The 64,702-nt window shown below is 39.0% G+C and overlaps 4 protein-coding genes, 1 long non-coding RNA gene and 14 other non-coding genes across 19 annotated transcripts; 17 read left to right on the top strand and 2 right to left on the bottom strand.

Annotated features, from left to right (window-relative positions):
• Positions 1-4,866: 4,866 nt before the first annotated feature.
• On the bottom strand, positions 4,867-9,989 carry LOC113168243. Its single transcript, XM_026369250.2, has 11 exons — positions 9,892-9,989; positions 9,524-9,635; positions 9,349-9,436; positions 8,815-9,130; positions 8,516-8,672; positions 8,324-8,414; positions 7,918-7,980; positions 7,266-7,511; positions 6,981-7,143; positions 6,608-6,703; positions 4,867-5,106 (listed from the first exon to the last, which is right to left on the bottom strand). Exons 1-10 carry the CDS (start codon positions 9,940-9,942, stop codon positions 6,608-6,610), a joined length of 1,383 nt encoding a protein of 460 aa, XP_026225035.1. The 5' UTR covers positions 9,943-9,989; the 3' UTR covers positions 4,867-5,106.
• Positions 9,990-17,529: 7,540 nt separating this feature from the next.
• LOC117153026 lies at positions 17,530-19,170 on the bottom strand. The gene is made up of 3 exons (XR_004463426.1): positions 19,080-19,170; positions 18,903-18,938; positions 17,530-17,728 (listed from the first exon to the last, which is right to left on the bottom strand). It is a non-coding gene; the product is annotated as an uncharacterized LOC117153026 (long non-coding RNA).
• A 3,122-nt stretch (positions 19,171-22,292) lies between these two features.
• Positions 22,293-26,410, top strand: LOC113168728. Its single transcript, XM_026369762.1, has 3 exons — positions 22,293-22,734; positions 23,836-23,893; positions 26,245-26,410. Exons 1-3 carry the CDS (start codon positions 22,293-22,295, stop codon positions 26,408-26,410), a joined length of 666 nt encoding a protein of 221 aa, XP_026225547.1.
• trnan-guu lies at positions 25,409-25,482 on the top strand. The gene has a single exon. It is a non-coding gene; the product is annotated as a tRNA-Asn (tRNA).
• Positions 26,314-26,387, top strand: trnan-guu. Its single transcript has one exon. It is a non-coding gene; the product is annotated as a tRNA-Asn (tRNA).
• An 807-nt stretch (positions 26,411-27,217) lies between the features above and the next one.
• Positions 27,218-27,291, top strand: trnan-guu. Its single transcript has one exon. It is a non-coding gene; the product is annotated as a tRNA-Asn (tRNA).
• An 828-nt stretch (positions 27,292-28,119) lies between these two features.
• Positions 28,120-28,193, top strand: trnan-guu. The gene has a single exon. It is a non-coding gene; the product is annotated as a tRNA-Asn (tRNA).
• Positions 28,194-29,022: 829 nt separating this feature from the next.
• On the top strand, positions 29,023-29,096 carry trnan-guu. Its single transcript has one exon. It is a non-coding gene; the product is annotated as a tRNA-Asn (tRNA).
• An 831-nt stretch (positions 29,097-29,927) lies between these two features.
• On the top strand, positions 29,928-30,001 carry trnan-guu. The gene has a single exon. It is a non-coding gene; the product is annotated as a tRNA-Asn (tRNA).
• An 830-nt stretch (positions 30,002-30,831) lies between these two features.
• Positions 30,832-30,905, top strand: trnan-guu. Its single transcript has one exon. It is a non-coding gene; the product is annotated as a tRNA-Asn (tRNA).
• Positions 30,906-31,734: 829 nt separating this feature from the next.
• Positions 31,735-31,808, top strand: trnan-guu. The gene has a single exon. It is a non-coding gene; the product is annotated as a tRNA-Asn (tRNA).
• An 831-nt stretch (positions 31,809-32,639) lies between these two features.
• On the top strand, positions 32,640-32,713 carry trnan-guu. The gene has a single exon. It is a non-coding gene; the product is annotated as a tRNA-Asn (tRNA).
• An 830-nt stretch (positions 32,714-33,543) lies between these two features.
• On the top strand, positions 33,544-33,617 carry trnan-guu. The gene has a single exon. It is a non-coding gene; the product is annotated as a tRNA-Asn (tRNA).
• An 829-nt stretch (positions 33,618-34,446) lies between these two features.
• Positions 34,447-34,520, top strand: trnan-guu. The gene has a single exon. It is a non-coding gene; the product is annotated as a tRNA-Asn (tRNA).
• An 830-nt stretch (positions 34,521-35,350) lies between these two features.
• Positions 35,351-35,424, top strand: trnan-guu. Its single transcript has one exon. It is a non-coding gene; the product is annotated as a tRNA-Asn (tRNA).
• An 830-nt stretch (positions 35,425-36,254) lies between these two features.
• On the top strand, positions 36,255-36,328 carry trnan-guu. Its single transcript has one exon. It is a non-coding gene; the product is annotated as a tRNA-Asn (tRNA).
• An 830-nt stretch (positions 36,329-37,158) lies between these two features.
• On the top strand, positions 37,159-37,232 carry trnan-guu. The gene has a single exon. It is a non-coding gene; the product is annotated as a tRNA-Asn (tRNA).
• A 478-nt stretch (positions 37,233-37,710) lies between these two features.
• Positions 37,711-46,393, top strand: LOC113168228. The gene is made up of 9 exons (XM_026369225.1): positions 37,711-37,983; positions 39,587-39,928; positions 41,040-41,144; positions 41,293-41,616; positions 41,741-42,067; positions 42,325-42,651; positions 43,248-43,592; positions 43,710-43,782; positions 44,442-46,393. The coding sequence occupies exons 1-9, from the start codon at positions 37,818-37,820 to the stop codon at positions 44,497-44,499; spliced, it is 2,067 nt and encodes a 688-aa protein (XP_026225010.1). The 5' UTR covers positions 37,711-37,817; the 3' UTR covers positions 44,500-46,393.
• A 2,545-nt stretch (positions 46,394-48,938) lies between these two features.
• Positions 48,939-63,629, top strand: LOC113168256 (cysteinyl leukotriene receptor 2-like). Its single transcript, XM_026369265.1, has 5 exons — positions 48,939-49,407; positions 55,803-55,995; positions 59,135-59,302; positions 60,601-60,768; positions 61,543-63,629. Exons 1-5 carry the CDS (start codon positions 49,401-49,403, stop codon positions 62,066-62,068), a joined length of 1,062 nt encoding a protein of 353 aa, XP_026225050.1. The 5' UTR covers positions 48,939-49,400; the 3' UTR covers positions 62,069-63,629.
• Positions 63,630-64,702: the final 1,073 nt, after the last annotated feature.

Genomic DNA, 64,702 nt, shown 5'->3' with positions numbered 1-64,702 from the left:
GGAAATTAAATTATAAATATTAAAATAACTCATGAAGTATGGCTGGAACTAATAAATGTTATCAGGATCAATATTTTCACCAATAATTGACCTTTTTTGCCTCCTGTGATGATTAGAAGGCTAAAAGTTGATTCACAGATCAGTGCAACAATTATCAGACCAGAGTACTCACAGTACTGCAGTAAACTCTGGTGATGTAGTGATGTGTTGTAGTAATGTTCTGTTAGCACTACAAGTCTTCATGTGGATTGAAGGATTTTAATTTGAACTAAATCCAGAAGGTTCAGACACATTACACCAGTCGTATCTTCCCTTTATTGGATCTCTGTTCATTTCAGATCAGACTTTAAGCTGCTTCTTTCTGTGGTCAGGAAGTGTTTTCAGATGACAAGTACAGCTAATGTGATCAGGGAGACAGGTAGGAGGGTACTTGTTGTGTTATTAAGTAAGTAGACAGTGAGATAAGGAGACTTGGTGGAATGAGGACGTTCAGGTGTGTATATACAAAGAAAGAGGTTAGTTAAGAAGAAGTAGGACACTGAGAGGACTGAAGAGAGTAGACAGGAGTACAGGGAGATACAGTGTAAGGTAAAGGTAGAGTTGGCTAAGGACAAACAATATGACATAAGTATATGAGGACTTATACGAGGTTGGACACTAAGGAGGGAGACGTGGATTTGTACAGGTTGGCGAGGCCACTCAAGTTTATTAATCAACCCCAGACCTAAACATAGTTTGAATTCATTTGAGAACCTCACTCTTAGCCTCTCTGATCCTAACTGGAAAAATCAAAAACCAGTCCTGTTTGTTATTGTGTACCGTCCTCCTGTCCCTTACTCTGAGTTTTTAACTGAATTCACAGACTTTCTATCTGATTTAGTTCATTATAGTGGGTGACTTTAATATCCATGTAGATGTTGATGATAACTGCCTCAACACTGCATTTAATTCACTATTAGACTCCACTGGTTTTACCCAAAATGTAAATAAACCCACTCACTGTTTTAATCACACCGTTGATCTTATTCTGACATACATGTTGAAATTAATCATTTAATAGTTTTTCCCCAAAACCCTCTTTTATCTGACCACTTTTTAATAACATTTGAATTTACACTACCAGACTTTACTAAACCTAAAGATAAGATTCACTACTTCTTCTTCTTCTTCTTCTCTTTCGGCTTTTCCCATCAGGGGTCGCCACAGCGAATCATCCTTCTCCACCTAACTCTATCATGAACATCTTCTACCCTAACACCAGCCAACCTCATGCCCTCTGTTAACACGTCCATGTATCTCCTCTTTGGTCGTCCTCTTGCCCTCCTGCCTGGCAACTCCATCTCCAACATCCTTCTACCAATATACTCACTATCCCTCCTCTGAACATGTCCAAACCATCTCAGTCTGGCCTCTCTGACTTTGTTGCTAACACAGGCAACGTGAGCCGTCCCTCTGATGTACTCGTTCCTTATTCTGTCTAACCTGGTCACTCCTAAGGAGAACCTCAACATCTTCATCTCTGCTACCTCCATCTCAGCCTCTTGTCTCTTTCTCACTGCTACCGTCTCTAACCCATAGAGCAGAGCTGGTCTCACCACTGTCTTGTAGACCTTTCCTTTGAGTCTTGCTGACACTCTTCTGTCACACAACACTCCTGACACTTTCCTCCACCCGCTCCAACCTGCCTGCACTCGCCTCTTCACCTCTTTTCCACACTCTCCATCACACTGAACTGTTGACCCCAAGTACTTAAACTCCTGCACCTTCTTCACCTCAGCCCCCTGTAACCTAACGCTTCTACCTGGATCCCTCTCGTTCAGACACATGTATTCTGTCTTACTACGACTGACCTTCATGCCTCTTCTTTCCAGAGCAAACCTCCACCTCTCCAGCTGTTCCTCCACCTGCTCTCTACTCTCACTGCAAATTACAATGTCATCCGCAAACATCATTGTCCAGGGAGATTCCTGTCTGACCTCATCTGTCAGCCTGTCCATCAACATAGCAAACAAGAAGGGACTCAAAGCTGATCCTTGGTGTAGTCCCACCTCCACCTTGAACTCCTCTGTCTGACCTACAGCACATCTCACCACCGTCATACTTCTCTCATACATGTCCTGAACTACTCTGACGTACTTCTCTGCCACTCCAGACAACCTCATACAGTACCATAGCTCCTCCCTCGGCACCCTGTCATACGCCTTCTCTAAATCTACAGACACAATGCAGCTCCTTCTGACCATCTCTGTACTTTTCCATCAACATTCTCAAAGCAAAAATGGCATCAGTGGTGCTCTTACGGGGCATGAAACCATACTGCTGCTCACAAATCTCCACCTTCTTCCTAAGCCTGGCTTCCACTACTCTTTCCCACAGCTTCATTGTGTGCTCATCAACTTTATTCCTCTATAGTTGCTGCAGTTCTGCGTGTCACCCTTGTTCTTAAAGATCGGAACCAGAACACTTCTCCTCCATTCCTCAGGCATCTTCTCACTCTCTAGAATCCTATTGAACAAACTGGTTAGAAACTCCACTGCTGTCTCTCCTAAGCACTTCCACACCTCCACAGGTACGTCATGAGGACCAACAGCCTTTCCACTCTTCATCCTTTTCAGAGCCTTCCTAACCTCATCCTTTCCAATCTCTTCTATTTCCTGCTCCACAACATCAACATCTTCCTCTCTTCTTTCCCTGTCATTTTCCTCGTTCATCAGCTCCTCAAAATACTCCTTCCATCTTTTCTGCACACTCTCCTGGGTTGTTAGCACCTTTCCATCTCTGTCCTTAATCACCCTTACCTGTTGCACATCCTTCCCATCTCTATCTCTCTGTCTGGCTTGCCTGTACAAGTCCTTCTCTCCTTCCTTCGTGTCTAACCTGTCATACAGCTCATCGTAAGCTTTCTGTTTGGCCTTTGCCACCTCCCTCTTCACTCTACGCTGCGCTTCCTTGTACTCCTGTCTACTTTCCTCAGTCCTTTCTACATCCCACTTCCTTCTAGCTAACCTCTTCCTCTGGATGCATTCCTGTACTTCCTCATTCCACCACCAAGTGTCTTTACCTTCTTTCCTCTTTCCAGATGACACACCTAGCACCTTCCTACCTGTTTCCCTGATAACCTCTGCTGTAGATTCCCAGTCATCTGGAAGCTCATCCTGACCACCCAGAACCTGTCTCAACTTCTGCCTGAATTCCTCAGTTTCTTCATTCTGTAGCTTCCACCACTTGGTCTTCTTCTCTGACTTCCCTCTTTTCTTCTTCCTGACCTCCAGAGTCATCTTGCACACCACCATGCGGTGCTGTCTGGCTACACTCTCTCCTACCACCACTTTGCAGTCACTAACCTCTCTCAAATGACCTCGTCTACATAGGATGTAGTCCACCTGCGTACTCCTACCTCCACTCTTGTATGTCACTCTATGTTCCTCTCGCTTCTGGAAGTAAGTGTTGACTACAGCCATTTCCATCCTCTTAGCAAAGTCCACCACCATCTGTCCTTCCAGATTCCTTTCCTTCACACCAAACCTACCCATCACCTCCTCATCACCTCTGTTGCCCTCACCAACATGCCCATTGAAGTCTGCTCCAACAACAACTCTCTCTCCTCTGGGGATACTCCCTATGACCTCATCAAACTCACTCCAGAATCTCTCCTTCTCTTCTAACTCACAGCCAACCTGTGGCGCATACCCACTGACTACATTCATCATCACCCCTTCAATTTCTAGCTTTAGGCTCATCACTCTGTCTGAGACTCTTTTCACCTCTAGAACATTGTTCACAAACTCCCCCTTCAAGATCACTCCTACCCCGTTTCTCTTCCTATCCACACCATGGTAGAACAGTTTGTATCCTCCTCCAATACTACGTGCCTTGCTGCCCTTCCACCTTGTCTCCTGCACACACAGAACATCTACCTTTCTTCTCTCCATCATGTCTGCCAGCTCTCTTCCTTTCCCTGTCATCGTACCAACGTTAAGAGTCCCTATTCTCAAATCTATGTTCCTGCCTTTTCCCTTCTCTCTCTGACCACGAACCCTTCTGCCTCCCCTCTTTCTTCGACCAACAGTAGTCAAATTTCCACCGGCACCCTGTAGGTTAACAGCATCGGTGGCGGTCGTTGTTAACCCGGGCCTCGACCGATCCGGTATGAAAGTCTTGTGAATGATTCGCATGGTTATTTTGCCAATTTTTACGCCGGATGCCCTTCCTGACGCAATCCTCTCTATTTATCCGGGCTTGGGACCGGCACAGGAGTCACTGGCTTGCAACCCCTGTGGCTAGATTAAAGATAAGATTCACTACAGTAGATATTTATGTAAAAATGCTGTTGACAAATTTAAGGAACTCACTCCATCTTTTATTTCAGAGCCATGTACCAACACAGAGGAAGGCAGTTATTTCAACGTTACTCCAGCACAATTGGACTATCTTGTTGATAATACTGCAGCCTCACTTGGAACAATACTCGATACTATTGCTCCTCTAATTAAGAAGCTAATGAATCAGAGGAAGTTAGGTCCCCACTTATAAATCACTTAATAATCAGGCTCCATTTTATCTTAAAGACCTCATAGTTCCATATTTTCCAATCAGAACTCTCCGTTCTCAGAGTACTGGTCTGCCTGTGGAACCAGCTCCCAGTTCAGGTTCTGGAGGCAGACACCCTCTCTACATTTAAGACTAGACTTAAAACTTTCCTATTTTATAAAGCTTATAGTTAGAGATGGATCAGGTGACTCTGAATCATCTCTTAGTTATGCTGCTATAGCTTAGTCTGCTGGTGGACCTCTACTGATAAACTGAGCTCCTCTCCTCTCTCCTTTCTCCTGTATCAATGCAAATGCCACCATTTCATGTCATTAACTTTGTGTCATCTCTCTCCTGTAGTTGTGTTTCCTCCTCTCTGTCTCCTGGAGGAGTTCAAGGTGGAGGTGGGTCTGCATCAAGGATCAGCTCTGAGCCTCTTCTTGTTTGCTCTGGTGATGGACAGGCTGACAGTTGAGGTTAGACAGGAATCTCCATGGACTATGATGTTCACAGATGACATTGTGTTCTGTGGCGAGAGCAGGGAGCAGGGTGGAGGTAGAGAGGTGGAGGTGTGCACTGGAAAGCAGAGGAATGAAGGTTAGCTGCAGCAAAACAGAAGACCTGAGTGTGAATGAGAGGAAACAGGTGGAACAGTGAGGTTACAGGGAGCAGAGGTAAAGGTCCAGGACTTTAAGTACTGACGGGTCAACGGGTCAGAGCAACAGAAAGTTGGACCATAATTTAACTTAGTAGTAGAAATATTCTGAATAATGCACTTTGGTATTTGTTTTGTGTTGTTTATCTTGATGTTTGTCTGTGTACAAACACTTTTTCTATCCAGGTTTTATCACATTCAATTTGACTCAAATCCTTTCTAAATCATTATTTTTCATTTTTTATAAAAATATTATGTCTTTTACAAAACCCCTCTGTGAGGTGCTCAGCATTGGTTCTTTTATGAACAGTTGGGTCTTGAGTATCTGGTGGATAATCTGCTAGAAGAAGGCCTCCAGATTATAACTGAGTATCATTAAATAGATTTAACCCATTAAGAAAGCACACACAGTAGCAATGTCTTTAATGTCCATACTTTAGTTTGCTCACAAACAGATTATTGTAATAGTTATTTTCAGAAAACAACCCACAGACTTGAAATTTTTAAATACATCAAACAGATGACAAACTAGAAGGACAGTGGCTATACACCTCCAAACACATTTATATTCATGATAAGATACTGTTTCTTTAAAGAAGAAGATCACAGGACAATATTTCCTGAGTTTGTGAACTGTCTCCAAACTTTTAAGAGATGTAGTGATGCAACAAGTTTTCAATTAGAGTTTGTTATGTTTGATATATCACAGATATAATTATGAATATAAAAAAAATCAAATCTAAACCCACACACTTCCCTTCACCGTGTAATTATGAATAGTGTGATACGTAGATCAGGATCCATCAAAAGTCAGGGATTGTTGTGGTCGACGACCTGTCACTATGGAAACAACCTGAGAAAACAACCAGTCCTGCCTGTTTTTTCAAACTGTACCTGGATCAGCTGTGTTCACTCAAGCAGAAACTGGAAGACGTTTGATTTTATTTGCGTTGGTATCACCCACCTCCTCAGCATTTCAGTCTATGAGTTCCCCACCCCTGTAGTCTCAGCTCTGTTTTCATGTTTATGCCCCTTTTTATTCATTTGCCAGCTTGACTATCTTGTTCAGTCTTTAGAGTTCTTCATCTTTTAAATAATGAAGCGCTGAATGTTTTCACCTGCTCCCTTTATAAGCAGAACCTCTCCCACAGTCAGATCAACAGACTGTCTGTTCAGGTTCACTGTGGTGACTTTGTTTATGTGCACACGAAGAGGATCAGAAGAAACTCTAACCTCATATCAGAGCTTAATCTGTTCTGTTGCTCCATGTACAACACTACGATTAACCCCACATGTATCATCTAGTAATGTTTCAGTAAAGCTATAGTTCCTCTTTCTCTGCCTGTTGTTACTAACAAACATGACACTACACATAAATGTCTGAAACTAATTTTAACTTACAGCAGAAAAGTTGTGTCTTACCTAATTAGTCCAGATCATAGTGATGAGTGCTGCAGCTTCATGTTCATATTTAGGAGGTCTGGCAGATCTGCGACTTCGAAGAGGTATGACACAATCCTGGAAAAGGTGAATTCCAGACAATCAATTGTTGTTTTTATATTGTTGTAAACAATACAAATTTACAGATCAACAAACGTAACTGAGAAAAGGAGGAAAACAAGATTAGAAATAAAACATTTGACTTGAGTTTAATGATGGATTAAAACACTGAATATTTTGCTAGTAGTATAGTCTGTGTGTTAACCAGCAGAACGTCTTGTTCTAAGTGTTTTCCAGTGAGGAGGATCTGGTTCCATCAGTGTACATGTGTCATGTGTTTGCCTGCGATGTGTACCGGGACACAGTTGTTGTTCTGTTTGACACACAGCTGGACTTTGCAGTGCAGGTAGACGTCACCAGAGTGTCCAGAGAACTGGAACATGTTGAAAGAGAAGTAGTTGGATGTTCCCAGTCCATTTCCCTGCACTCGCACAGTCTGGTCAGCGGGATTTGGACAACTGCTCACAAATAGAGAAACAAACATCACATCAGGACAGATGTTGTTTTCTGGAGTCAAACATCTAATTAATGAATCTCTTGGATCATCAATGAGCAGCTGACACCTCTGTGTGTGTCTCACCTATTCTTGATCAGGTTGTATCTCAGAGTACTATTGGGTGATGGTTCATTGGTTGCCCAGCAGGAGTCAGTCACCACAGCAATGACCCTGCCATCCAGACCATCAGTTTTTATCTCCACCCAGATCCTCTGGTCCAGCAGGACTTCAGTGCTGGAGTCCACAGCTTTCCTTCGAGCAGCATCAGTGTAGGACTTCATGGTCAGAGTGTAATCCCAAGGTCCAGATTTGATGTTCTGGATCACAGAGCTGCAGAATAAACACACACACACACAGAAAAACAAACAGAATTGAATTCAAGTCAGTTGAATATAGACTTTTATCTTTGCTCTACAAGTGAGAAAACTGGTAATCTTTGTCTTTATTCTCAAGACAGAAACTCTAAAAGTGAAGCATAGGAAATCTATTTACCACAATATATACAACTAAACATACAGAGTCAGAGTTTAATGGATTAAATCTAAAAAAAAACTTCAAAGCATCTTGAAAGACTTTCAAGAAAAGTCCTCCTTCAGGAGGTTACAGCTGCTCCACAGAGGTAAGGAGACAAAATAATGAAGACTCACATCTCATGACACAGAGCAAGGTGTAATTTAACTAACCACAAAGATTATAGTGTAACACATAAATACTGTGTATGGATAAATCTGCTCACCGTTCAGTCTCCATGGTGCAGTCGATCGTACTGTCAGCAGTGTCATTGTACAGAACTTCACAGCTAGGGAGCAAAAACATGATCAGGACTGTTCCTGTTCTGACTCATTCAAAAACACAAAGAGACTTTCTGAGCATAACTGGGTCAAATAAAGATGCACATAGACTTGTATTTTTGATCTACAAGTCAGAAGGCTGGTAATATTTATCCTCAAGAAACTGTAAAAGTGAAGTAGAGGAAATCTATTTACCACAATATATACAACTAAACATACAGAGTCAACCAAAGTATGAACACATTTACATTATAAGGTAAAAGTTTAATGGATTAAATCTCAAAACAAACTTCAAAGCATCCTGAAAGACTTTCATGAAAAGAATTCAGTGGTTTGTGATTGAAGTCTTACCCACTAACACTGTAGTTAGAAATCCTCAGTTCACTCAGAGACCTGCTGGAGTTTCCACACAAACCAGAGACAAGAGATGGTTCACCAGGTCCTGGACAGGTTCATGTTCAGGACAGAGTGGGGGTCAGATCAGTTGTTGCCCGTTTCCCAATTTATCCCATGTGCTGAATGATAGGATTTTATTTTCTGTACCTTTCAAAGTGATCTGTGCGGTGTAGCCATCAAAGAAAACTAACGTGGTGTAGTTGGGGAGTGATATGTTTGCAGTGACTCCACTTTGGTTTTTGGACAGCTCCACACCGTGAACCAGCTGAGCTGAGCTGTTGAGGGTCAGAACTGAGTCGTCCAGCTGAATCACAGCAAAGAGACAAAGTGGAGGAATCACTGATCGAACATGTCAGACACACAAAGAGATGTTTTCACAGCAACAACTGAGAGAAACAATGAGAACCGACCGAGCTCTGACACGACCGTGGCTGCAGGAATCTTACCTTCACCACCCCGCCTTGTTCCAGGTGGATGAGAACACCTGACCCGTCCACTGTCAGTGTCACACTGTCCAGAAAGCTCACATCTTTACGACGACGTTCCTGAAAGTTCGCCAGGACCTGGAAGTTGGGGACTGATGGATCCGACAGCAGAGAGTACGCACATCGATCCTGGATAGAGTTCACTTGGCCATGAAAGTCGATGACAGTGGGTCCAGTCACAGTGCAGGTGGTGGTGGTGGTGCTGGGGGTGCTGGTGGTGCTGGTGGTGGTGGTACTGGTGGTGGTGCTGGTGGTGGTGGTGGTGTCCATCATGCAGCTGATGAAAGTAGAAAGAAACAGAAACAACTGTTCAGTTTCCAGTAACTTTGAGATTTCCACTTGTCCAGAACCCAGTTGTAATCCAGTCATTACAAAACCTTTTATTTTTATGAATAATTATTTGTTAAATAGTTTTATTGGTCGTATGCAGAAGGTTTTTCTTTAAACAAGTATATTTATGTGCTGTTGTCTTGACAACGCTTCAAGGGACCTTACTCAGAGGTCTGAAGAACTGCAGTGTCACTACAGTTTAGACAAGTTCCTGTGTTAGAGTTCACCACCGTACCAGGTTTATACATAACACCTGAGAAACAAAGAAAGGTTTGTGTTAGTTTAAAAAAATTACACATGAACAATATCAAAATGTTTTATTAATATTGTTCAGGACAACCTGAATGTCTGCATCCGCTGGTGTCTATTATTGTCAGATATTGAGAGATGGAATCAGTGTTTGTAACATTCAGCTTATCAACCGTGTCACCATTGACCTTGACGTCATACACCTAAACAGTGACAAACACAACCAGAGTTACCATCACAGAGTTAACATACAGGGTATTGTACAAAATCAAGAAAAGGGATTAAGCTGGGATTTTAAACCTGAATTCAGTTTTGTCCTTGTTGTACAAAAACAGGTTAAATACAGTGAAGTTACCATGAGAATTATTCTGAGCAGCCAAACTGGGTTTTTCCAGTTATAATTAAGTTACTGTGGAGATTTATTTCTGCCTACATTACAAAGCAACTGGATGTACTCACCCATGATCCCAAGAGGTGAGTCCGTAAAAATAGAGCTGCTTGTGTCCCCATGTTAATCAGTAAAAATCTAGCCTGTAAATAGTGAACAGAGGAGAAACAGATGTTAGTAGGCAGTGACCTCCAAATGCGTTTAGATTAGATTCAGTAAGTGTAAGTTTGAGTGTTTTATTAGGTCTAATTAATTTGACTCATTCTTCAACACTACTCACAGTATCCCAGGACACCACATCCAAAAGTACAATGCACTCTAGACGAGTCTTAATGGTTGGCAGATGCTGGTGGACAAAGTTCTCATCACCAGTATTGTATGGAAAATAAGAAAATGTGACAGATCTCTGGGCTGAGAGTTGAGGCCCTACGATACAGTCTTGTCTGGTTTCAGGGTTGTAAAAGCCGTTGAAACAGATGGTGAAGATTTCACTGGAGATATTGACCTGTTAAAACAAAAGACACAAGTAAAATAACATTTCTACAAAGGTTTGTGATCAGCTTGTGATTCAGTCAGAGCTCTCACTCTGCTGCCGCTTCAGTGGATGATCAGATGTTCGGTGTCACTGCAGTGGACATTAAAGAGACGTTCACACATAGCTTCATATGACTCACATAGATTTGTTCATACTCCTGTCCATAAAACATGAAGGGACACGAGCTGATGTCCAGCACTTTAGAGGTAGTAATGGTCTCTGCATCAGTACCTGGAGACATGGAGACATAGGAGAGGTTTGAACTACTGTTAGATTAAAATGTGGCTTCATGAAGGTTTAAGAGAGTTTGTTCACCAGCGAGTCAAAGGAATCAGGAAAAAATACTTAGAAAGTAAAATGTCTACTGAATCTTATCATCTAAATCTGTTGTCTTGTTGTCTGTCATCACTTCATGTCATTTTGCTCTTTGTTCTTGAGATTCTCTGCTAATTCTTCATGTTAGTTCAGCTGACGTCCCTCAACAAGTCTTGTGAGTACAGTTGACAAACTGTGTACATGTAGTGTGTGTTAACTCACCTGCCAGCAGGCTGAGAGCAGACAGGTAGATCAGGGGGTGGAGCATGTTGGGAGACGTCAGTACAGCTGACAGAGACCTACAAATCACAGTTGGACGTCTTTGATTGGACAGAAAGTCACATCAGTTTTCCCTGTTCAGACTGCATTTATAGGGGTGTAACCAACATGAAAACCAGAGAGCTGTATGAGGGTGAAAAAACAAGCAATAGTGAAGCTGAGAGAAAATGGAAAGTCAATCAGAGCCAGTGCACCAACATTGCACTAAGTCACAAATGTTTAACAAGCAGACTAAGAAAGACAATAGTGAAACAGAGTGGAGGTAATGTATGACTTCTTCTTGGACAGTGTCTAAAATCTTCATTGATAATGGAACAATTGATGGCATCAACAAAATGCACTCAGAGGTCTAAAGAGACATTTTGTCTGCAAATTTAATAAAAGATGCAGCCAAGAAGTGAAGGGTTTTAGACTGGACAAGTCAGTCTCTGGACTTAAACCCTTAAAGAGACTGAAGGGAGTAACCCCCCAAAACAAACACCAGACAAAAGAGGCTGCAGTGAAAGCCTGGAAAAGCATCAGAAAAGAAGAATGTAAATGTTTGGTGATGTCAGTGGGTCAGAGGAGTGATGCAGTCATTACAAGAAACGTTGCAACCAAATATTTAATCTTATTTACTTTAATCTATTTTAAGTGTTTTTTTGTTGTTCCAATACTTTTGCTCACACGAAAAATGGATGGGTTCAATCAAAATTGGTTTATTGGATCCAGACCTAAGCACCTGAAAATAAAAGCTGAAATGTTTTTTGTCTCATATTCATCTTTTGCTGTAAATCTTTGTTTTTAAATGTTTTTAGTCTGCAGTATAAAATAAACTGGCCTCACTGCTCCAATACTTTTGGAGGAGAGTATCTGTTACATTCTTGTTGAGTTTATATTTCAGAAGTCCTTGGAAGGAATTTTATCTCAGTAGCTCATGTGGTAGAGCATTCATATACGAACCCTTGGGTTAGTGGGGTGTAGTGTAGTAGCGCCTATATGAGCTGTCTGGCAGCTGTCTAACCACAATTCTTCCTATGGGGATTAATAAAGTTTTATTATTATTATTATTATTATATTAAATAAGTATAATCATTACATCTGGCATAAACATCCACTTGGACTCATGTATAAACTTAGCATGAGTCTGGACAGACATGGGCATAAACTCAAACATACCTGATAAGAAGAGGCCAACATCCACAATGCTAGTTTAATCTCTTTTACCTTTTTCCAGTGAGCTAAAGCTAACCCAGTATTTACTCTTGGTTGGTTTCATGGTTGGTAAATCTCTCTTTTTCTCATTCTTACCTTGTCCAACATCTCCTCCTTGGGTCTTTTTCATCATGAAGTTAAAATACTAAGCGATCATTTAGTTATACATTTGGTATTATGGAAAAATTATGACCTAAAGTCAAAGTTTACTAGTTTTAGAATAAACAAATCCAACATCAACTTCAAATCAGTATAAATTTAACATCAGTATGTGATATTTTACAGAAAATATTTTACTTGTAAATGAGAGAACCATTGCGTTAATGTAATGGGGAAACAAATCTTCCTGGGGGAACTTTTGACATAATACTGGTTCTGTAACATCTTCTGCTTGTGAACCAAATGGACATATGTGAGTGGGGAGGGGTCAAATTGTGAGTGGCATTTACAACAGTAATGTAAAATTGGATATTAACCAGCAACTGTAGAGGGATTCATGTAGCAAAAGTAAATTGATTATTGTGAATTCAACAAACGCCCACAAAATAAAGAAACAGTAACAGTAACCATAGAAAATTTTGCAGAATGTAGTATTGGTTTAATGTTGTTCTAATGTAAATTGCTATTACTACTACTAATAATAATAATAATAATAAGACCATACTTAATTATTCCCATTGGAGATATCATCGAAAGCGCTTACCTCTATGTTTTCTTTGTAAATAAAGCTGTCTTGCTTTTCCTGATATTGACTTCAGATACACTTTAAAATATAGATTTACACAAGTAGTATGGATTTAGTCTCCTATAACTTACACTGATGGAACATTATAAAATCTTTTATTGTCCATTATAAAAATATGATCTTAAGAAATAGGATCAATATACCTTATTTATTCAAAATATTTACCTAATTACACACAACTGGCTTCCATCTATACATATTTTTCTACTTATAGAGCAGATGTTTTGTTCAGCACATCTTTTAAATGTTGTCTTACCTTCGGGATCATTGCTGGAGGATGGAGAAGATAAAGGTTGTTGGAGACTCTGATGATTCTGCAGATATTTGACAAGTTTGTCTCTGCATGAAGGACGAGGACGGTGCTCTTTATCTCTTTTTATGTGAATGTTCCATGTTGTCCACACCCAGGAGGTGTGGAGGTGGAGTCAGCAGTGGCAACACCTTTCAGCACCTGTTTAAACCGGGCCAGATTAGAAATATTATTATAATCCAGCTTAGCATTATCACCAAAGCCTTAATGTTTTGGTAAGGTAACCTATTGGAAGCAATGATTTTACATTTTTAACAACTAAAAACTTATCTTTCCATCAACTTTTCCAGTTTGTCCTCTAATCAAATATTTCTGAAAACCGCTTAGTTTTTACTAAGGGACGATCAAAAGCATCAATCAGTCACTGCTGGCAGGCATATAATGTGCAGGACTGACAAACCACACACCTGAGTTTAAGTCCACAGTACTGTGTGTGGTTAAGTTTAGGCAACATAAGCATCTTGGTCAAGATCAGAGAAAAATGTTGTTTTTCTTTCATAAACAATTAATATGTTCAGGATCAAATTGTTATTTAGCCAACTGAAAGTGCAGGAATGGGGAGGTTAATTTGTTTTGAAAGACATTCCAGTATTTTGAAAATCAACCTCACAGGACTGAATAACAAAATAAAAAAAATAATAATAAAAAACTTGTGGTCACCTCACCAAATAGACAAACTAAGCAGCCCCGGTGTTTTTATTCTGCTAACAGAAAAATAATCAGTAACCTGACTGCAGTGACATTCAATACAAAAACATATGTGTGACAGCACTAAATTTGCATAGACGTGTTTTTCGAGGTGGGAAAAGGCGTCTTTATGTGATATCTCATTCAATTCAATTCAATTCAATTTTATTTGTATAGCGCCAGTTTACAACAGAAGTTATCTCAAGGCACTTTACAGTGTTTAAGGTTTAAGACCTTACAGAAAATATTTATACAAAAAATTATAGAGAAAACCCAACAATCCCATTTGAGCAAGCTTAAGGCAACAGTGGAGAGGAAAAACTCCCTTTAGAGGAAGAAACCTCCAGCAGAACCAGGCTCATAGTGGGCGGCCATCTGCCTCGACCGGTTGGGGTGAGTGGAAAGAGAAGAGAGAAAAGAACAGCAGGCAATAAAGACAACAACAAGCATCAAGAACATTGGGCAGATGAACTGGATTCTGGAGATGTACAGCTCCAGGCCGAGGATACCTGCAGAAAAGTACAGAGAGAGGGAGACAGAGAGGAGGAAACACAACTACAGGAGAGAGAAGACACAGAGTTAATGACATGCAATGGTGGCATTTGCATTGATACAGGAGAAAGGAGAGAGGAGAGGAGCTCAGTTTATCAGTAGAGATCCCCCAGCAGAATAACCTATATCAGCATAACTAAGAGATGGTTCAGAGTCACCTGATCCATCTCTAACTATAAGCTTTATAAAGAAGGAACGTTTTAAGTCTAGTCTTAAATGTAGAGAGGGTGTCTGCCTCCCGAACCTGAACTGGGAGCTGGTTCCACAGGAGAGGGGCTTGGTAGCTAAAGGCGCTGCCTCTCATCAAACATTCTGTTTTCCTGTGTGGGTGATCTGCACAACAGGTTTAGCTTGTTTCTATTAACATGTTCCTTAATATAAAGTATTTCCTCTTGCAGGGTGTTGACACTATTTCAGTTTAACATCCTCAATTCAAATAAAAACAGATATTGTGGTGCAGTTTCCATAATTCCACATAGATGTCAAGTGATTTAGTGATATTGTCTTCACATTTTGCCATAAACAAATATTTAAGACTGAATAATTTATCATGGTAAATTAAATAATACATGATTTTTGTCCCGCTTGTTTCATTTGGTTCTTTGTTCTAACTATTTGCTGCTCACTGAGTAATTTCTCTGCCACACATTGTTTAGTCACAGACCACATAGTTTCAAACAGTGGCTAGTTAAACTTTACCTCAATCAGTTGATCTTCGGCTGTAACTATTATACAATTAGCAGTAAATCACATAATCTCTCTGGATATTCTAATTTTAATGACTATCTTCTCTGTCAATCTGTCAAATCACCTTTCAAACTACCAACATCTCTTCTTCAAGTCTTGTCTCTTTCTTGTTGTTGTATCAAAACCAGAGACAAACAGTTGATGAAATAGAAAAACGCACCTTAAAGCTTCTTATAATATTTCTTGTTGGTGTGCTGCTGCATTTCATTGGGTCAGGAACCCAATGGAAAATTGGTTTTCAATATATTTTTCCTCAATGTTTTGAACAAAATAGGAAAATGATGGAGATGGGTTTAAATCAACAGGATAATATCATCAAAAAAAAATGAGACCAGAGAGACAAATGTCAAGGAAAATGTCATAACAATGCAGGTCAACCAATTGAAGTTGTCAACTGGACATATTTTTTATTGTCACTGCTGCTTTTTCTTTACACACCTCGATGGAGAAAATCAATAAATTTGTGTTTATAAGAACAAAATGTGTTCCAGCTGAAAGGAATGAAATCTGTCAAGTAGACACCAAACCAATCACATCCACACCCACTCCTGGTGCCACAAAAAAAGCATCTGACTGGGAAATTGATCTTAAGAAGAAATAAAATAAACCACTGAAATGTAATGGTCATGACTTTCTTGTCAGCTCAGCAGAAATCAACCAGGGATGTTCTCATGTCAGACTTTATTAATGTTTTGCACCAGAAAGTTCACAGTGACACAGGGAGTGTGATCAGTCTTTGCAGATACTGAAACCACGTTTGCATGAGATTTAAACAGCTGTTTGTCGATAACACACTTCACTAAACACACTATGGGATAAAAATATAGCCTTTGTAAAACAACAGAGCGGTTCCAATGGTGACTGGTCTTTAAGGCTGGGCTGACACTGCACATCAAACAACATACTGATGGCTGAGCACAGCATGTTTGTATTTAGTTCAAATGGCAGTTTAGTTGTCAATTATGATGCCGAGGTTTTTAAAGTACTCAACCGTTTCTACAGCCTGATCATTTTATTACAGTGCGGACAGAACTTGGAGTATACATTAAACTCAAAGTAGGATTCAAAGCAGCATTTAATACATTTATCCACCGTAGGACTGTGATAGGAGTCGTCATTATTCAGCAGGCTGACTGTCACTGAGTCATCTGAAAACTTTGTTTATGTATAAGAGAGGGGAGAGAACACAGCCCTGTGATGAACCAGCTGATACTGTGGTCTGGTCTGAAAGTGTCTGAGGTAACAAGTGTAGTATGTAGTGGAATCGTGCATGTAATCTGGGTCAGGGGAAAGATGGAGGCTAGGAGACGAGGGGAAGACGAACAGACCAAAACAATGGAACCACAATTAAAGGATTAAAAACAGACCTTTTATTATGATGTAATGAAGCATTAATTTTTTCTTGGGCTCCGACTAAAAATAATAGACTAAATATGTAGTTATCATAGTCCAGCGGTGTCAGTCCACCAGAAAGACCAGAGTGATGAGCTGTCGCATGTTCAGCTCAGATGTGATTCTCTGTGGTTGGACCATCACTGACATCATCACACTCGTCATCCAGTCCCTGCTTTTCCTGGACAGCTGGGGCTGTGGGAATAGAGACCAGCTGATCACATCCTACAGTCAGAGGTTAGAAAGAAAATGAATCAACAGTTAACACCTGAAGATTTGAGTTAGAGACAACTGAGACTGACTGATGAGTGTTTAGGTGTCAGGTCAGGGACTGATTCAGAGAGTTACCTGTGGGTCTGTGTCGATATAAAGACACCATGAGGAGAGTGGAGATGAAGTACGGACAGAACACCACCAGGTGGAGGACCAGTATGAACAAGAGCTGGAGGAAGGTGGGGGCAGGTGGTGAGGCTGTAGTTGTAGTTTTACCTGTAGAGAGAATCCACCTGTTCAGGTGAATGTGTGGATGAAATAAATGTTGAACTCAGAGTTTTCCTCCTGACCTGTGACGGAGATCCAGCTGGGTGGAGACTCTCCATGACTGCTGATGTGACACTTGTAGAGGCCTTCATCAGACTTGGTAACATGGTGGATGGTCATGTGACCTGTAGGCTCAGTCCTGATGAGGGAGCCATCTTTATAGAAATCAGCTGGGAGCTTGGAGGGAGGGCTCTTTGTTTGACAGTGCAGAGTGACATCATGTCCCTCCATCACAGGGAGGACAGGACTCTGCAGGATCACTGATCCACCTCAACACAGAGACAAACTACAGCATTTCATCCATTTCCACACAGACTCATCAACACTAACTCCACAGTCTGATCTTACCAGAGACAGTGATGTTGATGATGGTACTGGCTGATCCCTCTCTGGACTCACACCAGTAAACTCCACTGTCCAGTGGGACAATGTGACTGATCCTGCAAAAAGAACCAGCTGGTTCTCCCCAACCATCTCCACATTGAGTCCTGGTTTCTTTGATTGTGTTCCTCCTGAGTGTCCATCCAGCAGAGCTGTCGTCCCCCTCACAGCTCAGAGAGAAAGAATCTCCATCAAACAACTGAGAGCTGCTGGGACTCACAGTCAGAAAGGCTGTGAAAAAAAAAAATATATATATATATATATATATATATATATATATATATATATATATTATTATTATATATATATATTATTATATTATATTATATTACATTATAATGAAGCTTCTTGCTTTGACAATGTCTACAAAGAGTATAATAAAGACCCCTTGACAACATCTAGTCCAGTAAAGAACGGGTAAGGTTGTCACGGTCTGAATTGAATTAGAGTACATAGTATTAATGAAAAGCATATTAAGACCAGGTGTGTAGTGAAACCAAACCTGGAGGATAAATCTGTGGTCTCTAACCAACTATCTTTACACTGAAGAAGCTACTTGAATGAGTAGTGAAATGTTTCGAACTAACACGGAGTGAGTGCTGTTGTCATGACTCAACTTCCACAGTTTGTGTTTCTATGTTTAATTTCTACAAAGAAGTTTTATTGTTATTATATTTTAAACTCTAATGAACAATCAGTGTTTTTTTTCTCAGAAAGTTGCAGAAAAATAATTTTTCCGCTGTAGAAACATGCAGGGGTTTTATTTTGATTCATTGACAAGTGTCAGAGTTGTGTCTGCTTTCAGTCTGGTTGTCTGTCCGGCAGATTAAGTCTTGTTTTCAGTCTCCACTTTCAGAAGTCGACTTTTAAAATATCAACTTGTCTCGTTTCACTTCAATTTTTTTATTTTAATTACTAAAGCCTATTGTGTGGTGGTAATGACACCATTGTAACATATTTTAGAATATTTTTTTCAAATTAACAAGACAAATCTCACTCTACGATCCTTGAAAAAATGACTCATATGTTGTGGTAACATTTTCATATCTATGAATAAGATATCTGAAAACCAGCGTGGTCATATCATTACATAAGTAACCTTAACCTTGCATAAAGGTGTTTCACTTCCCTTTATTATCCTAAAGGGAAACTGCAGAAGCCCCATGCAGCACTGTACCCACACACAAGATACATGTACAACCACAACAGACAAATCAGCCCAATCTGAGACGATCTCTCACTAAAAGTAAAATTAAACGATACAAAAAATTCACCTACACCAGATATGAAAATTGTAATAACATCTGAAAGTGTGTGTTCAACTGTAATATGTAACATTTATCTGTTCTTTTGTATGAATAACATATGTTGGTAATAAATAATACAGTTGTCAGATTGTACTAACCTTGGTTTGTTTTGCAGCCGATCATCAACGTCACAACTAGAGAGAAAAAAGGTTAATTTTAGCTTATGGATACATTTTCTCTCAAGGAAACATTCTCAACAAGACACACAGGAAGAGTTATAGTTGGTGAGAAACCGTTAAACAAGTAAATAAATAAAACAGTAAACCTGTACTTACAGAGCAGCCACTGAAGAGACGCCCGCTCCATTTTACTAATGTGAGTCCACTTCCTCTTTGCAGGTTAGTATGGAGGGATTGTGGTTCACATCTCCAGTTCTTGAACAAAAATAGTTTAAAACACTGATTAGGATTTGATCACTGTACAAACACGTGACTGTAAATATGGATTTAAAGATTCTTCCAGAATTTCCAGGATCTTTGACTATATTAAACTATAAAACTTAGGTGTTTGAATGCTACATGACTGACATACTTTGCTGTTTACTCTGTTACCTTTAATTTTCAGTCACCATGTTGGGAACACATTGTTTGTACGATAGTTAAAACCAGCAGCTTTGAGCAAAGAGACTGGACTGACCTGACTGAATCGGTTCACTACTATGTTATTTATCATGTAATGAAACCCTTAAATAATCTTTAATTACCCAGTGTGATAATTTAGGACAATTTATCAGTAACTAAGGTCACATAATACTTTGACTTTTGATGTTCATTGATATTTTCTTGCCAATAATTACAGACTTTGGTGGGAGTTTAAATGGAAGAGTTTCACACATATTTCTGCAGTTTACTATGCAGAGTTTAAGTACTTCTAGCATTGTTTTATCACTGGCTGCTAAGTACGTGTTTGCTGACATCTGCTGGTTTAAAACAGTAACTTAAGAAATAATCTGCTGCATCACTCTGAGTCATTTTATTTTAGTTTTTATTCTTCAGTTTGATGTCAGCTTTGGTATCTACTGACTTCATGTTTATGAAAGGTCAGTGATTGTTCCAGTTCCTCCCTCTGCCCCTGTCTGCAGCTTTGGTTTTGTTTTGTTCTGGTCTCACCCTCCTGTCTCACACCATATATGGACTTCCTCCACTTTCCGCCCTCCACTCACTGCTGGACTAATTGACTCATTCATTTCACCCTGACATCATACATGCTGTTCATCCCATTCTCTTTAGTTAGTTAGTTAGTTAGTTAGTTAGTTAGTTAGTTAGTTAGTTAGTTAGTTTGTTCGTTCATGTCATTCACCCTGATTTCATTCATGCAGCACACTACTCCTCCACAATCTGGTCAGTCAGTCAGTCGGTCAGTCAGCTAGTCTGTCTGTTTGTTTGTTGGTTTGTTTGTGAGGCACTGTTTTGTTTTTGGTTTGTCGGTTTGAGTTTTTCGGTCTGCGCTCATGCAGTGTTTTTCAGTTGATACTTTGTCCTGTTAGTTTTGTATGTTTTGTTCTCGTTTTCCAGTGATTTTCGTTTGTGACTTTGTATTTCTTTTAGTGAGTTGTAGTTTGTATTTTTGTCTAGTGGTTTATTAGTTGGTACTTTGTATGTTTTGTTGGTTCGTCTGTTGCCTGCGTTCCCGCGCGTTTTGTGTTGATACTTTGTTAGTTTGTGTTAGTTCCCTGGGTCCCCTTCCCTTTTGTTAATAAATATATATGTTTGTTCTTACTCGTTCGTCCCGTTAGTCTGTTCGTAACAGTGATATTCTTTTATAATTACTGATCACTTCATTAATTCCACTTTCATGTACTACCAAATCTATTTGAAACAAACAATATCTAAATGTAATTATATGAGAAGTGAAATTTGGAAAGTCAGAAACGAGTCGGTGTAATGAACACTTTCAAATCTAATGTACCCATAAGATCTTCTTTTACTTGTTGAATTTAATTTTAAATTGCTGCTTTACCTCAAATAAACAAGTGATGCAACTGGAGTTGATCAGGCGTCCTTGCTGCTTTCTTCTACTAGTTCACGTTTTCAGTGATGGAGAGTAAAACATTAACTCTTGAGGATCTGGGAACTGGCTGCTAGCTGATCGGGTCTTTTAGTCTTTAATTGACAGGACAATATCAAAATCACTGTTAAAATAAAATTTCTGCATTAACGTTAGCAGCATGTTCATGTGATAAGACTCACAGAGAAGAACAAACAAACAGGAAAATCAAGCAAGACAGGATGTGTCCTCCACGCTGTAAGAGATAAGTAGAAACTGTCTCTTTAAAATGATGCTGACATCAACAGTGACATCAGCTGTTTTTATCCCCCTGTCACACGCTGCAGCAACACCGTGAGAACAGATAAAGACGTCTCTTCTTGGAGCACCATGGCTTGTTTAATCCAGATTCTTTTCACATTTATAACACATGTGATTGTCGCTGTTGCCTCCGACGGTAAGCTGTGAAGTGAAGTTATTCTTAGGATGTTCAGCAAACTAATCTATGAGAAGAAAGTGAAACTAAATATAGTCATTCCTAAGGGAAAAAGACAGATCATTTTAACTGGAATGTTTTATAGAAAATTATATTAATATTGATTAATTAGCATTTTTCAGTCTTGTAGTGTGGTGTCAGGAGTGGCAGAGAAGTACGTCAGAGTGGTCCAGGACATGTATGAGAGAAGTATGACGGTGGTGAGATGTGCTATAGGTCAGACAGAGGAGTTCAAGGTGGAGGTGGGACTACACCAAGGATCAGCTTTGAGTCCCTTCTTGTTTGCTATGTTGATGGACAGGCTGACAGATGAGGTCAGACAGGAATCTCCCTGGACAATGATGTTTGCGGATGATATTGTAATTTGCAGTGAGAGTAGAGAGCAGGTACAGGAACAGCTGGAGAGGTGGGGGTTTGCTCTGGAAAGAAGTGAGGAAGAGACAAGAGGCTGAGATGGAGGTAGCAGAGATGAAGATGTTGAGGTTCTCCTTAGGAGTGACCAGGTTAGACAGAATAAGGAACAAGTACATCAGAGGGACGGCTCACGTTGCCTGTGTTAGCGACAAAGTCAGAGAGGCCAGACTGAGATGGTTTGGACTTGTTCAGAGGAGGGATAGTGAATATATTGGTAGAAGGATGTTGGAGATGGAGCTGCCATGCAGGAGGGCAAGAGGACGGCCAAAGACGAGATATATGGATGTCTTAACAGAGGACATGAGGTTGGCTAGTGTTAGGGTAGAAGATGTTCATGATAGAGTGAGGTGGAAAAGGATGATTCGCTGTGGCGACCCCGGATGGGAAAAGCCGAAAGAGAAGAAGTCTTGTATTGTGGTACTATTAACATCATCTGTGTTCATGTGCACTTACAGTAGGTGCTGTGTATCCGTTTTGTATAATACAGTATTGTGTGTCTAATTTATTCTAGAAATGTTGTTTTTCATTCAGGGTTTATGTAAGCCCCTTCATTTTATTCTTCATTCATATTCTCTTCTGTGTTTCTGTTTGTATGTACTATCATGATGTTGTGTTGTCTTTACCAATTAGTCAGTGCTGGTTCATATCGGTTGCCCTTATTGTCCTTATTGTTTCACATTCACAAGAGGTCACAGTGAAGCCTGGAGAAAACGCCACTCTGGACTGTGTGGGTTCTTCACAGGCTCCCATTGAAGTGTTAAAGTGGGTCAAACCTGACCTGAAGTCCGATCACTACGTCCTGTTCTATCGTGATGAAAACATTCAGGAATCCTACCAGCATCCCCTTTATGTGGACCGAGTGAAGCTGAGAGATCCAGAGATGAAGGATGGAGACGTTTCTGTGATTGTGAAGAGCGTCACCATCAACGATACTGGAATTTATGAGTGTGAAGTTTCAGCGAGAAACACAACCCACAGGAAAAGAGCCCACGCTAAGCTCTGGTGCACCATCAACCTTAAGGTAGAAAACTCAGGTAATCTATGGGATCTGTGGGAACTGTATTTTATAAACATATGGATATGAAAAAATAAGTTGCATGAAAAAAAATGTGTAATCACAGTTGCAGTTAAGTTGCAATGAACCTTAACTTACATGAAACAGGCTTGATTTATTGTAATAATATAATGAACCAGGGTAAAGTGACTTGGCTTGTTATTGTTTCCATTAGTACAGGGGTCTCAAACTCGTGGCCTGCGGGCCAATTGCGCCCCACAGAACGATAATTTGTGGCCCCCACTTTCATATGAAAGTTTAATGTTAGTGCGGCCCATGAGTTTGATGTATTACAGAGTTAGTGAGGAGCTGAACAAATCAACCAATCACAGTGGGGTATATGGGTCTCGATGAGTGACAGCAGCGTTGACATAGAGAGTTTCATCCTGGCTGCGGCCTCGTTTCTATGACGCTCACGTGGACATTCGTCCCAGCGCTGCGTTCACAACACTTCAAATAAAACGTTTTTTTAAGTTTCTCCCAGCGGGAGATTATAAGTCAAAGTGATGCGTTTGCGGCGGGATAAAAGAAAAGTAAGGAACTCAATGCAGCCTACTGTAGTCTGCAGTCACGTACGGACACCTGTCCATCGACAATAACAGTCCCCGGTAACCCGGACCAATTATAGGGTCGCACCGTTATTTGTGGGTCAATGTATTTTTATTTGCATTGCACTATTTGCAGTTTTTGAGAGAATTGACCCCCAGCTTCCCTAAAATGAACTTTAATAAGTCCAAGTTATAGTCGCTGACCAGAGGAATATATTAGTTATTATTTTCATTATTATTTTATTTATTTCTTACTGATTTATTTTCTTCATTTTTTTTTTTTTTTTATTTATTCTGGAATAAAAAATAAAAATAAAGAGACTTGAGAAGATAAGATTTTTTTTAAATAAAACTTTTCTTGTGGAAAACCTGATCCGGCCCAGCCTCACCCAGACTCTGCTTCCAGCGGCCCCCAGGTAAATTGAGTTTGAGACCCCTGCATTAGTACATCAGATTTTTCACCAGAGCAGAGAAGTAAAGGGTTATTCCACTTTACCTGAGTTGACACCTCACACCTGTTTTCTTCCCTTCAGCACCTGGTACGGACCAATCACTGAATTCCTGCATCTGGAAGAACATCAGCTGCTTCATGTTAGAATTGCAGCTGTTGTTGTTCTTGTCCTACTTATAGTTATTGTTTCAGTAGTAATCAAGACACAAAACAATAAAACAGGGGCAGGTTCTCAAACACTGACTAACTGATGAACAAAACTTAGTTTACAACACACATGACACGTTTAGCAACTTGAAAGTGAAGCAAGTCAAGTAGAAATAAGTTGGTGAAGGTTCTTCCTTAACAAAGCTTTTCAGCTCAGTGGCTCCACAACCGTGGTAGCAGCTATTTTTACTGGTTGGTAATACATTTGTACCAATTTTTATTGAACATTCCAGTTGCTGATGTATGTAAGTGGTGTAATCGTCTAAGTCATGTAATTAAGTATAAATGCTGTATTTACTCAATTTGACTTGAAGCAAAAGATCTACATCAGGGAGAAGCAAAGTACTACAAGAATAAACGTTTTTTATTTTGTTAGAAATTGCCATTTCTGTAATCAACTGTCAACACTGACTAACTGGTTAATAAGACTTGCATGAAACAAGTTTACATCACACATGACACATTTAGAAACTTGATGAGTTTTATAATCAACAGTTTTTTAAGCTGCTGATAACGCAGAATTTAAAAAACTAACTAACTTAGCAATCGGTTAGCGCGTTCGGCTGTTAACCGAAAGGTTGGTGGGTCGAGCCCACCCAGGGACAGAGATATTGGAGCCAAGTGACCACAGTTGACACATCCAGACCAGTAGCATGCACAGCAGTAAATAACAGCAACCCTCTTCAGTCTAGTTCACTGAGCGTATTGGTAGAGTTGGGCTTCAAAACCAAACAGCCAGGTGACCATCTGAGGATACAACCACACACGCATATATATATATATATATATATTTGCAGCGTCAGGATTTATAATTGGATCAACCATTAATTAAATCCAGCTAATTTGGGGAATAATATGGATACATCCACAAATATTAACATTGAGAGATTTATTGTTAAATAGTTTATCTCTCCTGTCACAATGTTTTTGTATTAAATGTGTTTTTAATCTTTCTGCCGATTTACCGTGTTAGACTGTAGTCAGTCCAAGCAGCTATACTTTATTTCTGTACCTACATGTGCACATTCTTCCATTCCAATAAATTAGAGGAAGTTCAGTGTCCAAATATCTCAAAATAATTGTATGTGTTTTTCTATGACTAAAATTATTAGTATCTGTGAACACCCTGCCTTTTGACTTTTTTACCACGTTAAAAATGAACTAATTCTCCTTTAATTTGAGGGGTGGTGCCTGACTGTAGAGCCCTTTCTAAAAAGCCGTACAGGTCTCTGTGGCACTACCGGTTAGCTCATGTCAGTGTTGTTTAATCTTGTTGAAGGTAAATAAAGTTTAGTTTGTAGTCAGAAGTTTGACTGGTCTCGTTATTCACTAAAATCTAATGTGTGGTGTGAGTTAAACAACCTGTTTGGGAAATTTTAGAATTAAAAATGACAAAAAGGGGGTGGAGCCTGACTGTGGAGGCCACACCCCTCAAGCACACCATACAGGTCTCTGTGGCGCAATCGGTTAGCGCGTTCGGCTGTTAACCGAAAGGTTGGTGGTTTGAGCCCACCCAGGGACGGAGATTTAAGTATCCAAAGGTGACACATCCATCAACTACTTGTTACCTGTTGATTAATTCCCACTTATTTAAGATTATTTCAGATAAATCCACTGAATGGACGAACAGTAACATGCAGAGAATAACTGTGTTTTATTTAAGACTCTGTGCCTGGCGAGTCAGTGCTTCGCTTCTTATTAGAGCTCTCAACAATAGAGTTTTTCAACTGCATTTAAGCTTAACACGACCCTAGTCTGTGATGAAAACTAAGATGTAAAAACGTTTTGTTAGAGCATTCACCCTGTCTTTTTATTAGTTTTTTTTTATTGGAACTTTTCTTGTCAAACTAAAAACTGATCTCGTCTAAAAGCAACTACTTAGAAATACTAACATGAACTATAAGTTTGTGGCCATATTATACTTCATTTTAGGTTTCTACTTTAACTTCTATATTCAACAGTTCTTTAAGCTGCTGATGGAGCAGAACACCTTAACAAACTAATCTTTTTTCAATTTGAAGGCTTTACAGTACAACTACTACTAGAACATGAGAAACTACGATCATGGTTTAAACTTATCCTGAAATAAATCTCCATTAATTTTTAAACTGCAAACACTGTAGATGCCACAGAATTAGCTCGTGTCAGTGTTGTTTCCAATCTTGAGTTTAATCTTGTTGCAGGTGAATAAAGTTTAGTTTGTAGTCAGAAGTTTGACTGGTCTCGTTATTCACTAAAATCTAATGTGTGGTGTGAGTTAAACAACCTGTTTGGGAAATTTTAGAATTAAAAATGACAAAAAGGGGGTGGAGCCTGACTGTGGAGGCCACACCCCCTCAAGCACACCATACAGGTCTCTGTGGCGCAATCGGTTAGCGCGTTCGGCTGTTAACCGAAAGGTTGGTGGTTTGAGCCCACCCAGGGACGGAGATTTAAGTATCCAAAGGTGACACATCCATCAATTACTTGTTACCAGTTGATTAATTCCCACTCATTTAAGATTATTTCAGATAAATACGCTAAACGGATGAACAGTAACATGCAGAGAATAACTGTGTTTCATTTAAGACTCTCTACCTGGCGAGTCAGTGCTTCGCTTTTTATTAGAGCTCTCAACAATAGAGTTTTTCAACTGCATTTAAGCTTAACACGACCCTAGTCTGTGATGAAACTAAGATGTGAAAACTTTCTATTACAGCATTCACCCTGTATTTTTATTAGTTTTTTCTTTCATTGGAACTTTTTTTGTCAAACTAAAAACTGATCTCATCTAAAAGCAAATACTTAGAAATACTAACATGAACTATAAGTTTGTGGCCATATTATACTTCATTTTAGGTTTCTACTTTAACTTCTATATTCAACAGTTCTTTAAGCTGCTGATGGAGCAGAACACCTTAACAAACTAATCTTTTTTCAATTTAAAGGCTTTACAGTACAACTACAACTAGAACATGAGAAACTACGATCATGGTTTAAACTTATCCTGAAATAATTATCCATTAATTTAAAACTGCAAACACTGTAGATACCACAAAATTAGTTCGTGTCAGTGTTGTTTCCAATCTTGAGTTTAATCTTGTTGCAGCTGAATAAAGTTTAGTTTGTAGTCAGAAGTTTGACTGGTCTCGTTATTCACTAAAATCTAATGTGTGGTGTGAGTTAAACTACCTGTTTGGGAAATTTTAGAATTAAAAATGACAAAAAGGGGTGGAGCCTGACTGTCGAGGCCACACCCCCTCAAGCACACCATACAGGTCTCTGTGGCGCAATCGGTTAGCGCGTTCGGCTGTTAACCGAAAGGTTGGTGGTTCGAGCCCACCCAGGGACGGAGATTTAAGTATCCAAAGGTGACACATCCATCAACTACTTGTTACCAGTTGATTAATTCCACTTATTTAAGATTATTTCAGATAAATACGCTAAACGGACGAACAGTAACATGCAGAGAATAACTGTGTTTTATTTAAGACTCTGTGCCTGGCGAGTCAGTGCTTCGCTTTTTATTAGACCTCTCAACAATAGAGTTTTTCAACTGCATTTAAGCTTAACACGACCCTAGTCTGTGATGAAACTAAGATGTAAAACTTTCTATTACAGCATTCACCCTGTATTTTTATTAGTTTTTTCTTTCATTGGAACTTTTTTTGTCAAACTAAAAACTGATCTCATCTAAAAGCAAATACTTAGAAATACTAACGTGAACTATAAGTTTGTGGCCATATTATACTTCATTTTAGGTTTCTACTTTCACTTCTATATTCAACAGTTCTTTAAGCTGCTGATGGAGCAGAACACCTTAACAAACTAATCTTTTTTCAATTTAAAGGCTTTACAGTACAACTACAACTAGAACATGAGAAACTACGATCATGGTTTAAACTTATCCTGAAATAATTCTCCATTAATTTAAAACTGCAAACACTGTAGATACCACAGAATTAGTTCTTGTCAGTGTTGTTTCCAATCTTGAGTTTAATCTTGTTGCAGGTGAATAAAGTTTAGTTTGTAGTCAGAAGTTTGACTGGTCTCGTTATTCACTAAAATCTAATGTGTGGTGTGAGTTAAACAACCTGTTTGGGAAATTTTAGAATTAAAAATGACAAAAAGGGGGTGGAGCCTGACTGTGGAGGCCACACCCCTCAAGCACACCATACAGGTCTCTGTGGCGCAATCGGTTAGCGCGTTCGGCTGTTAACCGAAAGGTTGGTGGTTCGAGCCCACCCAGGGACGGAGATTTAAGTATCCAAAGGTGACACATCCATCAATTACTTGTTACCAGTTGATTAATTCCCACTTATTTAAGATTATTTCAGATAAATACGCTAAATGGATGAACAGTAACATGCAGAGAATAACTGTGTTTCATTTAAGACTCTCTACCTGGCGAGTCAGTGCTTCGCTTCTTATTAGAGCTCTCAACAATAGAGTTTTTCAACTGCATTTAAGCTTAACACGACCCTAGTCTGTGATGAAAACTAAGATGTAAAAACGTTTTGTTAGAGCATTCACCCTGTCTTTTTATTAGTTTTTTTTTATTGGAACTTTTCTTGTCAAACTAAAAACTGATCTCGTCTAAAAGCAACTACTTAGAAATACTAACATGAACTATAAGTTTGTGGCCATATTATACTTCATTTTAGGTTTCTATTTTCACTTCTATATTCAACAGTTCTTTAAGCTGCTAATGGAGCAGAACACCTTAACAAACTAATCTTTTTTCAATTTAAAGGCTTTACAGTACAACTACTACTAGAACATGAGAAACTACGATCATGGTTTAAACTTATCCTGAAATAATTCTCCATTAATTTAAAACTGCAAACACTGTAGATGCCATAGAATTAGTTTGTGTCAGTGTTGTTTCCAATCTTGAGTTTAATCTTGTTGCAGGTGAATAAAGTTTAGTTTGTAGTCAGAAGTTTGACTGGTCTCGTTATTCACTAAAATCTAATGTGTGGTGTGAGTTAAACTACCTGTTTGGGAAATTTTAAAATTAAAAATGACAAAAAGGGGGTGGAGCCTGACTGTGGAGGCCACACCCCTCAAGCACACCATACAGGTCTCTGTGGCGCAATCGGTTAGCGCGTTCGGCTGTTAACCGAAAGGTTGGTGGTTCGAGCCCACCCAGGGACGGAGATTTAAGTATCCAAAGGTGACACATCCATCAACTACTTGTTACCAGTTGATTAATTCCCACTCATTTAAGATTATTTCAGATAAATACGCTAAACGGACGAACAGTAACATGCAGAGAATAACTGTGTTTTATTTAAGACTCTCTACCTGGCGAGTCAGTGCTTCGCTTCTTATTAGAGCTCTCAACAATAGAGTTTTTCAACTGCATTTAAGCTTAACACGACCCTAGTCTGTGATGAAACTAAGATGTAAAAACGTTTTATTAGAGCATTCACCCTGTATTTTTATTAGTTGTTTTTTTATTGGAACTTTTTTTGTCAAACTAAAAACTGATCTCTTCTAAAAGCAAATACTTAGAAATACTAACATGAACTATAAGTTTGTGGCCATATTATACTTCATTTTAGGTTTCTACTTTAACTTCTATATTCAACAGTTCTTTAAGCTGCTGATGGAGCAGAACACCTTAACAAACTAATCTTTTTTCAATTTGAAGGCTTTACAGTACAACTACAACTAGAACATGAGAAACTACGATCATGGTTTAAACTTATCCTGAAATAAATCTCCATTAATTTTTAAACTGCAAACACTGTAGATGCCACAGAATTAGCTCGTGTCAGTGTTGTTTCCAATCTTGAGTTTAATCTTGTTGCAGGTGAATAAAGTTTAGTTTGTAGTCAGAAGTTTGACTGGTCTCGTTATTCACTAAAATCTAATGTGTGGTGTGAGTTAAACAACCTGTTTGGGAAATTTTAAAATTAAAAAGGACAAAAAAGGGGTGGGGCCTGACTGTCGAGGCCACACCCCCTCAAGCACACCATACAGGTCTCTGTGGCGCAATCGGTTAGCGCGTTCGGCTGTTAACCGAAAGGTTGGTGGTTCGAGCCCACCCAGGGACGGAGATTTAAGTATCCAAAGGTGACACATCCATCAATTACTTGTTACCAGTTGATTAATTCCCACTCATTTAAGATTATTTCAGATAAATCCACTGAACGGACGAACAGTAACATGCAGAGAATAACTGTGTTTTATTTAAGACTCTGTGCCTGGCGAGTCAGTGCTTCGCTTCTTATTAGAGCTCTCAACAATAGAGTTTTTCAACTGCATTTAAGCTTAACACGACCCTAGTCTGTGATGAAAACTAAGATGTAAAAACGTTTTGTTAGAGCATTCACCCTGTCTTTTTATTAGTTTTTTTTTATTGGAACTTTTCTTGTCAAACTAAAAACTGATCTCGTCTAAAAGCAACTACTTAGAAATACTAACATGAACTATAAGTTTGTGGCCATATTATACTTCATTTTAGGTTTCTATTTTCACTTCTATATTCAACAGTTCTTTAAGCTGCTGATGGAGCAGAACACCTTAACAAACTAATCTTTTTTCAATTTAAAGGCTTTACAGTACAACTACTACTAGAACATGAGAAACTACGATCATGGTTTAAACTTATCCTGAAATAATTCTCCATTAATTTAAAACTGCAAACACTGTAGATACCACAGAATTAGTTTGTGTCAGTGTTGTTTCCAATCTTGAGTTTAATCTTGTTGCAGGTGAATAAAGTTTAGTTTGTAGTCAGAAGTTTGACTGGTCTCGTTATTCACTAAAATCTAATGTGTGGTGTGAGTTAAACAACCTGTTTGGGAAATTTTAAAATTAAAAAGGACAAAAAAGGGGTGGGGCCTGACTGTCGAGGCCACACCCCCTCAAGCACACCATACAGGTCTCTGTGGCGCAATCGGTTAGCGCGTTCGGCTGTTAACCGAAAGGTTGGTGGTTCGAGCCCACCCAGGGACGGAGATTTAAGTATCCAAAGGTGACACATCCATCAATTACTTGTTACCAGTTGATTAATTCCCACTCATTTAAGATTATTTCAGATAAATACGCTAAACGGACGAACAGTAACATGCAGAGAATAACTGTGTTTTATTTAAGACTCTGTGCCTGGCGAGTCAGTGCTTCGCTTCTTATTAGAGCTCTCAACAATAGAGTTTTTCAACTGCATTTAAGCTTAACACGACCCTAGTCTGTGATGAAACTAAGATGTAAAAACGTTTTATTAGAGCATTCACCCTGTATTTTTATTAGTTTTTTTTTATTGGAACTTTTTTTGTCAAACTAAAAACTGATCTCATCTAAAAGCAACTACTTAGAAATACTAACATGAACTATAAGTTTGTGGCCATATTATACTTCATTTTAGGTTTCTACTTTCACTTCTATATTCAACAGTTCTTTAAGCTGCTGATGGAGCAGAACACCTTAACAAACTAATCTTTTTTCAATTTAAAGGCTTTACAGTACAACTACTACTAGAACATGAGAAACTACGATCATGGTTTAAACTTATCCTGAAATAATTCTCCATTAATTTAAAACTGCAAACACTGTAGATGCCACAGAATTAGTTTGTGTCAGTGTTGTTTCCAATCTTGAGTTTAATCTTGTTGCAGGTGAATAAAGTTTAGTTTGTAGTCAGAAGTTTGACTGGTCTCGTTATTCACTAAAATCTAATGTGTGGTGTGAGTTAAACAACCTGTTTGGGAAATTTTAAAATTAAAAAGGACAAAAAAGGGGTGGGGCCTGACTGTCGAGGCCACACCCCCTCAAGCACACCATACAGGTCTCTGTGGCGCAATCGGTTAGCGCGTTCGGCTGTTAACCGAAAGGTTGGTGGTTCGAGCCCACCCAGGGACGGAGATTTAAGTATCCAAAGGTGACACATCCATCAATTACTTGTTACCAGTTGATTAATTCCCACTCATTTAAGATTATTTCAGATAAATACGCTAAACGGACGAACAGTAACATGCAGAGAATAACTGTGTTTCATTTAAGACTCTCTACCTGGCGAGTCAGTGCTTCGCTTCTTATTAGAGCTCTCAACAATAGAGTTTTTCAACTGCATTTAAGCTTAACACGACCCTAGTCTGTGATGAAACTAAGATGTAAAAACGTTTTGTTAGAGCATTCACCCTGTATTTTTATTAGTTGTTTTTTTATTGGAACTTTTTTTGTCAAACTAAAAACTGATCTCTTCTAAAAGCAAATACTTAGAAATACTAACATGAACTATAAGTTTGTGGCCATATTATACTTCATTTTAGGTTTCTACTTTAACTTCTATATTCAACAGTTCTTTAAGCTGCTGATGGAGCAGAACACCTTAACAAACTAATCTTTTTTCAATTTGAAGGCTTTACAGTACAACTACTACTAGAACATGAGAAACTACGATCATGGTTTAAACTTATCCTGAAATAAATCTCCATTAATTTTTAAACTGCAAACACTGTAGATGCCACAGAATTAGCTCGTGTCAGTGTTGTTTCCAATCTTGAGTTTAATCTTGTTGCAGGTGAATAAAGTTTAGTTTGTAGTCAGAAGTTTGACTGGTCTCGTTATTCACTAAAATCTAATGTGTGGTGTGAGTTAAACAACCTGTTTGGGAAATTTTAAAATTAAAAAGGACAAAAAAGGGGTGGAGCCTGACTGTCGAGGCCACACCCCCTCAAGCACACCATACAGGTCTCTGTGGCGCAATCGGTTAGCGCGTTCGGCTGTTAACCGAAAGGTTGGTGGTTCGAGCCCACCCAGGGACGGAGATTTAAGTATCCAAAGGTGACACATCCATCAACTACTTGTTACCAGTTGATTAATTCCCACTTATTTAAGATTATTTCAGATAAATACGCTAAATGGACGAACAGTAACATGCAGAGAATAACTGTGTTTCATTTAAGACTCTCTACCTGGCGAGTCAGTGCTTCGCTTCTTATTAGAGCTCTCAACAATAGAGTTTTTCAACTGCATTTAAGCTTAACACGACCCTAGTCTGTGATGAAAACTAAGATGTAAAAACGTTTTGTTAGAGCATTCACCCTGTCTTTTTATTAGTTTTTTTTTATTGGAACTTTTCTTGTCAAACTAAAAACTGATCTCATCTAAAAGCAACTACTTAGAAATACTAACATGAACTATAAGTTTGTGGCCATATTATACTTCATTTTAGGTTTCTACTTTCACTTCTATATTCAACAGTTCTTTAAGCTGCTGATGGAGCAGAACACCTTAACAAACTAATCTTTTTTCAATTTAAAGGCTTTACAGTACAACTACTACTAGAACATGAGAAACTACGATCATGGTTTAAACTTATCCTGAAATAATTCTCCATTAATTTAAAACTGCAAACACTGTAGATGCCACAGAATTAGTTTGTGTCAGTGTTGTTTCCAATCTTGAGTTTAATCTTGTTGCAGGTGAATAAAGTTTAGTTTGTAGTCAGAAGTTTGACTGGTCTCGTTATTCACTAAAATCTAATGTGTGGTGTGAGTTAAACAACCTGTTTGGGAAATTTTAAAATTAAAAAGGACAAAAAAGGGGTGGAGCCTGACTGTCGAGGCCACACCCCCTCAAGCACACCATACAGGTCTCTGTGGCGCAATCGGTTAGCGCGTTCGGCTGTTAACCGAAAGGTTGGTGGTTCGAGCCCACCCAGGGACGGAGATTTAAGTATCCAAAGGTGACACATCCATCAATTACTTGTTACCAGTTGATTAATTCCCACTCATTTAAGATTATTTCAGATAAATACGCTAAACGGACGAACAGTAACATGCAGAGAATAACTGTGTTTTATTTAAGACTCTGTGCCTGGCGAGTCAGTGCTTCGCTTCTTATTAGAGCTCTCAACAATAGAGTTTTTCAACTGCATTTAAGCTTAACACGACCCTAGTCTGTGATGAAACTAAGATGTAAAAACGTTTTATTAGAGCATTCACCCTGTATTTTTATTAGTTTTTTTTTATTGGAACTTTTTTTGTCAAACTAAAAACTGATCTCATCTAAAAGCAACTACTTAGAAATACTAACATGAACTATAAGTTTGTGGCCATATTATACTTCATTTTAGGTTTCTACTTTCACTTCTATATTCAACAGTTCTTTAAGCTGCTGATGGAGCAGAACACCTTAACAAACTAATCTTTTTTCAATTTAAAGGCTTTACAGTACAACTACTACTAGAACATGAGAAACTACGATCATGGTTTAAACTTATCCTGAAATAATTCTCCATTAATTTAAAACTGCAAACACTGTAGATGCCACAGAATTAGTTTGTGTCAGTGTTGTTTCCAATCTTGAGTTTAATCTTGTTGCAGGTGAATAAAGTTTAGTTTGTAGTCAGAAGTTTGACTGGTCTCGTTATTCACTAAAATCTAATGTGTGGTGTGAGTTAAACAACCTGTTTGGGAAATTTTAAAATTAAAAAGGACAAAAAAGGGGTGGAGCCTGACTGTCGAGGCCACACCCCCTCAAGCACACCATACAGGTCTCTGTGGCGCAATCGGTTAGCGCGTTCGGCTGTTAACCGAAAGGTTGGTGGTTCGAGCCCACCCAGGGACGGAGATTTAAGTATCCAAAGGTGACACATCCATCAATTACTTGTTACCAGTTGATTAATTCCCACTTATTTAAGATTATTTCAGATAAATACGCTAAATGGATGAACAGTAACATGCAGAGAATAACTGTGTTTTATTTAAGACTCTGTGCCTGGCGAGTCAGTGCTTCGCTTTTTATTAGAGCTCTCAACAATAGAGTTTTTCAACTGCATTTAAGCTTAACACGACCCTAGTCTGTGATGAAAACTAAGATGTAAAAACGTTTTGTTAGAGCATTCACCCTGTATTTTTATTAGTTGTTTTTTTATTGGAACTTTTTTTGTCAAACTAAAAACTGATCTCTTCTAAAAGCAACTACTTAGAAATACTAACATGAACTATAAGTTTGTGGCCATATTATACTTCATTTTAGGTTTCTACTTTAACTTCTATATTCAACAGTTCTTTAAGCTGCTGATGGAGCAGAACACCTTAACAAACTAATCTTTTTTCAATTTGAAGGCTTTACAGTACAACTACAACTAGAACATGAGAAACTACGATCATGGTTTAAACTTATCCTGAAATAAATCTCCATTAATTTTAAACTGCAAACACTGTAGATACCACAGAATTAGCTCTTGTCAGTGTTGTTTCCAATCTTGAGTTTAATCTTGTTGCAGGTGAATAAAGTTTAGTTTGTAGTCAGAAGTTTGACTGGTCTCGTTATTCACTAAAATCTAATGTGTGGTGTGAGTTAAACAACCTGTTTGGGAAATTTTAGAATTAAAAAGGACAAAAAAGGGGTGGAGCCTGACTGTCGAGGCCACACCCCTCAAGCACACCATACAGGTCTCTGTGGCGCAATCGGTTAGCGCGTTCGGCTGTTAACCGAAAGGTTGGTGGTTCGAGCCCACCCAGGGACGGAGATTTAAGTATCCAAAGGTGACACATCCATCAACTACTTGTTACCAGTTGATTAATTCCCACTTATTTAAGATTATTTCAGATAAATACGCTAAATGGACGAACAGTAACATGCAGAGAATAACTGTGTTTCATTTAAGACTCTCTACCTGGCGAGTCAGTGCTTCGCTTCTTATTAGAGCTCTCAACAATAGAGTTTTTCAACTGCATTTAAGCTTAACACGACCCTAGTCTGTGATGAAAACTAAGATGTAAAAACGTTTTGTTAGAGCATTCACCCTGTCTTTTTATTAGTTTTTTTTTATTGGAACTTTTCTTGTCAAACTAAAAACTGATCTCATCTAAAAGCAACTACTTAGAAATACTAACATGAACTATAAGTTTGTGGCCATATTATACTTCATTTTAGGTTTCTACTTTCACTTCTATATTCAACAGTTCTTTAAGCTGCTGATGGAGCAGAACACCTTAACAAACTAATCTTTTTTCAATTTAAAGGCTTTACAGTACAACTACTACTAGAACATGAGAAACTACGATCATGGTTTAAACTTATCCTGAAATAATTCTCCATTAATTTAAAACTGCAAACACTGTAGATGCCACAGAATTAGTTTGTGTCAGTGTTGTTTCCAATCTTGAGTTTAATCTTGTTGCAGGTGAATAAAGTTTAGTTTGTAGTCAGAAGTTTGACTGGTCTCGTTATTCACTAAAATCTAATGTGTGGTGTGAGTTAAACTACCTGTTTGGGAAATTTTAAAATTAAAAAGGACAAAAAAGGGGTGGAGCCTGACTGTCGAGGCCACACCCCCTCAAGCACACCATACAGGTCTCTGTGGCGCAATCGGTTAGCGCGTTCGGCTGTTAACCGAAAGGTTGGTGGTTCGAGCCCACCCAGGGACGGAGATTTAAGTATCCAAAGGTGACACATCCATCAATTACTTGTTACCAGTTGATTAATTCCCACTCATTTAAGATTATTTCAGATAAATACGCTAAACGGACGAACAGTAACATGCAGAGAATAACTGTGTTTTATTTAAGACTCTCTACCTGGCGAGTCAGTGCTTCGCTTCTTATTAGAGCTCTCAACAATAGAGTTTTTCAACTGCATTTAAGCTTAACACGACCCTAGTCTGTGATGAAAACTAAGATGTAAAAACTTTCTATTACAGCATTCACCCTGTATTTTTATTAGTTTTTTCTTTCATTGGAACTTTTTTTGTCAAACTAAAAACTGATCTCATCTAAAAGCAAATACTTAGAAATACTAACATGAACTATAAGTTTGTGGCCATATTATACTTCATTTTAGGTTTCTACTTTCACTTCTATATTCAACAGTTCTTTAAGCTGCTGATGGAGCAGAACACCTTAACAAACTAATCTTTTTTCAATTTAAAGGCTTTACAGTACAACTACAACTAGAACATGAGAAACTACGATCATGGTTTAAACTTATCCTGAAATAATTCTCCATTAATTTAAAACTGCAAACACTGTAGATACCACAGAATTAGTTCTTGTCAGTGTTGTTTCCAATCTTGAGTTTAATCTTGTTGCAGGTGAATAAAGTTTAGTTTGTAGTCAGAAGTTTGACTGGTCTCGTTATTCACTAAAATCTAATGTGTGGTGTGAGTTAAACAACCTGTTTGGGAAATTTTAGAATTAAAAAGGACAAAAAGGGGTGGAGCCTGACTGTGGAGGCCACACCCCTCAAGCACACCATACAGGTCTCTGTGGCGCAATCGGTTAGCGCGTTCGGCTGTTAACCGAAAGGTTGGTGGTTCGAGCCCACCCAGGGACGGAGATTTTGAAGCCAAGTAACCACAGTTGAAACAACCAGACCAGTTGAATGCACAATAATAAACAAGCGCAACCCGAGCCGGACTTGGGCTTTAAACCCAAACAGCCATGTGACCACTAAAGTCTCCAAACACACACTTATATGCTTTGAAATTTCTACTTTTTGTTTCCTCCATCTTAACACTGAGTGATATTAGATCGACTGTTTGGTCAGCGAGGAAAAACAAAACCTCAACATTGTCCATATTCAAACCTGATGATGCATTCACTGACAGTCTCATTACTGTAGCTGCTACTGCTGTGTGCTTGAGTTCATGTTTCCATTCTGTTTCTGTTCCTCTTTTCATCAGAAAGGTTTTGGATATTTTTTTTATTCTCCTAATAATCACTCCTAACTGGCCTAATATTGTGTAACTTTGGCCCAGCTTTTAGGAGGAGGAGCGATTTATTCCCATTCCTAACTAGTTGTCATGGACAGATTCTGGGGAGGAGACGTGTTTTTAACTCCTGGAGTTCATTGCTGTGTTTTTTCCACCTCTTGTTTTTTGGTGAATCTGAATCCTCAGTGTGACATCACGTCCTTTTTATGCCCCTCATCTGTCTCCTGTTGAAACCGAAAGTAGTTTTTTCCTTCATGCGTCAGGAGGCGAACAAAAGTGAAACTGGCTGCATCTCGGTTTTAACGGGGCGGTGTTGCTGCTCTAATCTCTGCAGAAAGATGAAGTCTGTGGTGTTTGTGATCCTCCTGCACGGTAAGAAAACCTCCGCCTGTCTGCACCGAACTAATCCCCCCAAAAAACACTTCAACACGTTTAGACTCATTCATCCACAGACAGAGCAGCAGCTGTCAGAGCAGCGGGCTGTGATTAAAACGCCTCGGAGACGTGCGTCTTTGCTCTGCTCCATGTTTGGGCGGATCCTCGCGGTCTGGACCGATACAGACCCAGCGGATCCACTGATTGTTAAATGCACACCGTTCGTGTGAGGGGCAGCATATTTGTTCATTTGTTACCCACACGGGGATTTTCCACAGGTTCAGCTAAACGTGAAGTCGATCAGATTTTTTTTTACTGAGTTTTCATCTGAATGCGTCTTTACGCTGCTTCCCCGCCTCCTCAGGTGCGCGCTCCTGTGAACAGGTGAAGCTGTGAAGTCTTCTTCAATCTGAGCTTCTTTATTAATTTCAGCATAAAACGTTTTTTCTTGTTTTTTTTACATCTTTCTCGAATAGTGATACCTTAATAATCTAGTGTTATATGATTCTTCTCAGTGGAAAATCACACCTTTAATGATCTGTTACTACTACTTAAGGAAAAAGCAAATCATTTCACATCTTATAACTGTGAAAGAGTTTTGTGCCACCTGGTGGACTGAAGCATGATCTGATTAAATGTAATAATCATACACATAGTTATATGCATACACTATTCATCTGTAGTGAGGGAGCTGCAGATTTCTGAGTTATTTGAAAGACAAACAACATTAGTGCACAGCAACAGTTTTACATGTTATGACTGAACTACAATAGTTTTTGAGATGTCAACATCAAGCTGAACCACCATGAACCAGCAAAAGGGCTAAATACCAGGTGCATGAACACACGCACAGATTTCCTGGCAGCAGACATGCTGTTCTTTCCTGTAACCGTCGAACGTCGACAGCTCGACTCCCAGGTCCCAGTCCGTCTCTGGTCCTGTTCCCTGCCAGTGGTAATCTCTCTTGCTGTCGGCTCTGCCACTGGAGGCTGGAGGATGAAAGCCACAAAATGATGCACTGACTGTAAATTCTCCAGGACTGAAGGTGGAGAACTCAGGTGTCTTGTCAGAACAACATTAGTGTGTTTGCACTTTTTCTCATTCAGTCCATTATCTCAGAGAATTCTGTTGAATACTGCATCAACAACAGGGCAACTAGTCACTCCTCTTAGTCCCAAACTGACTACGTCAAAATTACTTCACAGTCCAGCACCAAGCTGTGGGATTAGGTCACGCTGACTGATTGGCTGGATTCAGGGATGGTGCCTGCAGCTGATTGGTCCATCCTGCACTTCTTGACTTTGAAATCAAGAATCTTGTTGGCACCTTGTTTTGTTATTGATTTTCAAACCTGAGTGATTATGTCTATCAGGGTTAGATTGATTGACTTTGTGCAAATGAGTGACTTAGGTTGATTTTGCTTTTTAGGTTAGTAAACACGTTTTCTGTGTTTGTTTCACTGCAGGGATTAGTCTCCACATTTTTTGAAACAGTTTCTTTTGTTTCACTGTTTCATAACTTTGCAGTAACACATTTTCATTTGTTAATTAGACCTAAAGCCACTGTAGCTCTCAACAATGTTTTGTATTCTGTCTTTCAGTTTCCCTGCATGCCTTAGGTGTGGAGGTGTATGATGGGGAGGAGTCCGTCCACCTGCCCTGCCGGGTCAATGTCTCGGACTCCGAGCAGTCCACAGTGGTTTGGAGCCGTGAGGAACTCAAATACGCCACGATTCACATACGTCAGTGGAGCGGTGATGAGCTTGATGAACAAAACCAGCGTTACGTCAATCGCACATCGATGAGGACTGACGCTCTGCAGACCGGAGACCTGGGCCTCACCCTGACAAAACCCACCGTCACTGACAGTGACAACTACACCTGCACCGTCCGCAGGATTGGACAAAAACTGGGCCAGAAAGAAGTTCAGCTGCTGGTCAGAGGTCAGTGTTGGAGACACTGGCTCAGCTCGGTGTGAATGTACTGTATGAGGACACAGAGCTAATTCTTCAAGACACAGAAGATCAAACCAACCTTAATTATTTTACAGGCCAGAGGAGCTGCTGCATAAAGAGGAATTCTAACATATATTTGCCCACAGAATAAAGTGTAAACCATTAATTAGGAACAATACGGCCTCTTTAAAGAACAAAAATACTTGTTGAGTCATAACATTACTGAGCACCAGAGAAGTTATAGTGTTTCACGACTCAACTTCGACTATTGATTTCCTTCCCCTTCAGGTAAACATTTCTCAAGTGCAGAACAAAACAGTCTAAAAATAGATAAGGAGGAAGAAGTTATGGGAACACTGCACATTTTCTACAGCATGTTCAATCTACGGATGTATTTATTTAAATTAGTCTTTACTTGTTGTGTTTTGTTTGCATTTGTCTGTGAACTGTTTTTATTCACAGTTTGGGAATGTGACGTATTATCTGGTTGCAGGTAACGTTAGAAGCTTCCCTTTTTAGCCACTGCCGACTGTTAAAAGGTCAACGACAGATCAGATCAACTGTTGTGAGTAGTCAGGTTTCTGTGCTCTCTGCAAGCAAGAGGAGAAATCAGTAGCGTCTGTGTTAAAGTATGAAAATAAAGTGTGCTGTTAGTAGGTAAATGCATATTACATAAACAAACAGTTGACAAACTCAGATTAAATATACAAAAGCAAGGTAATATTAAATAAACAAGGTAATTAATGGGTATTTTTAATGTCAAGATACCTGTGACCCTAAAAGAATTAATTTAATTCAGCTAAATTTATGCAGCACCCATTGGCAACACAGTAATCTTAAGTCACTTTAGATTAAGGTCTAGACCACAGACTTTACCGCTACTACTACTGATACTTTTACAGTAATAACAGTATGTTTGTCTTAGGCTTTCACCAGTTTGCGCCTCTGTGAGAGAAAAACATGCAGATCTGAATAAAAAGAATATGATATGACCTTTTACTCCTCTACTATTTTAAAGTAGAAAAAAGTCCTGTGTTGGACAGAAATATATTTAATGACCATTTTAAAAACAACCTGTTTGTCTTCTTGTCAACTACAGAACGTCCTCCAATCTGGCCCAAGGTTCTCGCAGGTGTTCTGGTTCCCCTGCTTCTCATGTCTGTTGTTGGCTCTTTTATAATATATAGCAGGTACAAGGACAGAGGTAAGAATTGTGTCTGTGTGTGTTAAACTGACAACGTGTGACTGAATTTATCGCTGCTTCACACAACATACATCAGAATCAAACTACAAATGTTTCAGTTGCCGCTGCTTCTGTCTCCACCTGATGTTGTGGTTTGTTGTCCTCTCAGTCTGCCTGGTTGTGGTGGATTCAGGGGTGGAGTCTGTCCTGCTGCCCTGCAAAGCCACGGTTCACCTGCCTGACAACGTCATGGTGGAGTGGAGGAACATGAACTGGATGGTCCATGTGCACGAGAACGGCTCTTGCGAACCGGAAGACCAGGACAATTTTTACAGAGATCGAACAGAGATGAAGAAAGACATGATAAACTCTAGAGACCTCAGCCTGACCCTGAAATGCCCCACAGACAAAGATAGAGGAACCTACACCTGCATCGTCTATAGCGGGGATGGAAACATCCTGATGAAAAAAGATGTGGAGCTCCGGATCAGAGGTCAGTACCACCACCTACTGATTGATTAATGGATCTGCAGTATACTTCCGACTGGACTTAAAGATGGTTTCATAAAGGTGCTGCTGCTGGGTGTCCTGCTGATTTTGTTGTGTTGTGCTCTTAGTCCCCCTCGTGAAGGTGGATTCAGGGGTGGAGTCCGTGCTGCTGCCCTGCAAAACCACAGTTCCCCTACCTGAAGACATCAGAGTGGAGTGGAGGGACAGTGAGAAATACAACGTCTGTGTGTATCAGAACGGCTCTGAAGAAACTGGAGAACAGGACGGGGTTTACAGAGGCCGCACAGAGATGAAGGAAGATATGTTGGCAACTGGAGACCTCAGTCTGACCCTGAAAAGCCCCACGGACAGAGACAGAGGAACCTTCACCTGCACCGTCTACGACAAGGATGGAAAATTCCTGCTGAAGAAACAAGTGGAGCTCCTGGTCATAGGTCAGTCATTAAGACTAGGGATGAGCACTGGAGTTGGTGACGTTAAGTCCTGACTTCACTGAAGACGTCTGTGAGTTTTCAGTAATCTCATAAGAGCAGCCACACTGTCAGACATGGCTAAAATAAACTTTGATGTGACGTACACACAAACACAACATCTAACTGGCAGTAAAGCAACAGATATGATGTGTTAATGTGAGGTTCACTTGCAGCCACTATGGAATTGTTAATGTAAATGCGGTCTGTTGTTCTCTTAGTCCAACAGGTGAAGGTGGATTCAGGGGTGGAGTCAGTCCTGCTGCCCTGCAAGACCACAGTTCACCTGACTGAAGACGTCAAAGTAGAGTGGAGGGACAGTTCCACCATTAAGGTCCATGTGTATCAGAATGGCGCTGACAATCCAGGAGAACAGGATGTATTTTACAGAGGCCGGACGGAGATGAAGGAAGACCTACTGCAAACTGGGGACCTCAGTCTGACCCTGAAATACCCCACAGACAAAGATAGAGGAACCTACACCTGCACCGTCTACAGCAGGGATGGAAACGTCCTGCTGATGAAAAAAGCAGAGCTTCGAGTCAGAGGTCAGTACTTCAGATACAGTTTGATTCTCAAAGCTGACGTGAACCCAGGTGTTTAGGTGCAGCAGCCACAGTGTGAACAACAAGAGGAGGCCACATCGAAGCTGTAGTGGTTCAGAGAGTCAGTTTCTAATGAACTCCAATATACCTCTTTTTCACCAAGGGAGTTCAGGGTTGGTTCAGAGCCAGTGTGTTTTTGTCAGTCAAGGCCAAGGCTGACTAAGAGCTAAAGCTAACATTAATGTCCTACATTTAGTTATAGGAAATGCATCGAACAAGTCAGGTTTGGACCCTAAATGCCTTCTTTCTTAAGAAAACTCCTTCAGTAGACGACTGTTCCACCCTCAGTGTAGGAAAGAGCAGTACCACAGATCCTTTACACCACCACTGTTTGACTGTACAGCTCAACAGTCTAACAAACTCAAAAAGCACACATGCATGTTTATTATCAATCTGTCTCATCATGTAAATTTGTAATATGTTTTTTGTTTCTAGATTTCTGTCCCTTTGCCTTTTGGTCTGACGTTGTTCTATCTTTCAGGTCTCACTTGATAAAGCTCTGCTGTCCAAGTGATTGTTGTGGTTTGTTGTCCTCTCAGTGTGCCGGGTGGAGGTGGAGGAGGGAGTGGAGTCTGTCGAGCTGCCTTTCACAACCACATGTGACCTGCCTAGGAACTCTGAAGTAGACTGGACTCGCGAAGACCCTAAAGGAACAATAAAGATCTACAAATATAAAAAGGGTTCTCACCACGCTGAAGGACAGGATGAGTTTTACCGAGATCGGGCAGTGATGAAAGAATACCCCCTGAAAACTGGAGACGTGAGTCTGACCCTAAAACATCCCACAAGCAGAGACAATGGCAAGTACAGCTGTGAAATCTTCAAAGTCGAGGAAAATGTAGGCTGCATCATAAGGTGGAAGACGGTGATTCTTGAAGTCAAAGGTCAGTATGAAGACACAGATCTCTGGTTATAATATATCGGTCATGGATCAGTGCTGTAACTGTGTTGAGAACTCGGGATTCTGGGCTGTGGCTGACTTCGCTTTCTTTCCTCTGAAGAGACCAGTAAGAATGGCTTCACAGGCTTGATTCACCGTGGAAGACTCGCCTCCGCTTCACAGACCCCCCAGACGTAATGTTCACTTCCTTCTTCCTCTTCTTTTTCTTTCTCGTTCTTTCCTTCATAACTCAAAGACAAATCCAGTCGAATCATCACGTTGATCAAGAAACAGCCATGAGTTCTCTGTAGTAGTGAATGTGGGCAATATAAAATAAGTCTCACAGCTGAGAACCCATGAGGCCTCTGTTTCTTAAAATAGATACTCTAATGTAGTTGTCCTCTTGCGTGGAACCCACTCCGCTTTCTCTTTTACTTGAATATATAGACTTTGTGCGTATCTTGAGCAGATCATATTGAACAGCTAACCCCACAGGTTAGAAACAAATATCTCAGCTCTGTTGCCACTGTTGTTCTGCGAGATTGCATCCTAATGAGGCCAGCGCCTCTGAACAATTCAAGTTGTGGAACATGTGTCTACCACAACATATTTGAAATGTACTGTAGCTTTAGGCTTCTCTGACTTTACTAAGGTTGCAGCAGTTCCTGAAGTACTCGTCCTGCAGGTTGTTGCAGGGTCTTGAAGAACTCTTTGTGTAGTCCCAGAATGACTCCATGATCAGGGTTCTGTGGGAGCACCTGTTGCAGAACTGTTTATTTCTCTTGTTCTTCATGACACTGGAAATGGACATCTAGTATGCCTGAAACTTTAACACTTTCTGTCTCCTCTGCAGATTGGAGAACGAAGAAGCTGTTCCTCTGGACACTGTGGTGACTGATCAATCTGTTTGATCGGTCTGATGGTCTGAGACAAGGATGGAGGATGGAAGCTGATGGACGATAAAGGAAGAATCGAGGACACTGTTACTGATACTGACTCATTATTAATGTATGTATTAAGTACTGTTGTTTCAACCCACTGTCCTTCTCGTGACGTTATGTGCTTCCACTGCATTGGAACAACGTGCATTTATTTATGCAAACAAGCTCACTGAAAATTTAATCTTAGATTTACCTGGTGAGAACTTCACCTCCCTAGTTGTTTGGGGTTCTCTGTGGAGTTTTCTCATTCTCGCTGCTTGTGTGGGTTTTCTCTGGCTATACCACTTTACTGCCAAAATGTATACACTTTAGATACTGTAGTTCATTGATTTAATTTTAATTCTAATGGGTACTAACTGTTGTTGTTGTGCATTGGTAAATGCAACTGATTTCTTGATGAATAGAACATGAATCTGAACTTGCAACTGTGCCATACAAGCTATAACTGAACCACTTTGTGTGGATGTTGAGTCATTAAAAAGGCTGTTCTAGTGTAATACTGCACTACAGTTTAAAATACAGTCTGGGTGGTTGAAGACTGACTGCTTACTTTCACTACTAAACCTTGCTATGAGTTCTACTTGAGTTTGTTTTTCTATGATTTGATTGCATCAAACGTTTAAGTGAACGCCGAACCACAATCATTCATGATTTCTTTCAACCAAATTCCTTCCTTAAAGACGATGGTTCCCCACTATTCTTTCAGTTTGTAATAATGTGTTGGGCAGTTCTTAACCCAGTTTTAGTAGTTTCATCAATCTCATTAGATGTTTTCTTTGCTTGATTCATGCCAACAATTTAATGTTTCTGAAATAGATTAACATCCTTTTATGACCACAGGATGTGTCATCAGACTTTGTTGTTTAAGACATGAGGAGCCAGTCACCAGGGTTAGTGTTATATAACTTGTTGTCAGCTGAAACATATTTATACATGCAGTAATTATCCAGTGGGAGACTCTTACTTTACTTTTTCTTAGTTAGACTTAGGCTATTTTTTTGGACTGGAATGTATACAGTACATATAGTAGGAGACTGTTGACATCCTAAACTTTCTAATTAGTTTACCTGCAGTTTATTTGCAGTTCAACATTAAGGTTTCTGCTCAGTATTTGAGAAACAAATTGAAAATAGACTCTAACAGAGATCCTATCCTGCTGTTAGAGACACCATCAGGATGGTGTCGGTTCAGTACACACCACTAGGTGGCAGAAAAGTTTGAACACAGTGGAAGGAGGAGAATGAGGAGGATGGGTCAAGAAAATCAGTAGAACATGAGAAAGCTTTATCACAGTTTACTGATGGTGGAGTCCTGAACTTGATCAATAAGCTGCATGCGTGGAACCATCTTTGTTTCTTCAGCACAGTAACATAACGTAAAAAACCCACAATTGTGAGGAATGCGGGCTGTCAAGCAGCTACACAAGCCACCAGTGGACCCACAGTGGAGAGAAACCATTACCTCAGTTAGACGTAACAATCCACCAAATTGGAACTAGAGAGAAACCATGCCTGAGCAAAGACTGTGAGAAGGCTTTTATTTCTTCATGTGTATAAAACCATGCTGGCCTGAGACCCAACAGCTGTTGAGAGTGTGGGAAGAGAGTCCCTCAGCTGTATAATTAATAGACTCACAGAAAAAACACAAAAGAAAAATCTTCTCTTTTGTGCACTGAGGATAGGGCTGTAGTTCTGTACCTATTTTGCATGTCAGGATCATGGATGGATCCACACTTCCTTCAGTAAGCTTGTGTCCAACCATAACATGCGCAACTGAATTAATGAGGTGTTTACACTTCACAATCAAACTGTTTGTCTTAATCTTCTGACATGAAGCAATCTTTACCAATAAATACAGATACAAAGTTGGTTCAATTCAGTTTTCTTTGTAGCATGCCAAAAACAAAAATCAACTCTCTACACGTTCTAGGTGAGAAACATATGTTAAGAATGCAGACTCTGAACGTCACATGACCATAACCCCACATGTAGAGACACGCATCTTAAAACAACAAACACTTGAGAGAAAGCTCCTGAAAGGTGAGCCTGGGCCTGGGGTTTGTAGGTGGGCTCTAGCAGTGGGGAAATTCAGAGTCACATGCAAAACATGTGCTTCTTATTAATCACTGAGCATGTGGAATTCAACTAAATGCTAAAATTTTAACGTTGTAAACTTTGTGTTCAATGTTTTAGTTATTAATAAAGTCACAGCTGGTGTTTTGTTTGCTTTTTACTCTACCTATTTAAAACTAAACCCTGATAGAGAATTCAACTTTCTATGGGAGGAAACTACCTGGGAAACCAGTTTTCTCTAATCCACCATGCCATACATCGTTCTACAAGATTGGACAAACATAACAAATAGAAACAAACATTTGAAGATTACATTAACTATACTAATACACTATGTTTTCATTATGTTATAGATAAACATAGTGTTACACAAGTGGTGAAGTAGGTTTCAGTTTTTATTTGCCAGCCTGAAGAGGATCTGAGAACTGAAACAAAAACCTTTACTACACTAAACCTCAACCCCTTTAGTCTGACTTTTGATTAAAGTATGACAAGGATTGTGTCTGTAGAAGTGCTTAAATAAAGCTATTTAACTGAACATAGACCAGTCTCTAACATCTTACATAAGAATAAAAGATTGGAGATGGGAATGCAGTTTCTGGCCGGTGATGGATGTTGGTGAATTATCCAAGAAGCTTAACGAGCAGGGTTTTACTGTAAATGCTGTGTAGTCAACGTCCAGCTGCAGCCTAATGATTAATAACTGTTATGGCCTCTTCTGACATTGAATTTACTTTTTTCTGGGTAGTTTTACATCTTTCTTTCTTTCTTGTTATCTTTTTGTGGTTATATCCACACATGAGTGTGACCACGGTGTCCCACAGTGAATCCATCCAAACACAGACAATATGAAGGCTTGCCCAGCAGATGTCCCCACTCCTCCATTAAAGCCTTGTTAATTCACGGTGACCGTCCAATCAGGTGAGTTCACACTGGGCTCATCGGTGTTGTTCACCTGAACACACCTGCTGGTCTAAAGTAGCTCAGTGTTATAAGAAACATCGTCACATACGCCTATACAGCCTCCTTCTCTACAACTTAGCACATAATCCAATTCTAATTAGTCTATGCCACCGTCTTTTGTCAGTGGTTTCATTTTGTAATATAAACAACACAATGAACACAAAGGCTTTGTCTGTATTTAAATTCCTCCTTAATGCTCCAGTAATAATAATGCTTTCTATAACCTGCATAGATCAACGTCAGGTGAGTGAAAGTGACACTTTCCTGTCCGGTCACATTACAGACAAATGGCATGCTATTCAGCGCCACGCCGCGCCGCCACGCCAGGCTTCTTCAGCGAGGAAATTATTTTTTAGTGGATATCACATCAGTTGGCAGTGTTTCTATTCTAAACTAAATAAAGCCTGGTGTCATGAGGAAGTGACCTCTGTTGAAACTGTTCATTGATGATGAGAATGTTGGTTTTTATCAGATTCCTTCATCAAACGTCTGGACCAAACAACAGCCTCATACCCACAGAGATTTTGTGTCTGTCTTTCTGTTTTGTTCAGGTGTTAATAGTTGTTGTGGTTTCTTTAATGTACCCATGTGTCTCTAAACTACAACGGATATTGCTGCTGACTTTTTTTGGTGAAGATTTGTAGAATAAAAGTTTAGGAGACAGGTCACATAGACGTGTATGGCATCAACAGATCCATTCTTCACCTCACTCTCAGAGATCAAGAACAAAGTCTACAGTCCTCGCTCTGTCTATATATATTCCAGGGTTCACCTGAGTTTGATGAGGCTGCTGAGCCAAACCAATAAGGTGAACCCTTTTTAGTCCCTCTTTTATTTTTATTATTTGTTTAAACACGAATGAATATATCGCTTCTCTCGGGTTTGATCCATCCATCTATTTTCATTTGTTTATATGGGTCCAGGTTGTGGTCAACTGTTTACATTATCATGAATTACAGTCAGACTCTGCTGGGAAGTACCGAGAACCGCGTGATGTCATTTCTACTTTCATACTTTTGGTATGATGGTGAAACAGATGATCCTCTGTACGGTACTGAAAAGATCGTATAAAGTCTTAACGAATGTCGATTTATTCTGATCATTAAAAATTAAAGAAGAAAATGCTGCAACACAAGTGACACTTTTTACTGCAGTTTTATTATAGTGCACAGTTTAAGTATTAATATGTCACCTGATTGTTTTACGTGATTCAGAGGTTGGACGCTCGGTTAAAGCCAAATGCAAGAAAAACAGGTTATAAATGATTCATTCACTCATTAATTTTAATTAATCGCTGCATCTGTACGTGTTATTTTTGATGTTTCCTTTGTTCTGATTTCTTAACGAGTAGGACTTTAATTCTGGTTAAATTTAAATTGTATTTCCTTTAACTTCTTCCTCGTCTGTTGGTGTCTGGCAGACAGAACATAGTCATTATCATATTTAGGGAACCTCATCATTTTACTTAGAAGTGCACATTAAGACGTTGGTTTAATAATGTTTTAACATGGATTGGTAGGTTTGAAGAAGCTTCATGTTTAGGAAAATGTTCACAAATGTAAGTGTGTTCAAGTGATCTTCAAAAAGTGGGAGGAACTGTTAGTGTGTGTTGGCTTTCTGCCTGGACTCTGTGTGTGTGTGTGTGTGTGTCTCTACATACTTCCTTGGAATCGCTGGCATGCATCTAACACACCCACAAACACTTTCACAGGATTTGAATACTCAGCGACACTGTTGGACAGACACAAAAGCAGAGAGGCAGGAGAGAGATGAACACACAGAAGGTCTCATGGATAAATATGCAAACGGCTGCTAAAAAGATGAAGCTGTGACAAAATGAACGGTGAGTGACATTTTTCTAAATAAAGCTGAAATTATATTCATGACACAGTGAGAAGAGGTGAAAAGTTGGGATCCCGATAAAGTCTTAGTTTACTTTTTGCAGATTCTAGCCCTACATGGTGCTCAGCACACATTATGCTTTAGTTGTTTTGCAGGTTCAGGGGAGAAATAACAACAGTTTTGCAGACAAGCTCTGTTAAATCAAAGCTTTTTTGAGAAAACCGGGATTCACAACTGCTTTTTGAATGAATAAAACCCACTGGATTATAACAGAATCAATAAATCAAAAAGAAAACTGTAAACACACGCAACACTCCACTTTGAATCTTCTTTAGTTTAAATACCAAGTACAAGCGCCAACATTACTACTCTACTAACAAACTGACATCATCTTTGGACATCAAACTGAAAAGTATTACATTTTAAACAACGATGTTGCTGCTAACGTGACTGTACAAGTCTAACCCAGGTTTGTTTCACATTTGTAGACATCTAAACCTTTTAGATCTTGTTGGATTTCATTCATGAACAAATTCAAAAAGAGAAAAACATCAAAACAATACTCCTACATGCACCATTAATTTTTTCTTTTTGCTAATTAGCCATAAAAAACCCCACATACACAACTGAAACTAAACAGTTTAAAAAGTAAAAGCTAAGTAAAAGTAATGCACCTGATATACTTTACCAAATTGTACTGGAGTAAAAGGTAAAATATTTTCCTTCGAATTACTGTGAAGTAAAAGTAAATAGAAAGAAAAAGTTCAAGTAAACAATGGTACTTTCTTACTTGAAATTATTACACATTTTATATATATATATATATATATATATATATATATATATATATATATATATATATATATATATATTATTTATTTATTTATACACACACACACACACACACTATCTATCTATCTATCTATCTATCTATCTATCTATCTATCTATATACATATATATGATCAAACTGAAAAACAAATCCACCCAGTAGCACTTTTCAAGCTGAAAACAATAATTAACAAACAAGCTCTTGTTTGTTTAACTCATAAAAGAACTGACGTGTAAAATTGATGGGAGTTGAAATCCTGGACTAACAAGATTTACCAAGTTCTCTAGAGGAAAGGAAATCAATGAACCTAGATGTAAGCGCCAAACAATGACAAAAAAACAGGATTTCCTTGTGGAACAGATGCCAGCTGGTGTTCCTGAAACAAACAAACAAAAAGATGACAGTTCAATTAAAGAACATCTTTTCCAATAAAAAAAAAAGAAATTCATGCTTGATTGGCAAGTTACATTGCCTTTATCTTAACAAATTTGAAGCACTGAAGACAAACACTACTACTGTTAGTGTTATTAATAAGGTTTTCTGTGTCCATATGAAAATATGTATTAGCACAATAATCAACTAGACTACATGAAAGGTTTTACTGCACTTGCCTTAGTTTAAAAAGTTATTATTATTGAAAATACATGAACACAAATGGAGATATGACAACAACAAGCAATAAATAAACTGCACAGCAGTATTCGAAGGAGATACAAAACACGTTAACGTCAAAAAGACCAAACAGGCCACAACAGAAAGAGACAAGAGACAACCACAAAAAGCACAAAAAAATGACCAGAAAAAGACAAAATCATCCACAAGAAAAACTGTAAAACACATTCAATTAACACTACATGACCACATGCTACAAAAGTACTAAAAAGAGATACACAAACAGCCACAAAGATACATGCAATAAAGAGACAAATTTGCACCACATAGACAAAATAAACGCAAAGATACACAATGATTCAACCAGGACTCAAAAAATGACAAACATTTGCAAAACACAAACAGGCCAGGACTACAAAGAGACAAAATTGATCATAGACACATCAACTACAAAGAGACAAAGAAGTGCTACAGTGATGCAGAAGATGACCACAAAAAAACATGAAGCAGCTACAAAGACACAAATCGTCTACATAAAGACAAAAGTGACCACAAGGAAACGCAAAAGATAAAGGGCCTTAAAAAAAGACAATGAGTTACCACATACTGAAAAGATACACATGGTGACAATGAGACAAAACAACAACTACAATTACCTGGTAGCAAACAGAAAGTCATTAAGGCAGTAAATTTACTGTTACCGCTCCTTTAACTGCACAAAGGGCTCCTAACTCTTATCATATAATTGAAGTTTGAACCTTTTAAGCAAAGACTTGCTGGTCTTCTATCAATAGCCTGCCCAGAAGTCACATGGCATAGATGGCCAAGCCTGCTATGAATAGACTTTCTGCTGGACTCAACCTCAAAACATGATTAAGCAAACAGTCTAATCACGGCAAAAACCACAAATGTTTCCAGAAAAACGATTTAATGAAATTTGATTTAAGAACAGTAGTCTACAAAGTGACTTATTTACACCATCTGTGAAACTTTTGGTAAGAACAGAAACAATGTGGTCATTGTTTTTATGTTTCACACAAGCAAAGCATGGCGTTGTAAATCAACACTGCCGTCTTCAGGTACAATAGCTTATTACATCCACTGTAAGGAATGACTGGACAGTTAGTTGTTCCATTTTAAAAATATATGATTAGTTTGATTATCCTCCGTTTGCCACATTGTGTGTGAGAAAAGTTAAGCAGCTACTCTTGTATGCCTATATGTGTGGGTATATAAAATGAGTATATAAAAATATAAAAAAGAGTGACAACCTCATGCATCCTTACAAAATTAGTGCAAAGTTATTTATCTTTAGCAATGCTACACAACAAAGCAACTACAACGAGACAGATAAAGAACTATAAAGATACAAACAACCATGGACACACAAACACACAAAGCAACTGCCAAAGACACACACCATAACTACAAAGGAGTTGTCTTTAACTAAGTCATCACAAACTTTAGACACAAAACAAACAAAATCACTACAAAGACACACAAAAAAAAACAACCACGGAGAATCACAACTACGAAGATACACAAAAAGAGATGACTAGCACCACACAAAGAACTATAATGACATGCAAACCAATAACGATTATACACAATAACCACAAACAAATGCAAAACAAATCAACAAACTGATTTTAACAAGACACTAAATGACTACAAAGAAACACAAATCAACCACAAAGATGCACTAAATGGCTAAAAAGAGACAAAAAGAGCTATAATTTTTTATTTAACTACCTATTTTTTCTGCATGTTTGTGGTTCACCACACCCAGTATTTACATTACCTGTTTGTTACCTGGTTACCTCCAAAGGTTCCTCCAAAACTGCATATGACCAGTTCGCAGGTGTGTCTGTGGTAACACCTAGACATACCTGAATGTGTTCAAGAATAAACTGCAGCCACAGTGGTACAAATGTAAACCTGACTGCAGTTTTTCTAGCAGTATTCTTCTTAAATCAGTACATGACAGTAGAACTTGCCTCTACCTGAGCTTCAGCACACTTCTTCCCACATGTTGATCTCTTTGCGTTACACTCAAACTTGTCCCCTGTGTAAACTAGGGCAGGTAGGAACTAATGTTATTTTAAAGCAAAGAAACATCCATAAATGTGACACGTGAGTGTGGAAAAAAATCCTAAAGTGCCGTAACTGATAAGTGAAATAATTCTGATTGTGACTTGTGACAAATAACATTACTTAATTCCACTTAATGCTGCCAAAGTAAAGCAAACAAACCCAAACACACAGTTTACTTTACAAAGTAGTACAATAAAATCTGGCAGTGAAGGCATTGTCAGTAGATTCATATTAGCATTTTCTGATCTGCAACCTCAGCAGGACGTAGATTAGAGCACGTAGCGACTAGTTATGCAATTAGCATAGAACCTACTTTATCCACAGTAAAAAACAAAAAAACAAAACAAAAAACAAACAAACAATAAAGCAGAGTTTAGTGTAGGGAGGTACTTTTCTGTACCAACCATCCACGTTTTTATTCTTTTTGCTATTATAAATTTATGTCTTTCATGATTTCCCGCAGGGGTAGAGTATGTGTAAGCTGTGTTTTTCATGTGTGTAAAAATGTTGTTTATTATGGTTTGGTTTGGTTAGGGTTAGGATTAGACAAAGATTGGTGTTAGTAAAGATTGGTGGTGTGAGTGTAAGCATTTTATCTATAAAAGCCATTCAAGTGCTGGGAGTGTCATAAACACAAAAAATGTCTTTGGAAAAAAACAAAAGTGGAAAATACCGTAAGTTGCGGCAAGGAGCTGGACTTCTTCGTTATTATTCTAACACGGAAGAGCTCTCAAGAGTTCTTCGTTATTATTCTAACACGAGAGCTCTTGTCATTAGAACAATAGAAGTGCATTTTCTATGACTCAACTTCCAGATAACTTGGGTGATAATCATCATCACAAAACTCAACATTGTACGTCAAATTTTTTGGTGGTAAAAGAAATAAATTAGTTACATTTTATTGATAGGTTCGGTTTTTATTGGATTTGCAACATACTGGTCACACATTCTCAACATCTTCTCATTATGTTGATAATATGTTTAATATGGCTCAATTTGTCATTGCAGTTCAGTTTTAGGAAACAGGATTGAAACAGAAAATATTTTTATTGTTCCTCATTACAGAAATGACATACCTAAAATAGAGTGAAAGATAATGCTGCAGGTGATCAGATTATTGAATACAAGGCTATACACATGTGATAAAATATGATTAACACCAGGAAGAGACACAGCAGGAATTAGTTTTCATGTACTAACCCTAACCCTTACCCAATAACATGAGACAGAACAGAAGCTAAGTAAAGACAAACAAATTACATTTGGTGGAAACCTGCTGAAGAATTGAATCTTTTAATTAGTCCCTTTAAGGTATTCAAGCCAAGAAAAGGAAAAGCATTTCTGGTTTTCTGAATATTAAAATAACCAGGGACAATCCAATCCAATCAGGGACAATTTGATTATAATGATTCATACACATTTATTGTTCATGTAAACTTCCATAGCTTCTTTGCTTGTGTAAAGCTGCTGTGTGACAATGTCAATTGTAAAAAGCGCTATACAAATAAAATTGAATTGAATCCTGTTAACTCTATGTTAATTAAGTTTAATGTCAGTCACAGTTAATTTCTATTCAGTATAATAAAGGTTTTCATGGGAATTCAGTCTGAACATGTTAAAAAGAGCCTTCAGAAACCGTTGAACAGATATAGCCCCTCCTTTTTAATAGCTAGGTTTTAATGGTATGTTACATAACTTATTATATTGCATTAGATATGTTATTAGAATACATAAAGTACATAATATATTCAGTCATTTCCATGTCATTAGATAAGCAGATAGTTCTACATTCAAGTAGCCTAATTCAAATTTACAATCCAGGAACCAAAGTGTTTTCTCTCACCAGGTGTCCTGATCATGTTTGTTTAATAAAAGCAGCTTTGTCAAAAACAGGTCAACTGGTTAGAGCTGGTTTACATAACTCACACGCCTTCTCGCACGCATTACTTTCCTTGTCTGCAGCTTAGGTCGGGCGGTGAGTTTAGGTTCAGTCAGAGATCTCAGCTCTGAAAAGTGGCAATAATTCATATTTCAAAGTATTCCAGTGCCAGACATAAAAACTGGTGTTTCACTGTCAGTCTTTGGGTTTTACAGCAACATCAGGAAAACATTTTTACTTAAATACATTTCAATTTAGCATTTTTAGCCGCGTAATAATATTTTCAGTTAAAACACATGTGAAAAGTACATCATAGTATGAGATTAAGGTGTTTTACAGTCTTTTGGCTTTAAGTCACTTCTAGCTGTGTTTCCTTGGTTCAGTGCTTTGGTTGATTTCAAGAAAAAATTCTTCTCCAAACTTATAACTTGGTTTAATCTAATGAACCATAAGAAAGGAAAAACTCTCAAATACTACGCAGACGAATCAACAATTAGAGAAAAGTCCCCTGAACTGAAAAATAAAATCAATCTCAAGCTGTTACAATAATAATAATAATAATAATAATAATAATAATAATATTGGTGGTTGCACATTAACACAATAAGGATTCATTAACAGTGGAAATTCTACTAATAACATTTTAAACCATTATCAGCTTCTACAGAAACTTCTACAGAACATTTTAGTTAATGCCAAAAACTACATAGTAAAAATGCAAACATTCTGAATTTTGGGTCTAATTCATTAAATTCTGGATCTAAAACAGGTTTGGTAAATAATTAAATACAGAGAAACAGTACATTTCAGTGTAACATGTTGCATAAAGAAACACTACATTTTTTAAATTTAGTGTTTCTAAAATTTTAGATGATTCCCAAACAAGTCTCTACTATGTTAATTGTCTTTATTATTATTATTATTATTATTATTATTATTATTATTATTATTATTATTATTTGTGTGTATGTGTTTTGTAGAACGCCAGCTAACTACTCGTAGCATCAACAGCAACAACACCTCTGTGACGATGGAGGTGCTGTCGAAGTGTTTCCATGATGACGATGAATTCAAGTACCGCGCCTACACCATCACGTACCTGCTGCTTTTTCCTGTGGCGTTTCTCTGCAACATCGGAGCACTGGTGGTCTTCTTCCTGCAGCGCAACCGCAGGTCTGTATGTCTCTTTCTTTGTGAGTCCATTGACATTCACTAGTTTTTAGTTCCCAAGTGCTAATTAGTGGTAACCGGACTTGTTTATGTTCTTAAAGACGTTTCACCTTTCATACCAAAGGCTTCTTCAGTTTCCCCAGAATGGTTGGGTGCCCCAGGCATTTAATCTCACTGGGTTTCTGAAAGAACAGGTTTAATTATTTACAGCCAGAAACGCATTTCAACACAGAAACAGGTTTTGCTTGCAATTATCCTGTTTCCGTAAATCTTTAACCTTTAAAAACAGAAGACAAACTTTTACAGTCAAAAGAAAAAAACATCATGGAACTGCTTATAATTTTCAGTTTTTCTACATAACTTGGTCATGAAAAGTGATCTGATCGTTAACAATCCCACAAATAGAAACAAAGTCAATATGTCTAAGCTGGGAGAGCCATTATCTTTCGTGTCTTTATTGAACACGTCCATTGAACATACAGAGTGACAGTGAAAAACTAAATGCCAACAGTGTTTTTTATCCATTCTTCTAGGCTACAGGAAACACTTGATTGACATTGTTGCCACCAAAGGTAGTTCCACTTATAAAATCACTGAAAACCAGTGGCGTGACTTTCTCTTTCTCAGCATCATTGTGACATAGACCTCCCTTGATCTGCATCTCTGCATCTTTGTGAAGTCCCTCTGGTGACTTTCATTCATTTTCACATTTTACAACAGAAAATCAAAACTCACAAAAACATCTCAAAACATCTTACTGCATTTTTAAAATGTTGTTCCATTGACTTTCATTCATTGTGCCCATTAATATCAAATCACACAAGCACAGATAGATGCTTACAAATCCTTCATGAAGTCACTCTGTTATAAATTTAACATTAGCATGTACAAATGCTAAGGTGTCTCCACTGGCTCCTATTTATTCTAATAACATAGCTACATTTCTAATCTCATTCTTAAAATACCTCCAAAACTGGACTAAAGTATATGTGTACACATGTAGGGGTTTCCTCCAGTGCTGAGACTAGAGTCTCAGTCTTAATCTTGTATAACACTTATAATGGGAGATACGATCTGGTTTTCTAGTATATCTAGAAATGTTTGGAAGCAGTTGAGGTAATGTCTCTCTACAGGCTGTTCTAGTTCTTCCACATCAAAGTGGGAAAAGCATTTTTGTAGTGAGTTCCTTTTATAACGTGTTAATACAGGAGGGGAGGCTTTCCCTGTACTTTCACTGTATTTCCTGATACTGTTGGCAACGTGAACACGGTGTTAAGGCTTTGTAATATTTGTAATTTAAGAGAAGTATGTTAGCATTCAACAACCAAATATCCCAGGAACTCACATAGTGTATTCAACTTTTAGGTTTGTTTGTGTTGCTTTTTAATAAAAGTGTATTTTTTTGTTTATAGTTTGCTAATAATCATGGGAATTAGCTTTTTTCTATTGAACTTTGGGGAAATGAGAAATGTCTGGATGATGCTGTCTGTGTCTCAGTCATCAGTGGATTAAAGAGAAAAAACATTTCCCTTTAGCTTTAATCTATTTGTGGACATCAAATTTATTTTTGGGGTTTGGTTGATTGTTTTGTTTTGTTTTTGCCAAGAATATCTTCTTCTTTTCAAATTTAATATGCCAAGCCAAAGGATCAGCTAAAATAAATGCTGATTGTTTCTTTACAGTACTCTACTGTGATGTGTGTACTTCAGGCTGCCAGTGTCGATGCCTTTCTTTATCTCAACCAACCTTCACAATGCTTTCATTTGAAACCACAGCAGTGTGAACAATGAGTAAGGAGCACTGGTGCAACAGGTTGTTGAAATGCCAAGGCTGATGAATTAAAATCTCTGTGGTCTCGTTCTCATTAGCAAAGATTTCCAAAACATCCAAGTAGCAGCCTCCCTTTGCTGATAATCATCTGTGATGGCATGTAGGGTCAGTTGTTGTTCATTTGTACTCGTTTAGTGAGCAACTACTTTGTTAACTATGAAGTGTCTCTATTTGACTGTGCAACAAAGTGAGACATCTTCTTCCGTCTTAACTGTATTTCCAAACCAAAAATCTTCAGTAATTGGACCAAGTAGCTCCTGCGTGAGAAATACAGTGTTTCAAATGTTACTACAGAGCATAAGATACATATTTGATCAACAGTTAGGCAAATATAAGTATTGGATCAGACTTGGTGTCAGCAGATACACAGTTACTGGGATAGTGGCCAAACAAAACTAGGTGCTAATAATCCTGCTTTTAAAACAATCAAATAATCTGACACCTGACACAACACATAAGCCATCACATTATTTTTATTTGAAACTATTGGCTGTTGCACGTTTTGTGCCCTGTGGATCATTTGTTTGCCACGCTGTATACAAATCAGGGACAGGGATATACTGCACCTAATTAGGCTTCTTTTATGATATGCAAATATTATAACATAATAATAACAGATAACTGGCAAACCGTCTGAGTGTGTCTTTGTGTGTTTAGGTAAATATTGATAAATGATTCAGGTCTATTTGTTGAAAGGAAAAAGAAACTAGCGCTGTGTTATTAACACTGTGGAGTTTTCATGGAGCCTCTTGTTAGTACTTTGGGAAAAGAAAACTGCTACAGTGACGCGTACAATAAACAGTACATGAGCATTCATCTGGAACTGTAGCGGTTTGCACTGTTGTCTCACAAGAGTGAACTGGGGTCGGCCAGGTGCCTCTCTGTGTGGCTTTTGAATGCTCTCCCTTTTTCTCTGTTTGTTTTCTTCAGGTACTTCGGCTTCCTCCCACAGTCCTAAGACAGATAGGGGTTAATGCTAATTAGTGGCTCTGTGTTATACATAGATGTGAATGTTTGTCTGTTTCTTTATGTCAGCCCCGTGATATACTGGCCAACTGTCCAGGGTGTACCTCACCTCTCGCCCAATGACAACTGGGATAGGCTGCAGCACCCTCATGACCCTTGAGAGGGGAATTGGCTAGGATAATGGAGGGATGCAGTTTAAGTCTGTTCACACCGGCTTCTTTTGGGCATTGGCAACTGCAGCCCAACACACAGCAGCAGATAGTTTTTTACAATCATAAAGACCAAAGTAGTCACTGCTAAAACATGAATAATCAACATGCCTACTCTCTCCATGTTTCCCTTCCAGAAGTTCAGCCTCCTGTGTGGTCATGATGAATCTCGCTATATCAGATGGCAGCTTCTCGCTCACCCTCCCGCTGCGATTGGCTTACTACTTCAGGGGCGGGGTGTGGGACTTTCCTGATTGGCTGTGCCGAATTTGTGTATATGGCTTCTACGTCAACCTGTACACCAGGTAACACACACATATACTGTAACAGTCAGTAGTGTTGAGATATGATTTGCATTTGTTCCGAATGGTGCTTCTTCTCGTGACTTGCTTTCTTAGTTACATTAGTTCCAGTTACAGGCTTAACGAGTGCATGCAATGTAACTCAAGTTTGTCTACAGTTGCTAACAAAATGTGCAGGACCTTAAAATGACCACACCTCCACTTACGAGACATATATCTCCAACACATAGTTGCAGTTCTTCCCTCCAAACTGTGTCAGGCCATTAAAGTTGCATGAATGATTTACCAGGCACAGGTATATAAGTTTTAAGTTTTAAGTTTTATAAGGTTCACAAGAGCCCAAAACTTGGAGTTTGCTCTCATGTCTTTGATGTGTTTGATTGATGTTTTGAAATATGATAGAAAGAGTTTGTTAATTAGAAAATTAATGTACCTGTGCTGCAGTTCTATGAATGTTCAATGTTGACTGTGTTCTTCACGCCATTTGCATAAATATTATAAATGAGGGTAATCTGTTTTTACACTATGTAAAGTGTTATGGACTCTTCTTAGAGAATTGGGTTCTCCTAGTAGAGTCTACTGGAGTTCTCCATCAGTTTCTGTGTAGATAAAGTGACACAGGATCACTAACCCTCTATCGAGTGGCCATAGTCAACATTTTCTAGCCAACTAGTTTCACGGCCTTGTTTTGATCCTTTGCCTGTTTATGGCCTTTATCTGCCCGCTCTGTACTTTCACCTTTGTTGAACTGCCTCCCTGTCAGATTTTTATCCCCTATCTGATCTTCGTCTACTGGACTATCTTGGTGTCGTGTTCAATGGCATTCGCTTTTCGCTTGGTCTGTTTGTGCTTTTAGCTTGCGGGTGACCTCATTTTCCAGTCTATAATCTGCAGGGCCGTATCAAACTCATCAACAAATTTGAATCATCACAAAAATAGCGGCGAGTGTAAAACAACCTTATTCAGCTTTTCTACAACTACCCACATCAGCACAGCTGCACTGCATGTTGTGTTGCACTTTTCTCTGCCATGATCTCAACTTTCATCTCTGAACCCGTCTCCATGGCTTCTGTTTATGTTGTGCAAAGGTGGGTGTTCATGAAGAAGTTCTGCAGTCACTCAGGAAGCAGTTTGCTCTAATCAGTCCCCTTGTGGCAACACTTTTAAACACAAATTTCATGATGAATGAACTAAATTTCCTTTTCATCCCCATACAAATGGAATAAATTCTTCATAACATGACCACTCAACTCATACCGTTGATAGGTGAAATGACCATGATGCCTCTCTTCCTCTCTCAGCATCCTCTTCCTCACTCTACTGAGCGTGCTCCGTTGGCTGGCCGTGGCCAAGCCCCTCCGTCACCGCACACTGACCACGCCCACTCGCACCCTGTTCGTCTGCCTGGGTATCTGGGTGTTTGTGGGCGCGTCCTCGGCCCCTTTCCTGTCCCACGGGATAACAAACAGGTGAGAGTGTGACCAGGTGGTTTAACTGTAGTAATATGTAGGTTCGTTGGGTTTTTTTGGTCAGTTTTTACTTTTTATTTTCACTTAGTTAGTTGTTTTATGTTTTTCATTCAGCTTCATTAAATTTCTGTGAAAAATAATTTCAGCTCTGAGACTATCCACTGAACCAGAATTCATCTTTAAGGAAGGAAGTCACTTTGAACAGAGGGTTTGGAAAAGGGTCAAGAGCAGCGGCGAGCTGGGAGAGATCTGAAGTCTGCTGTCACTTTGTTGTTTTTAATTGATGGATTTCTGTAAACTGTGGAAAGTTTTTCTAGTGGAAACACTTCTGCTACTGTTGATTGATCGGTTTAACTGAGCAGAACAGTGAAATCTCTGCATTTTTTTAAAGCTGACAGCAGCATAGAAAACCTTTTTTGCCTGCAGCTGCCACTTGAGAATTAAAGTATGTCATGTTTGGATGATTGCTATCACCCTGCAGTTTCCTGTTTTGCAACACCATCATACCTGCAGTCAGTTTGCGTGTTTTTAAGATGATAAATTTGAGCTAAGATACACTCAGAGACAGTCCAACTGTGCATCATCAGTCCCAGTAGCAGTGAACAGGGAGAAAGTGAAGGGAGAGGGGAGTTTGAATAACTTCCCTAAAGAGTTGTATTCCATGTGGTGGCTGTCATGAACACTGCAGCCTGTAGGGGTCACTATTTAATTAGTAGTCTGGCTCTAAATTGTGGGAATTTAAAGGGATGAGTAATGACTCTGTCTGGTCCTCAGGGGGGGACAGCCTCGTTGCTTCGAGCCGTCCAACGTGTCCTCATGGGAGCGGGTCCTCATCCTAAACTACGTGGCGCTGCTCCTCGGCTTCCTCCTGCCCTTCCTCACCATCATCATCTGCTACAGCAGACTCATCCGCCGCCTGCTGGACGCGTCGGGGCCCCGGAGCAGCAGCAACCTGTCCAGCGAGGCGCGCAGCCGCAACAGGCGGCGCTCCGTGCACCTGGTCTCCATGGTGACGGCGACCTTCCTGCTCTGCTTCCTGCCCTATCACGTGATCCGCTCGCTGCACCTGCACGCCGTGTGCGGGGGGTGGGGCTGCGACGTCACGGTGGCGCTGCAGCGGGCCGTGGTGGTGACGCTGTGCCTGGCGGCGTCCAACAGCGTGGTCAACCCGCTGCTGTACTACTACTCCACCAGGACGTTCAGGAACAACCTGAGGGACGCGCACTCCTCGCTGCTGTCCAGCAGGAGGGGGTCCTACAGGTCTGGACTGGCCATGATGAACAGGAGGAACACCACCTGAGACACCTGGAGGATCATCAGCGTGAACTGTTCAGCTGGAAAAAGCACATCACAGAGAAGTTTTGGAGATGGCGGCACTGTTATGTTATTTATTTCAATTAAAACTAGGTATTTATAGCATCTTCCAGAAAAATAAAGGTGTAACTTTTCTTAACTAATGAAGGTGGAGGCGTCAGGCTGAGATCAGCAGCACTGGAGGGTTCAGGTGGATGGTAAAAGGTCTGCACTTCTATTTTCTACCTTATTAGTACTCAAAGCACTTTACACTGCTTCTCATTCAGCCATTCACACACACACACACAGTCACACACTCGTGCAGCTGGTCTGATCCACAGGTCCACTGCGTTGCCCAAGGGCACTTGAATACGATGAAGAATACACATGTTGTTGGCGAGTCTCAGGGATCCTTAAGGTCCAATCGCTGTTTAAATGTCCAGCTGTCGACGAGGGTTCTGCCTCTTCTTTCTGTTCTGTATCAGGGTCAAGTGTAATTTAACATCTGAGTTCAAGTTGAGTCGTTACAAACAGTTTACCAGGAAGCGACCCAGGAGGTTTTTTTATTTTTATAATTATAGTTTTTGGTCCTAAAACTAGCAACAATTTCTTCCAGTTTGTCATCATGTCCTGTAGAGTCACAGCACCCTCATCAGGATTTGCACTAAAAAAACAATCACATCCGATTACCTTTGATAAAACTGACTGAAAGTGATGTTTGTTCATGTTCAGACTCAAATCAGCAACGACTGGATCCTGCTAACAACTCTGTGTGTCGCAGCCTGATAGATGTGCATGTGTTGTTGTATTCTGTTTCATTATTATTATTATTATTATTATTAAGGATAAACAAGTGATGTCGTTTCCAGTGAAGAGTTGTTGTTTACGTGTTTGTTAATAAATGTTCTAAATCTGAAGTTTCAGTCACGTACAACGGAAATGTCTTCATATGCATGTCCCACAGGGAGCATCTCTTCCTCTCATGCTGCACGTTTTGGATTGTTTTTATAGAAATCTGTCATTTTTGGGAGAAATGCTTGCTTTGATTTTTGTCCCGTGATTGTAATCCTGTGTGGTTTGTGTCCTGGTCAAAAGCCAGTTTGTAAAGCTCAGGCTAATTAACCCGTTTAAGAGGTTCTTAAATTCACAGTAATTTTTCTATAATCCTATAAATAATTATTTATAAACACCTCCAACCCAACTTTAAAAGCATTTTAAAGATAATTTGCTCCATGGGTTGATCGAAGGCCTATGGATGCTTTTATCTGACATTAATTAAGGTCAAAACCAGAACACAATCACCCAGTTGTCACAAATATTTAAATTGTCATGTATTAAAACACAGTAAGGTTGAATGCTTGTTTTCATTGTGGTCAGTGTAACATGCAAAGCAAAACAATGATAAAAACAGATGTATGAACATGTAAAGTACATGTAAATAATATTAATTTTAATATATATGTGACCTTACAATTAATTTAGTCACTAATCTGCTGTTTCTTAGTTTAATAAATAACTGAGTCCAGATAACTTTGAATCTTAGTTTTCAGGAATTAAATATGTCAGGAGGCAAAATGAACATTTGGACATTGATCAGTTTTCAACAAATCAATGATAATTTTGTGTTTTTAACTGTGTCCATGCAGAGTTGAGACCACATTGATTTAACTGATATTACATACACGTATGCCATTAGTAGGAATTTGCCAGGAGTACTTATCAGTGTGAAGTACTGACAAAATGTGATGTTTTCATAAAGTACATAAATGTACCACTAAATCAATTCTAATAGGTTTTAATGATGTTCAGCAACATGAACATTATTAATTGGTTTCAATGCAGCAAAACAAACAAACAAAAATAACACAAAATATTATTTTATGTTTTTTAAATTGATAACATTAAATCACGGGTTTAGTTGACTAATAATAACAAACTTTGCTTATTTGCACACACGGTACTTCCCAGCATGCACTGCTGCAGTGCTAAAATTACCCAGAAACAACCAAACAACCTGACACCTGATCTTCAACCTGGTGCTTTTGTATTTTCCTCTCCAAGAATGAAAACATCAATGGAAGCAGGTATTAAACGGCACTGCAGCAACATCTGATGCTGTGTTTTTATGATCTTGGTTGGAACATGAGACCAAAGGACAAGAACGTCCCTGTGCTTCAGTGCTCCGGCAACTTCCCTGACCTGAACCTCACTGGACATTTCTGGAAACACATGAAAAACCCAGTTCAGGACGTGCAGCAGGAAGGCACTGAAGGACTTGTGAGTAAATATAGACTTCATTTATTTTATTATTTTGTCGAGTTGGCAGATCCAATGCCCACAAGGATGCAGACGCTTTTAAAAACAAGGGGAAATGTAACAAAAAAAAAATAGTTTAAACAGTACTGTGATAAGAAGGCCCTTCTCAATGGACGTTGGATGGATAAGTAAACACATTTTGATGTTTTCATGGCGTTTAGGTTCAGTAAATATCATGAATATACACAATAAATACCACTGACAAACTTCCTGGAGCCTTAATGTGCTGTATTAAAAGTTACTGTCTGACATCAGGCCTCAAACTCAGCATCACAATGACATCTGGTGGTTTGTTAAACTAACAACAGCAGCAACACTTGAAGCC

This window comes from Anabas testudineus, chromosome 18 (genome assembly GCF_900324465.2).
Source record: "Anabas testudineus chromosome 18, fAnaTes1.2, whole genome shotgun sequence".
NCBI classification, from domain to species: domain Eukaryota; kingdom Metazoa; phylum Chordata; class Actinopteri; order Anabantiformes; family Anabantidae; genus Anabas; species Anabas testudineus.
This window is presented reverse-complemented; position numbering and strand designations above follow the sequence as displayed.

Coding starts and splice junctions, on each gene's coding strand:
- LOC113168243 (XM_026369250.2), bottom strand. CDS start 9,942: ATGGGGACACAAGCAGCTCTATTTTTACGGACTCACCTCTTGGGATCA. Junction 8,673..8,814: donor AACAAGGCGGGGTGGTGAAG/GTAAGATTCCTG, acceptor GCTGTGATTCAG/CTGGACGACTCAGTTCTGAC. Junction 7,512..7,917: donor TGCACCATGGAGACTGAACG/GTGAGCAGATTT, acceptor TTTATTCTGCAG/CTCTGTGATCCAGAACATCA.
- LOC113168728 (XM_026369762.1), top strand. CDS start 22,293: ATGTACTATCATGATGTTGTGTTGTCTTTACCAATTAGTCAGTGCTGG. Junction 22,735..23,835: donor CCTTAAGGTAGAAAACTCAG/GTAATCTATGGG, acceptor TCTTCCCTTCAG/CACCTGGTACGGACCAATCA. Junction 23,894..26,244: donor AAGAACATCAGCTGCTTCAT/GTTAGAATTGCA, acceptor GGGAAATTTTAG/AATTAAAAATGACAAAAAGG.
- LOC113168228 (XM_026369225.1), top strand. CDS start 37,818: ATGCCCCTCATCTGTCTCCTGTTGAAACCGAAAGTAGTTTTTTCCTTC. Junction 37,984..39,586: donor GTTTGTGATCCTCCTGCACG/GTAAGAAAACCT, acceptor TCTGTCTTTCAG/TTTCCCTGCATGCCTTAGGT. Junction 42,068..42,324: donor AGTGGAGCTCCTGGTCATAG/GTCAGTCATTAA, acceptor TTGTTCTCTTAG/TCCAACAGGTGAAGGTGGAT.
- LOC113168256 (XM_026369265.1), top strand. Junction 59,303..60,600: donor TACGTCAACCTGTACACCAG/GTAACACACACA, acceptor TTCCTCTCTCAG/CATCCTCTTCCTCACTCTAC. Junction 60,769..61,542: donor TCCCACGGGATAACAAACAG/GTGAGAGTGTGA, acceptor TCTGGTCCTCAG/GGGGGGACAGCCTCGTTGCT.